This window comes from Haemorhous mexicanus, chromosome 15 (assembly GCF_027477595.1).
Source record: "Haemorhous mexicanus isolate bHaeMex1 chromosome 15, bHaeMex1.pri, whole genome shotgun sequence".
In the NCBI taxonomy this organism is placed as follows: Eukaryota; Metazoa; Chordata; class Aves; order Passeriformes; family Fringillidae; genus Haemorhous; species Haemorhous mexicanus.
The window spans coordinates 9,223,570-9,295,658 of record NC_082355.1 but is presented as its reverse complement, the minus strand read 5'-3'; the positions used below and the strand labels follow the sequence as shown (position 1 = coordinate 9,295,658).

At 40.6% G+C, this 72,089-nt stretch overlaps 1 protein-coding gene across 11 annotated transcripts; it reads right to left on the bottom strand.

Annotated features, from left to right (window-relative positions):
• Nucleotides 1-17,530: 17,530 nt before the first annotated feature.
• Nucleotides 17,531-60,413, bottom strand: LOC132334424 (core histone macro-H2A.1). Of its 11 annotated transcripts, none has more exons than XM_059860485.1 (10): nt 60,260-60,379; nt 54,066-54,132; nt 52,423-52,623; nt 39,613-39,719; nt 37,967-38,164; nt 36,043-36,150; nt 30,883-30,982; nt 25,470-25,559; nt 22,231-22,405; nt 17,531-18,259 (listed from the first exon to the last, which is right to left on the bottom strand). In XM_059860485.1, exons 2-10 carry the CDS (start codon nt 54,118-54,120, stop codon nt 18,094-18,096), a joined length of 1,200 nt encoding a protein of 399 aa, XP_059716468.1. In that variant the 5' UTR covers nt 54,121-54,132; nt 60,260-60,379; the 3' UTR covers nt 17,531-18,093. The 11 variants fall into 11 exon arrangements, 9 of the variants coding, with proteins under 9 accessions (XP_059716468.1, XP_059716467.1, XP_059716470.1 ...); XM_059860484.1 differs by having other exon boundaries at nt 36,043-36,153; nt 60,260-60,378; XM_059860487.1 differs by lacking the exon at nt 30,883-30,982 and adding an exon at nt 29,317-29,407 and having other exon boundaries at nt 60,260-60,378.
• Between the last annotated feature and the right edge of the window lie 11,676 nt (nt 60,414-72,089).

Below are 72,089 nucleotides of genomic sequence, written 5' to 3'. Positions count from 1 at the left end.
CGTTCTAGCCTGCAGCATCCTCAGGCTGCTCTGGAACCTGCAGTGCCTTTGGTTGCTGTCAGTGCAGTCGCTTCAGTGCACCTGGGAGCATCCTCAGGCTGGATTTCAGCACCACCTTTGCTTGGAGGTGATGGCCACAAGCTGCACTAAATAACCCAGAGACACAGGCTGGGAGTTCTACCCTAGGGAAGGAAGGTTCTTTGGCTCTCCTGTGCTCTGGACATCTGTTATTTTTTGTCAGTAGGAAATAGAAATCCCTGATTTTCCTTCTGCCAGAGTTCAGATGCTCCAGCAGGTGATCAGTAGATGGTGCCAAGGGTTCAGCATGGTCCAAAGATGAAGCAGTGTTTGCAAATATCTGGGTACTTCGTGCAGTTGCACCTCACCTGGTGGCATTTCAAGGCATAGAACAAGCACACTTTTTCTTTATTTCTAGACTTGGTCACCCTTATCCACACATTTATCATGATTTGAAGGAATGATTTTTAATAGCATTTTACATATCCTTCATAACCACATAACCTACATAACCACACTGCTGCTTTTGCTATGACAGAAATGGCTTTCCTTTTGTCTCTCTCTCACTTTGTTCATCAATAACCATTTTACAAGGCCTGCTGTGATTTTTACCTTAGGACTGTGCATCCTTTGCAATACACGCCTTGTCTGCTGCCCCCCGGATTGGAAAGTGAGGATCTGGTTGCCTGAGCTGAGATTTCACAGCTGTGCTCTGGTTTCCTATCAGCACACACAAAAGCAGTGAGCACACAGCAACAGCTCAATACCCACTTCAAACCTCAGCCTTCTCAGCTGGAACAACTGCTGTGGTTTGAAGCTGTTTTGTTAACTTCTTTGACTAATTGATAACATCTGCACCTCACCACCTTTCCCTGCCTCTCAAACTGCTTTCAAATAGATGGACAGATAATACTGTGGCAGATCTCTGTTTCTGTACTAGTGATCTATTGTTACACTTTTGGAAAATTGTGTGAGAACTGGAGGGTGTCTTCAAATAAAACCTCCCTTATCAAGGCTCCTTTCACACAGCCTCAGAAAAAAGCCCAGAGACGCTAATAAACCCTCATGCTATTAATTTGGCATTTCTCTTGTGATCAGATAAAAGAACTTCTGATTTCATACTTCTCCCCCCCCACCCCTGCTTTTTTCCTACCATGTTTTCTAAATGTGGAAATTTACACCTGGGCTTTAAAATATTGGAATTAACATTTATTTCTCATTAGTTTTCATTTTCTTCATATTACAATAGAAGGATCAGGAACTGGTATATGTGATATTTTAGTAAATAAAATCCTTGTATTCAGGATCACTCTTGAAGTCTGGTAATACACAGTGACACTATATAGGTCCCAAGGAGACATTATGGTTGTAATGGAAATATCATATATCTCATATCCCAGGTCTGATATATCAACTCAGCAATAAAAAGAAACAGGATATTTGCAACTATATTTTAAACAGGGATTTTGCTGTTACTATGAGACCATGGATTACTTAGAAATTTTGGTGAGAAAACTCCTTAATGGTTTCATCAATGTCTAACCCCACGAGATTTCAGTTCTCTCACTGCTATTTGAAATAGCTGTTAATGGAGTGAGATTCAGAAATAAGTGAGCGTGGTTCATTGGTGCCTGCACATACACCCCTGAGCTGGGTCTCAGTGCAGGTCAGATGGTCTCTTCTCTCAGGCTGCAGGATTCCCAGGATCAGATTGGGGCTATGCCTAGAGACACGTGTGCCCTGGGATGCTGTATTTGCGGGATGCCCTGATGAAGGAAGGAGTGATGAATCTGACTCCATGTTCTCAGAAGGCCAATTTGTTATTTTATGGCACTATATTATATTAAAGAATACTATACTAAACTATACTAAAGAGTACAGAAAGGATACCTAGAGAATGCTAAAAAGATAATAATGAAAACTCCTGACTCTCTCCAGAGTCCCGACACAGCCTGGCCTTGATTGGCCAATGAGTGAAAACAGCCAGAAACCAATGAAACAATCATCTGTGAGAAACAATCTCCAAACACACTCCACATGAGCAAAACACAGGAGAAGCAAATAAGATGATTATTGTTTTGTTTTTTCTCTGAGGCTTCTCAGCTTCCCAGGAGAAAAATCCTGGGCAAAGGGATTTTTCAGAGAAGGTGAATGCCACATCTTGACCTTTCGACACCTTTCCCTTGTGGCTGGGGAGGGGTTCCCCCTCCCTCTCCCTCCTGGAGCTGGGGGGGCTGGTGGTTTTAGTCAGCCTTGTGGTGCTGCTAGCTGGCTCTGGAGATGCCTGTGGTGTGCAGGGAGCTGACGTCAGCCGAGCCTCGAAGGGTTGATGTTTCTCAGCCAGCCAGGAAAGCCTCGTGAATTTCCTTGTGAAAGGAATTTCTGAGGATTCAGGGAGACTTGTGTTACATAAGACTTAGAAAACAAGATTTGATATATAAAGTCCCCAACAAAACCCATGTGCTGCCGTGAGCCCTGTTATTATTGCAATTCTTTTATTTTATGCCCTTTCAGCACCACCAGCACCTACAAAAAAGATAAAATCCCAAATACAGATATCATAACTTCACCTAATGCAAGCTCAACACATTTGGTCTTAATCTGAGTGCCTGGACTGGGATGAGTTCTGCAGGGCTGTAATAAAATAAATATTTTCCTGCACTGGGAACAGCTCAGGGAAAGGTTCAATGTCAGGTCAGCAAAGGGAGCTCTTTAACCATGTTTTGCTAGACATGGACCATATCCTTCTCTAGGAAACTGTCAGAGCTCCATAGGGACTGGTGGATGGGAAGTGATTGAAAGTATTCACCTCTTGCTTATTTTAAATGTTGGATTTGATTGGAATTTGAGCAAAGCTGGGCAGTGGGTACAGTCCCAGCTTGCAGCAATAAGAATGTTTCCACCAGAAAAACAAAAATTATTAGTGAATGAATGACTTTTGGTTGGAATTCCCTTTCTTTCCCTGCTCAAATTGGATTACTTGCAGGAACAAAAGGAACAAGCAGCCCTGCTGCAGCAGACCAGTCCCAGTTGAGTAAGGTTGAGCTACTTAACAACAGGCAGCATAGGGAAAGCTCCTTTAATTGTTTTTCAAACAAAGCTGATGCCCCTGTTCTGCCATTTTAATGCAGGAAGCAAGGGAAATGTGATCCACAGGTGCATTATAAAAGGGAAGGCAGAGGACCTGGGGAAGGAAGCTTGCCTTTTTCTGCAGTGTGAGACAGTGCCTGAATGTTTTGTGCCATTGCTCATCTGGTGCAGAAATAACCTGAACATCAGAAGAATTTGTTAAGGTCAGGAGCTTTCTATTCCTTTGCAGACATGTTGTTTTTTGGTATATCACAGATGAGTAAAAAACCCCCTCTTGCTGCCAGGTCATTCAGAACCCATTCCTAAGAGATTGTGCCTCACCAGAATTCCTGGTGTCAGTACTGCTGTGCACTGCTGCAAACTCAGGATAGTTTCCTTTCAATTTCCTGGGAACTGATTATGAACTCAGGAAGTAAAATGCAGTTCTTTGGGTGGGGATTCCTTAGATTGAGCTGGTTTATTGAGCAACTTTCCTAAAGGTTGATACTTTTATAATTTGAGAAGTTATTAATCTCCAACTTAAGCATACATTTAGTTATTGAATGTTCTCTCTCTTTTACTAGGCAGGAACATTTTTTTTTTATTTCCAGACCCATACCAGCCCATGCAAAGAACTCAAGGTTTTGAAAAAAATCAAGAAGAGGACTTTGAGCAGAGCTGGAAATGAATGCATGAGTTTTAGTTCAAGGCACCTCTGAGTAATTAATTATTCACTGATGTGATTCAGTTTGCAGAAAGATCAGACCTACCCACCACAAACTAACCAAGCTCAAAACAAAGATATTGCATGCCCAGTTGTGGACCTAGGCCAGCAGGAAAGCCATTGTGGGCTCACGGAAGTGGATGATGTTCCACACCTGGGCTTAGATATTTTGATACTAATGTAAATTCAGCAAATGCATTCTAAGTGCTCTCATATCTCTTGGAAGAGCCTAATTCTCCCTGCTCAGTGAAAGATGTATTTATTGAGACACTTCAGAGGCCACTCTAGGAAAAGCAGGTGGTTCTCACGGTTGGACCTGGATCAGAAATGAAGACTTCTGCAGCATTTTCAGCAGAGGATTTTCAAGCAAAGATTGAGTATTTGTTTTTGTTTGCTGGCTGTCAGTGAGAGGGTGATGTGTCCTGTCCTTGCAGAAGTTGGTTAAGTGAAAGTATTTCTTTATGACCATTGCCATTTTCCCTTTAATTTTGGAGCAGCACTAATCCCTCTCCTTTCAGGGTGTGTCAGTACACTTACAGACTATGATAAGTTGCCCAGCATTGAAGGTTTTACAACCTTATGTATATTTTTGAATTTTTTTGGGACACATATAGATCATGTTAAAAACCAGAAGTCTATTGTTCAATCAATCAAGTTAATCCTGGTGCTCCTTGATAACTATAGCTATCACATTTCAGAGTGATTTTATTGGATATTACTGGGATTACTTGTAGTAGCCACTCAGTCTAGACAGGGGTTTCTATTACAGAGAACACAGACAAAAGGGTAAGAAATATTAATGCCCGACATCCATTAACCATGCACAAACTGCATATCAGAGAGAGGATCCTGTTCACTTGGCTGGGGGTCTCCCTCCCTTTTGTTTATCTCTCAGAAGACCACTGGCTTCTTAATTAAAAGGAAATAAGTTGTCTTAATAAAGGAGTAAAAAAGTAAGGAGCTGCTTGAAAAAATTACCTCTTAGAGCTCATAAAAATTAGAGACCTTTCAATCAAGAGTCCCAATACTGAGAGGCCTGAGTATTTTGCCCCAAAATCTCTGGGATGTCTTTCTCTTCCCACCTCTTTGTGAGCTGGGAGCAGTCACGGTGATCTTGCTTAGAAACTTGGATCTCCCCCAGTCCTGTTGTGAGAAGTGTGATGAAATGAACTTCTGTACTCACCAGAGCTGGGTAAAATCATACTGCCCTGGTTTCTGGAACAAAGCCTGTGGAATGACAAGCACTCCAGGAATGCTGTGCCTTGAATAAATGTGATGGGGCAGTGATGCCCTTCCCACTATCCCTTGGAAGACAGCTCTGCTCAATTAGGACTGTTGGCTGATTAAAATTAGACCTTGTTAACAAGGCACTGAGTGAGGTAATGAAGTTAAACTCCAAAGCATTTCAAAATCTCATTTTATACTACTCCACATGTTCATAGAATCAGAACATATGGGCAAACATTGTACTTGCTGCCTAGACCCCTCGTGTCACAGACTGTATTTTGGATAGGACATATTTCAGATTGTTGTCAAATTGCCCATCATAATATGAGCTCCACCAGGTCTTTCAGAGAATTTTGGGAGTTGGGGGAACAGTAGAAAGCTCAAACTCTGCTTGCATATGGCTTGCTGTCCTGCATTCATGCACCCAAAGACCTTGATGTCCTTTTGTTCTTCACGTCCTTTTGGGATCAAAAGTTAATGAGCCTGTTGTTGGAAGGGTGTGGGATCACGTAGAAGCGTCAAATTTTTTTTTTTTTTTTGCTGGAGGGTGGGAATGAAAAACTAATTCCTTAGTTATATAAGAAGCTTGCAATTATTTCAAGATGCCCTTAATTCCTGGGTCATGAGGTTGGTTATGGATTATCTAGAGACATAAATCAAGATTTCCATTCAAGACTGTAGCTTGGTGTGGACTTGGAGAAAATGCTCTGCATGCCAGTGCTCTCAACCCCCTTTTCCATCTGACAGCTGATGTTGGTGTGTTTGAACATGCTCTGGGGGCACTGGGGGCTGAGTTAGGGTTGCTCTCACTATGGCTGTCATGCAGCTCCTGGGGCCCAGCCCTGCTCATCCCTAATCCTGCCCAGCAAACTGGCCTGGGACCGGAAATCTCGTCTGCTGTTGGCACAGCCCAGCCGTGGCTTTGGTGGGTCTCTGTTGGTTTGCATCCCCATTTTATAAATGGAAATGCATCACTAAGCTCCAGATTATCCAAGTACGAATGCCTGATTCTCTGGGTTATTTTAAGCAGCAGTTATGCCCTTGGTACACTTATGGCTATTACAATAAGTTCCTTGTACTAAAGCCGTGGAGCTGGGCAAAGAGTTGGGTTCCCTCAGGTTTTAGACTCAGCTCTGAGCGCTTTTTCCTCTGTTATATGTATTTACCTTGATCCAGCAGCTACAGGTGTGCTTGCCCTGACAGATCTCCTCCCTTAAACTTTCATTTCATGATAATAAACCATGAATTGCCAGGGCATTTCTCAATGTAGTGTCAGAAAGGAGAGGGCAGCATAAATTTCTGCCCTCGTTTCCAGGAGGATTATCTTCCAAGAAGAATTATTGTTATATAACTTCAAGATCACAGTATACAAATATATATGTATATAATTTGAGCTGTTTCTAATAAGCATTGTCTCTAACCTGTGGTTCACTCTGGTTTAAATGTTCTCAACTTTTTGGTCAAATAACAGCCTAGAACAATATTTTAAGGAAAAGATAATACTGGGAATTTTGTGGCTTTCACCACTCTTCAGAGGGCTTGGAGTAATGTGTGTACTTTTCAAGAAAACAAAAACCTCCACCCCCAGCCTGGAAAAACTTTAACTAAAACACCATCCAAGACAACTTGCAACTTTCACTTTGATTGTGTTGCTGATTTGAGGGTTCTTCTTTTCTGAATACAACTGGACTTTCTGAATCTGTTTCCTTAGTTTCTTTTCTTTTTTCATACTTTCTTCTGGTATTTCCCTGAATGCCACTCAGGCTCTTGCAAACTGAGCAATCAATGGTACTACACCAATGTCATTAATTTTGGATCAAGCATTTTGCTTTAAACTTTGTCAGAGATGTGAATGCTTTGGAAGTTAGACTGTGAAGGAGGCATTTATCCATGGGAAAGGCTGGCTGGTGCTGTTTCAGCCATCTGGCTGGGAGATCCTGATTGTCTTCCTTCTGACAGGTTTTGGATGACTGCTGAAGATGTAGATGTTTAAATGATAATTGATAACGTTACTCATCTCAGTGATTCTCTTGGCTATGCTCTTGCTTTAACATTAGTTTTTAATAAAACTTGCCACTTTAAATTTCATTTTAAGCAGAAAAAAAATTTTTAAAGTTTCAGATTTGGAAGCTTTTACAGAGCTTAATAAAATTCACTTGGGCAAAGCACAGTAGACAACTGCATTGGTACTGATGGTTTCTATTTAAAAAACATGTCTCTTTTGTTTGCTGCATCTTGCAGCTGCTGAGATTCTTTGTCTTGCTTCCTCTAAGTCTATCTCTTGGCATCTCACAGGCATCAGAAAGGGGGGAAGGTGCCTCCAACACTACCACTGCAGAGAGCTTGATTTTTCTTCTCTCTTGTGTGACTCAGACCTTTGTACTGGTGGGGGGACAATTTGGGCAACAATCAGGGATGCTGAGAAGAAGGAGATGCTCTCAGAGAATTGGGATGGTCAGATACCCCACCATGCTTTATAAACTCTTGTTGGATATTTAGGCAGCAGGGTGGACAAGTGCAGCAGTTTTTCATGTAGGAGAAACAGACCCTTAACCCTCACCACTGCTCTGTGACCCTCCTGGCAGGAAACTGGGCAAAGAGCCCCCAGGAAAGCTTATTGGGACAGAGATTGTGTGTGTTGGTCTGTTTGTGCGGTTCTGTAGAGACAGGAATGACAGTGCTCTGGGAATCCTGCTCTGCTTTTGGATTTGGCATTCAAAGGACAGAAAAGCAACAGCAAAACAACTCCAGAGCAACACAGACTACTCCAGGAAAATGATTTAAAGGGAAAAAAAAAAATCACATATAAATGTTCTGGATAAAACATCTGTCTGGGGAGTCTGGGATCTGACTCATCCTGCTGTCACATTCCTGGATGTCCCTTGCATCTCTAGGAAGAAGTTAGCAAATTGAAGGAAAGGAAATAAATAAAGTTAATCTCTTGCCTAGCTAGTAGTTGTATCTCTTTACCAGCTTAGCACTTCTGGGCTGTATATCCATGTAGGAACCCCAGTTGTACTTCTTTTTATGTGTATTGACATAGTGAACTTTTTAACATGTTTGCACTTCACTTTCTCCTTTATACGAGTCTATAAAAAAGCTCTTAAAATGGACTCATAGTGTTTCAATGAGACAAATGAGTGATCAGCTGAGACCCAGCAGTCCTTTCTAATGGATTAGGTGCTTGTGTGAGAAATTCTAGGATGCTAATCAGCCTGGAGAATTTTCATGCCTCCAGCACTATGTCATGACACAAAATGTTGCAATGCCTCCAAGTTATAATGGGACAGGCAAGGGGGATGCAGTCATAGGTATCATTCCTGATATTTGATTCCAGCTAGAAGGAGGCTTTCAGAAGTCTCTAGGCAGCAGAGATTTCTTATGCATTTATGGACACTGGGGTAAAACTAAACATATCCACACTAGCCTGGAATTTTTTCTAACAGCTATTTGGATGCAGTACTGTACAAAAATAATTATAAACACATGCACAAGTAGATCAGTGTGTGTTTCTGTGCCTGCTTTTTGGAGGAATCACACATTAACATATTTTCTGAATTTTGCAAATGCACTGCAAAATTGCAGCTCAATAAATGGAACTTTATATGTTTGTCTAAACTGATGACACCAGTATAAAATAAAGATATTTTCCAGTTGGGATTTAGGAAGCTGTAAGACATGACAGAAGTGTTCATAATTAGACATTTCAGCACAAATTTGAATTCTTGTGGAGTTGATCCAAAACCAGTTCTCCAGCAAAGCATGTATCTGTTTAAACACTTACTGTGGAAGGGATCGATCCCGCTGCCAGAGCAGTAAAACACATATTTGCTGTGATAGCACAGAAGTGGGTCACAGTTTACCAGAAGGAATCACTTACTGTACAGAGCTGTTAGACTTTCTGTACATTTGGAATTTTTGAGTTATGTCCTGTCACAGCTGCAGGCGTGCAAGTGCTGTGTTTATATTCTGTGTTAGTCACTGAGAAAATAAAGAAGAAAAAAAGAGGGTATTTCTTCAGCATGAGGGTGGGGAGGCTCTGGCACAGGGTCCCCAGAGAGTCTGTGGCTGCCCCATCCCTGAAAGTGTTCAAGGCCAGGTTGGGCAGGGATTGGAGCAGCCTGGTCTGGTGGAAGGGGTCCCTGCCCACAGCAGGCTGTGGAATGGGATATCTTTAAGATCCTTTCCAACCCAAACCATTCTATGATTTATTTCTTTCTAGGTGTGGTATTGTTGTTTTGGGAGATAAAGAGTAAGACTGAGGCATTTCAAAAGAGTCCTCAGGATGGTTGGCTCTCTACAGGTTTCACTGAGCATTAAAGGATGCACCTGAGTTGGTGCTGAAATGGTTAATTAATAACATAGGGCTGGGAAATCAGCTTTCTGCCTGGCACAACTGCGTCAGGAATCCTGCCAGGAGCCAGTAGCTGAAAGCCTCACTAAAACCAACAGGACAACACTATTAAATGCCTGGAGTCTTAAATGATTTGTGGTTTGTCAGGGTGACACGCCTGTGGTCTTCGTGGAAGTGCAACCTGAGAGACAACCCTGCTATGTACAGAAATGTGTAAGTAATGCAGCTTGTGAGTGTTCACGTTGTCATTACAAGAACAAAATTTTATCTGCATAATTACAAAATTATATTCTGGTAGGGATTCTTATTTAAGCCTGTTACATGCTCCAGTAAAGCAGAAAATCCCTTCCTGAGTACCGTTAATAATGGAGCATTAAGAATACACTGTTTTCTTTCTTTGCTTTATACACATCTATTTATTTTTAAAACAACTGTTTTCTGGTGCTTTCTAGGATTTCTTTCCTGGGTGCTGGAGGGAGCATTTCCCTGGAGCTGGCTGCAAGAAGGAATGTCTGTGTAGCCATAGCTGGTAATGTTCCTGTGCTCTACTGGGACCAGCCCCTTCTCTCCACAGTCTGCAGCAGGGCCTGGCACAGAGAATTTAGATGGGCAATGGAGTGGGCAAAGTTTGTCAGCTCTGAAGGAAGTGCATGGCCCAGGAGAGCTTGATAATATTCATGGATTTCTTTCTATAAAGATTAAGCTGAACTTTATTGTGTAAAAATTCATGATATTTAGTGGTGGGCTTAGCAGCATTAGGTTAATGGTTGAACTTGATCAACTTACTTTTTTTTTCAAACTTATAATATTCTGTCATTCTATATGATGCCAGAGGACTAAAATATCTTTTATTTTCCATTCCAGCAATCTTATTAACAGAATTCAGTGAAGTGAACATGCCCTCAGGGATGCCCCAAGAATTAACTCACACCTGGGCAGTACCACCTTGAGGATGGAGGGTACTGGGAATCCTTCTTGGGGGCTGTGGGGGCTTTCCAGGGCATGCTGTTATGCAGGGTCCCTGCAGCTGTTGGAGAGTGGCTCCTCAGGAGGCACCACCAGCCATTTCTGATGCTCATTGAGCCAGCCCTGCTCTCTCCACACCTGGGGAATAAAGGTGCTTCATCATCCTGCACAGTCCTGTGATGGGAAATATTAAATAATGGGTTTGGAAAATATTAAATAATGTTCTTTGAAATGAAAAGGGAAGGAAAGAAGTGGGAACCCCACAAAGAGAAGCAGGTGAGGAGGGAGGGACAGAAAGGGTAACTCCTGGCAATGAAGCCTTCCTGGGGGCAGCCCCACTCTCTGGGCAGGACCTGCCTGGCTTGCTCCTTCCACTGGTCCTGCTTGTGCACAACAGGACAAACAGCCAATGATGATTAAAAAAGGCCACTGTCAATCAGGTTTTGCTTGTTGAGCCACTGGGAATTTGTGTCTGGAAGGGCTGAGGAACCTCCTGTGTTCAGTGCTGCCTGCAGCTGGGAGGATGGCTCAGCAGGATAACCCAGACCTGCTCCCTGCAGCTTCCTAGAGTGCCCCATGGATGTATCACCCAGTGATGTGGGAAATGAGCTGGTCTTGCCAGTTGTGTTTAGGCACAGCAGTAAATTAAACAGTGGTAAAAGGAACCAGGGTTGACCCCTTCCTGGGTACTTGCAGTACTGGAAGTGTGACACCAGTGTTAGTGGCTTTGTTATGGACATGCATGCTTGGATTCCAGGCCAGTGGCTACACTGAGCAAACATTTGTGTGGGTGGGAGGAGGTAAAACATCTATTTTCTTGTGGCAGTACAAAGGATGACTAATTACACCAGGAACAGCTGCAGTGCACTTGAAACTGTAGAAGATCAGCTGATCCCTACCGTGCTTCCCCAGCCAACTGGCAACACCTGAGCCCTGCCAGGTAAAAACCAGGCTCTGTGCTTTGTCCAGCTCATTAGAGCTCCACTTGGAGAGAAGTGAGCAAAGAACAAGCTTTGCTTCACTGCTTGATGTTGCTCAAAAAGAAAAAAAAATACCTGGAATAAATATTTCAGGCCAAAGTAATATTTACGTGGGTGCTTAAAACTTTGTAAAATGCCCTGAAGGTCACAAGACATTCATCCTGCTGTGTATTTCTCTTTAAGAAGGTGCTTGTAAGTACTACTGGAACACATGTGATGAGGGGTTGCCATGGCAAACAGGTTTTGGCACTATTTAAGAGAGAGTTTTATTGCACAGCAGAATAAATAAGCATGTTAAAGCCACATACAGTAACTTGTTGGCACATACATTAATGCTCCCAAGGGCTGCAATAACTTAAGCACCCTCCCTTTAAACATTTTTCAGTGTTTTTTCTTTTTTATTGACTACATGCATTTAGTATTAGGGCTAGGAATGTCCCATTTCCACCCTCTTTTGAAGTGAGTAATTGAGGCAAAAAAAGAGGACTGTCTAATAAATCATAAAGGGGCATTGTGCACAGACAAGAGGGGCAGTTTTCCCATTCCTAGCATATATGAGGATAAGCCAGTGTGAGATCTGTCTGTGTGCTAAACCCTGACTTTCTCCCCCTAGACACAGGAGTAGATTGGCATGTTTATATTTCTGATGGAGCCTGAATAATCAGGAATAGTTTCACACTGTTTTCTGCAGTTTCTGTCTTGCTCTGTCATGCCAACCCAGTCTTCTCCCACATCACAGCAGCAACTCATTACTTTGGCTTTACTCGCTTTAGGAACCACCTGCTCTGCTCCCAGTTTGGCTCCCAGTTCACACCAGTGAGGAAGGCTCATTCCTCCCAGTGCTGAGGAAGTGCTGCAGCGAGGTAAGAGGTAAATCTGTGTCTGTGAGAGGGCTCAGGTTTGTGGTGCTCTTAAAGGTGAGCATAAATTACATTTATAATGAAAGCTCTGGTTTAAGAAGAGTTATTAGTGTATTAGTCCGGGCTTTATTAGCCCGGAGGGTTGACAGACATGTGGGAGGTGTGACACTGGCTCCCTCTTCTGTGGGATCCAGAAACTTTTCTGGGTTGGAGAACTTGAAAGCTGCCAAAAGCAGATGAAGCCTCCGAAACCTCCCCCATCCCTCCCACCTCGGGCCATTGCTATAAACCATATTATTGTAGGTGTGATCAGGTAACGCCCAGCTGTGAGGCGGGGCACGGCTGCCTCCTCCCCTGGGGAGGGGAGGGTGGCCAGGGCACTCATCAGGAGCTGCTGGGAACTGTGCCTTGTTCAAAACTGGGAGATTGGTGAGTGTGATGGACCCAGTCCTCCTTAGTTTATTGGGGAAAAGGGACAGAAATTACATCTCACCCTAAAAGGAGAGTGCAGGCAGTGCTGACTCCATTACAGTCAGAGGAAAAATCTGGATTACATATTCCCTATAGTTTTAGGATGACGGCTGTAACATATTTTACTCTTAGAACCCTTTTTGCCTCCTGCCTCGTCACCAAGACTACTAGGCATCCTTCAGTAAGGCTTGGACTGACCATCAGAGCTACTTGTTTCTCAAGGCCAGGCTGGATGGAGCTTTGAACTACCTGGCCTCGTGAAAGGTGTCCCTGCCCATGGCAGGGGGTTGGAACCAGGTGATCTTCCAGGTCCCTTCCAGCACAAACCATTCTGTGATTCTCCTCTATGATTCTAAACTTTCCTGTACACTCAGCAATAGCTGAAGCATGCTCTAGCCTCGGGAAACACAAGGAAAAAAGAGAGTTAATTATTTGATGAAAGGTACCTGTTTGTAATATTGCATACTTATGGGTGCATTATGAATTACAATTTGCTGAATAGGAGGATTCCTGCGGGAGGGACAGTGCACAAGGAAAAAAGAAAGGCAAAGGGAGGGAGGTGATTTTTATGCCTGTAAAGGTGTCTCCTGGGTGTACCCAGTGTGGAAGATTTACCATTTCCTTCTAGCTGTTTGTATTTGTTTGCAATTAAAGTCTAGTGGAGCTGTTAGGGGCTGTTGACAAATATATTATAACCAACTTAGGTTAAGCGAGTTACTTAAAATTAATCCATCCCTGCACAACACTCCTGTTTCACTTCACAAGAATGTGCCAGGAGGAAGGAGTACAATCCTGACCACATTGGGAGAAGCTCCTCAAGGTGGAAATTTGCAAATAGGGCTACTGTAGTATGTAATGAGAAGCTGCAGGGCTTTCAATTATCCCACATAGTCTGTCTCTTTGCAACTTGACTGACAGCTAATTATGCTGCTGCCATTTTTTTGGCAGTGGAATTTAATCTCCCAGATGGAAAGCAAATCAATCTGCCCATTGCTGCAGCTGAGGCATACTTTGACTCAAGTTTAATTTACTCTTCTAAGCCTAAGAAGGTTAGTCATTTCAAGGTACAAAAATATCAAATTTCTTCTGTTAACCAGGCTGGTGAAAAAGTGGGGAAGAGTTGGGATTTTATGGGCTGTGCTGTGAAACGTCGTCGCTCCTTCCTTTGTCTTAGGAAACAGCAGTATCATCTCCCCTTGATTCCTGCTTGTGGAATCTAACAAGGAAGAAGCATTTATGAGCAGGTTGCTAGTGATAATGGTTAAACATGAAATGTGGAGGCATTAAGTGGGATTCTATGGAGGAGCAAACTAAATCTCTGTAGAACTCGACACAAAAAGGGATCGGTGGCAATTTTCAAGTGCTTTAGCCAGTGTGCAATAGCCTGGTTTCCTTTCGGTTTCATGCCAGGGATATAAATACAATCCTCCTACTTACCTGCACTCTTCAGGCCTATCAATTATGCTGCTCCTTCCCAGCTGCAGTTACAACTTGAGGTATTACTGTCCTCTGTAAAACCAGCACAGAGCAGAGTGTGTGACTGGTTAGCACAGGCTGCAGACCTCATCTTCCAGTACCAGCACCTGCAGCTCCTGTCAATGCTGCTTCTCAGGCTAGAAACCCCAATTTTAGCTAGGATCAAGGGGAAGGGAGCTCACAAAAACTTGGTGCTAATGAGTGCTGGAAACCTGGAGCCTTATTTTTCTGTAAACTTTTGCCTATTTGGTTTTTTCAGTCTGAGTATGGTTCTGATGTCTTGTCTGTGTGCTATTGTTTTCCCTTTTGGAGTACTTTTTCTGAATTCTCTGGAGATGTTTAAGGCCAGACTGGGCTCAGCAACCTGTTGTAGTGCAGTGTCCCTGCCCAAGGCAGGGAGTTGGAAAGAGATGATCTTTAAGGTCCCTTAGGACCTTAGTCCCATCCTAGGACTCTGATTCTACTCTGGTTTTTGGAGTTTATATAAACAAGAAGGTTCCTGATTCACCTTCTTACTGAAAAAATCATTTCTAAAAGCGCTTTGCTCACACCTAATGACTCTAGTTCCAGTCTTCCTCACATTTTTACAGAACTACAATCACTTCAGTGACTCTTCCTTAGTACACTTGGTGGCTGAAGGATTCACACTCCTATGTAGCTATTAACACCTCTTTTTGTATTTCCATATTATCCTTATGTTGATTATGTTGATACTGCTCCCAATGGACCCTTGAATTGCATTTCCCAATTGTGATAAAATCTTGTATGTGGAAGCATTTTTGGTGACAAATCTCTGAAGATGTCCTGATGTTGTCTCATTGGTGCATTTGTTTACCTTGCTGCACACTGCTTCTCCAATATTATGGATATGAGGACTTGAGTTATTAATCTAAAATTAATTTTTTAAATCCATCATTTAGTAAACAATTAGAACAATTATTTGTTCTCAGCTATGCTGTAAGTTTAAATGCTGATGATGAAATGTAGTGTCAGACCTGTAATCTCTGAGTCAAGCACATGGAAGCAATACAGTCCCACCTATTCTTTGCCTGGTTGCCTGAAACTAGGGAGCAGTGGGATCTCCAGGATGCAACAGGGATCACGACAGGCAAAGTCTCTGCCATGTGTCTGTACCTCCTATCAGGGCATTCTTTCTCAGCCACCTGACTTCTATATGAATTGAAAATGCTATTGGCCACAAAATGCTTTAAACTCTTATACTTTTTTACTTTGAAAGTATTGAAAAGGTAGAGAATATTTTAACTGCTGTGTTCAGGTAAAAGACAGAATGTACTTACCAGTAAGGGAAGAAGCTGTAAAGGTACCTCACTGACATTTTTCCATGTGTGGTCTTCCTTAAGTGTGATTTTTATTTTTGAGGTTTTTTTTTTTTTTGGCAAGTGAAGCTTGCATGTTTAGCTCCAACAAGCAAAATGCCACAGAAATTCCCAAAGTAATGTCCTGGCCCCAGTGCACATGTTAGCAGGAATTTCTCTTCTTGTTTTCCTTGTTATGAATGTAACCTGATATGTTACTTTTTAGGTTCTTGAATAGGTGCCATAATTTGCTCAGGCTGCCTGAGGTCAAGCTTGTTCTGGGATCTCTGGCTCTCCTGACAGAGCCTGTGGGATTTTGGGACCTTGGAGCAGCACTCCTTGGATGGCTCTGGGCTGTTGGAGGAGGAAGAAGAGGATGCTATGGTGTTTGTAGGAAGAGAGAATGTGGCAGTGCCTCACATGAGACCAGCTCCAACACTGTAAATGCTTCTGGTTTTGCTTTTTCTTTACAAAAGCACCATAATACCAGCAAATAAAATGGCACATCACAGGTGATCCCAATGAAGTCAGCCAAGCTTCTTATGGAGCCCACACCTAAATAAAGAGCTGAGATATGAGGCCAGAAGAAGCAAGTCCATGTGATTTGAATTACAATTCAGTTTGCTTTAGGATTTTCTAGTTGTAAGACAAAAGTTGGCCCTCCCAGCCTGGTGCAGTGTGAGTAAGATCTGTTAAATGCCACTGGAGATTGTACTTTCAACCACCTAGAAAATAAATTGGCTAAACACTTCAGTTGACATTAAAACCTTCAGAGTTTAAAACAGTGAGATCTTATACTGTATAGTAAATTCTACACTGCCAACAGATCAGGATTCTGTTACCTGAATGCTCAGTGTGATGTGTGCTCTCCTGTGTTAAAAATTCCCTCCTGTACTGAAAAAAAATCAAGGTCCATTTCACTCCAAGTTAGCTGCTCATGAGAGTTTTTTGCTATTTTTCAATTCTTTTAGTGACATCTAGTGAAACTTGGGGAAAGTGCAAGTTCAGTTGAAGTCCAAGGATCATCTGCAGTAGCAGATGCTTCACAAATAAATGTCTGAAGTTCTGCATCTTATTTCCTTTACTGTCCCTTAAGCTGCTGTCTAAGAAATGCACAAAATGCATTTTGGCCATTAAAAATTTTGAAGTTTGAGCTCATATTGTGGTCAAACACTTTATGCATTTGAAGCACAAAAATAATTTACTCTTTATTCCTTTGAACTTTGAGTACATATTTAGAATAACTTTTATTTTATATTTTAAATTTTGCCTCCTGTTATTAGTGCCATTGCTTCTCTACACTTGAAGGCTCCAAGTATTTCCACTTTTACAAAAAACACCCCAAACTTTTGCAGGAGTTCAGGCTACACATTTTCAATATTTGGTATCCCTGAGCTTACTGAAAAGTCAGATTTGGTCTGCTTGTTGCTCTGGGTCAATCCAGACTGGATGTGAAATACTCTTTCATCAGCAAATGAAGTTTTCAACAGAGATGGAAAACGTATGCCTCCTACCTAGAATCAGCTAAAAACTTCAAAGGAAGAGCTGCCTCCCTCAGAGCAGCATCCACATGCAATAGCTTTTAACAGTGTAACTTCTTTTTCTCAAAGTACAAACCGAAGTGGCTTCCATAAAGTCTATGTTGGTATGGATTTCAGCTGTGCAAAGGACAGGGCCACCACTACAAACAGGGCTCATAAATATTTGGAAAAAATACAAAGTAGCTTCAAACAGGCTAGTATTAGATGACTGGAAAGAGTTCAAAAAATCTTAGGCCTTGCTTGATCTAAAAGGCTTCAACCTCCCAAACTGCATAGGCAATTAGGGCAGATTCTGAACAGGAGGATCTGAAGCAACACCTGGGAAGGGTGAACACACTCAGGAAAAATTCCAGCTGTGAGTGTCACTGAGCACATTCACATGCAGCCAGCACACGGAAGATGCCCAGCATATCCAAACAAGCTTCCAGGTCACTGATTCTGAGCGGCTCTCATCCGTCTCAGAGCTAACTTTTCAGAACTTAAAAAATAAAGGCTTAAAGGAAAAATCAATTCAAGTACACCAAGCGCAACAGTTCAAACATTTTACTAAATCAATTCACACAGTTTCAAAATTGTAAATATAATTAAGGATGACAGGGTTTCTGTATTTTTTTTTCTTCCAGAATCATTAAGACAATAAACAAACACAAATTAGGTTTATAGCATCTGTTCTTTTAAAAAATGAAAGGAACGCCACTTGATGTATTGATAAAGCACCACAACACAGTTACAAAATAGGGTTGGCCTGTTTCTTTCACAAGTAAAAGACTACATACTCCTAATAGCTTCCTGCTTCAATCCATACTTCATTAAAATAAAACTATAAAATCTTCTAGATTACACTAACTTCAGACGATGCCTGGTATAACAGTGCATTAACAGCAGTAATGCCAACTATCAGTGCCAACAAAAAACAGTTTAGAGAGGAAAAACAAAACAAACAAAAAATCCAAAACAAAACAACAAAACCCCCACCTTTATTTCCCTAGAGGAGCAAAATTTAAAATAAGGGATGCTCTGCCTCACAATGATTTAAGGATTTGGGGATGCTGATGGGTGGAAGAGGGGGCTGGTACTGTAGCTTTCTAGGCTTAGTTGGCATCTAGCTTGGCCATTTCCTGCACGTATATCCCTATACTCTCGCTGTCGAAGAGCACAAAGTACACTGTCTTGATTGAAGAGGACATTGTAGACACAAAATAGCTGGAGATGGCTTTCAGGATCAGCTGAGCAGCTGTTTGCTTTGGGAAGCCATTTCTAGAAGGAGAGAGAAAAAAAAAAAAGAAAATCAAAACTTGCTGAACCAACTTGTGATGGTTTAGCCTCCCAGGGAAGGCTCCAGCTTTTCTCCAACATCTCATGGCAAATAAAGTTGCAAAGCCAGTGTTTACAGTGTGAATTAAAGTTGTTGATTTAGGCAAGATTTAAAATGCTCCAACAGAAGAAAAGCATTCCTAAAATATGAATACAGAGTCTACACACACTGTTGGGTTGAACCTCATGATATCTGATAGGTCAATTATTCTCATTTAACAGGTAAGTGAATCAAGAGCCTGCAGTGTTCTGGAAAGCAGTGTATGTGTTGGAGCTGCAAAATTAAACCTGTCCTGAAAGCAAAACAGCTGTTAAAGAAAAGTAAAAAGGGACAGAGAACTTGATATAGAATATGAAACATGAAAAGACCCAAAGTAAAAAGTCTTACCACTACTAATGGTGACTAAGCATAGGATTTTACAGGACCTAACCTGACAGTCTTTCTTAAAACTTCTTCACATTTTTATCTAGGAATCCTTGTCTGAAAGATTCATGTACTGTTAAAACAAGTCAAGCACAAGTAGAATGGTCTGAACAAAGCTATGACCTGAACTTTATCGATCATGGCAAACTCCTGGAACTGCACCTGGCAACTGCTTGGAACATGGCCTGAACTTTGTTGCTGTGTTACTCCTGAAGTACTAGTACTCACCCAGACCACGGTTTTACCCTGCCAAATTCTGAGCCCTCCCCCAGCCTCAGTGATGTGCACTCCATAGTCAGTCTGAAGGTGATGGGACATGATCACTCTCTTAGGAGTAGCACCCAAAAAGAACCTGGAAGAGCCTGTTGAACACACCTGGTTCCTTGACATGCACTTACAGATACCTGGTAGTTAATCCTCCCCATTATAAAGTGTGTACTACTAATACTACAAATAATTTACAGATTACACAGATGGATGAGGTTCTCAGCATTTCCTGAGCAGTTCAAGGAAGCTGGACTAAATCCACCTCTGGCACTAACAGGTGAACATTTCTCAGCACTTGCTTACTGAAGCACCACACTGGTAATAAAATGTAATCTCCCTCTTATTTTGTGCTGCAACACACCAAATGTGAAGGGCAACTGCCTGTGTCATGGCCCACTTGCTGCACATTGCCTTATCAAAAAACATTCTCAGAGAGCAATTTTATGTCAGTCCTGCCTGCAATGTGATATTGTATGGGCTGTCTTGAAGATAATGTTTGTGGTATTTCTAAAATGATGGCATGAAATAGCTTACACTGTTTTTTCTTTTTTGAAAATGCCTGCTTTTTTTCTTCTATTGAAGAAGAAAAAAAAAAAAGGAAAAAGCATTGTGAGCAAAACTTGTATTATTCCAAAGCCAAATGAGCTGGTCAGGGATAATCAGCTGTGTGAGAAGTTAATCAACTGAGAGCAGTTTTGAACAGGAGCTGCTGAGGAGTGAGCAGCTTCCATACCTGGGCACTTGCAGGTTACTTATGAATGCTGCATCCTGGCATACAGTGCAGAAATCTTCCAGGAACTTTGCTCCTGAACTGTCATGCAGGGCAGCATCAAACCAGGGACATACACTGTTTCTGAACTGTTCTCAGGGGCCTCTCAAGTCACAACTTCCAAGTGTTCTGGCAGGGTAGTCACACCAGGGCACATGAAAGAAGAGTGGCCTGGTGAAAGGAAGGCACAGTGCCAGGCAAGCTGATAACAATCCATTGCTCAGGACACCTCTCCCAAAAGAAACGAGAGAGAGCAGAAAAATCAGCAGGAAAGTGCTGGCCTGATGGCCATGTGTGGGCTCCAAGAAACAGAAGCCTGATGCATTGATCTATGGGTCTGAGTTAAATTCTTGTGAAAAGGCAGTTTGGAACTTTAGCCAAACCAGTGTCAATTCAGATCAAAGTCAGAGCATCAGAATGAAATCCCTTCTTAGAGGATGAGTTCCTGTTCAATCCCTAACTCTCCTTTCCCTTTTCTCCTGCTGGCCCTACCAGACTGAACTCCAGGCTACCTCTGAACAGAACCCAAGTTGTGCTTTCCATAAGTTGGCTGTAGCTGAGCATCTGGCCCAATGAATGCTACAAGTATGCTATTTTATTTCCCCTCGTGATTTATTTGAACTGCCCTCATGTAATCCCATTCCTCAACTATAAAAGAGAATGAAACTGTTTATGTGGGTTTATTGGGTGATGTCTGCTTGACAGATGCCTGTACTAGAACAGCTGCATACATGTGGTGTCTTTGGCATTTGTTATCTTTTAAAGCTTTACATTTTTTTCTTTTTTTAATGCTTTTGACTTCATAAAAACAAGTAGAGAGTATTGTCAGAATATATTATGTTCTCTCCAAAATTAACTTATGTTTGAGTATTTCTAATTAAGGGGGGGGAAATAAGGAAAAATACATAACCTCATATATTACTTAAGGCCTTTGGATTCCTCTCCATCTTTTAAAAGCACCACTTTAACTGGCTCAAGTAAGAATGACATGTATATGCCAAGTGGAGGACTTGCCCCAGATCCTGCCTGTCAGTAACCAAATTTCAGAACAGAATATGAATCCTGAGGATTGTTCAAGGCTTCATCATCTTCCAGTAGCAATCACCTACTTGACAACAAGGGCTGGGAATGGTTCTTTGCTGGGAGCTATCCAGAAAAGACAGGGCTGTGAGGAAGATACTTTACATGGTCCCACTTTTACATAACCAATTCCACAGACACTCTGCACTCTCCACATTATTCCGTGGAGGAATAGAGTTTCTCCCAGAGAGTGATTCAGAGCTTCTCTTTGTACTGCCCAGCCTGTGACCCTGACAGCTAATCCAATAAGTTACTATGAATCCCCTGCTTTATTTTGCTACTGTTCTGCAAAGTTTGCTCAAGTTATCTCCTTAAAATGATACCTATGTAAATTAACCTTAGCTGGAGATTTCTATGATGCAAGTTGCTTAAATTTAGCATCCTAATGAAACTTTTATTTCTTGTCTTTCACCCAAAACCTCAAACACTGTTTTCTGCCTTAGCCCACAGAATATACAAGAATTAATCTAGTGTTGCGACACAGCACAATGGGAAAAATATTCTTGTTGTACACCAGCCAACTTCTTTCATGGCAAACTCAAGAGGGTCAGTTGTTCAGGGTTAAGAGACACAACTGTGTAATTCAGCCTAGATTTGCCCCTTGGTCTTCCTACTGAGCCATCAGTGAAGGCCAGGTACTCCCAACCTCCCTCTGCACCCCACACCCAGGAGCCTCAGACTAAAGGTGCAGTCAGTCTGGACTGAGACTCTTAAGAACATGATCTGACTTTCAAAGGCACTGAGCATACAGAGCCAGAGGACCTGAACTTTAGACTGAGGCTTTCAAAGACCTTGGCAAGAGTTTTTAACGTCTTCTTTTTTTTTTTTTTTTTTTTAATGAAATAGTCCCATGATGTAAACTATATGGAATTCAGCTTATGGATCTTGGATGAAAACTTGAAGTGACTCTGCAAATCCTGAGAATCAAGGCACTTTAGGTTTGCTGCTTAAACAAACACTAAGACATGTCTTTTGGCCATTGTAAGACAGCTAAATTTCATTATGCACTAAAATCAGGCAAAAGAGCCCCCTTTTCTTCATGTTCTTTTCCACATCTACAATTTATATGAATAAATTGTCTGAAAGAAGTCTTTTAACATTCTCTTGAAAGTTCATTTTATGCTCTTTATCCCATTTGCATGCTTTAAGATTTGCAGGGATCACTATGATATCTGTCAACACTAAACTAGTACTCAGGAAAACACTGCAGGCTCCAAGCATTGCCTGAAACTCTTCTTTAAGGGAACTGATTCAAACAAGGAAGAAAAAAGCCACATTGTAGCAATGTGTCTTGTACATGGGAAGGGACTGGAAAACCAGATGGCACTTAGAGAATGTGGCCTATTTGGCATCAGGTTTGCCTGACAACCTTACCTGCCACTGCCAATGGAAGGAAATGCAATTGATTTCAGCTTCTTTTCATCAGCCAGGGCCAGGCAGTTCTTCACTGTCTTCTCCAGCAGCTCCTCACATTTGTCCGAGCCCCAGCCTGGGCTATTACAGTGGATCACAAATTTCGCAGGCAGTCCATGGCCAGCACTGACAACAGCTAGGAAGAATTGAAAAAGAAACATAATTACCTTCCTCTCTTTAGGATTAAAGGAGTGTACATGTGATTAAAATAGCAAACAATCAACAGACATTCCCTTAGCCCCTGAGAATGTTTTAGATTATAAATCACAAATCACACAGCCTTAAAATACAACATGATTACAGAGACTTTGTGTTTTCCATTTCCAGCTGCATTTTGCTGTGATAATTTATAAATCATAGCTAGGATCGAGCTTATTTGAGAGAGAGCAAGAATTCGTGGCTGACATCAAAGGAAGCACATTCATATTTAGGACTGGGTAAGGAAAAGGGCAGTATCTGTTAGAACCCAAACCCAGACAAGGATGATCCTGCTTTGGTTGGGTTTACTGCAGAGATACAATAAATACCAGGATGCTGGATAGGCACAAGGAGGTCCAGTAACCTTCAGCTACTCCTGCTAAATGTACAGTGTTCAGCTGGCTTCTGATCATACCCCTGCTTAAACTGGAGCAGTTCAGAGCTACTACTGCTCTGCAAATCCCAAAGGAAGGATGAAAAAGAGGTGAATTAAGATTCTGGCTTATTTCCAGCTTTGTCTCTGAATAACTAAAATGAAGACATTTTGTGTGATTTCAAGTCTTTGGGCCTGGCCTTATTTTAGCTTTTTTGTGTATGGGTCATACAAAATCACTTGAACAATGCTGGGCTTAGTTTCTTTCTTTCATCACATTCTTGACAGAGGAGTGTAGAGAACGCATTTACAGATCTGCAGTGTTTGATTCACATTGTTTGTGTAACAACAGGCCAGGCCTTGTATGTACAAAGAAATGAAAAAGAGTTTTTACCATGCTAATCATATCTTATCACCACAATATTACCATGGACATGTGGGGACTAAGAAGATGCAACAGACCCTGCCTACAAACTGCTGACAGGCAGGGATTCTCCAGATGAGAGGCCTCCTTCTCTGCAGGGGAACATGCTCTGGGTTCACCACTTCCCATCACAGAGCAACAACAGACTGTGCTCTGCCTGCCAGAAGCCAGGGGAGGAGGATCTCTGTCATTTCCGAACTCACGGGGCTGTGGTTGCAAATAAAAAGTTGTAACTTTGGTTTGTTAAAAAAAAAAAAAGGTGGGGGGAAGCAAGCCGCCCTAATCAAAAGCTGAGGGAAGAAAAACATCTATCTGAAATCTCACAAGAATATACAGTGAGCCTTTACAGAGTCAGCCCCTAAAATACCCCACAAAAGTATTGGTATAAAATGGTAACTTATGTCTTCACAAAACCATAATAAAAATACCAACAAGTTTTTTAAAATATTAAAAAATCAGGTTTACAGAGATGCTTATAGAAATCCTCTATTCCATTCTGGAATGTTTATGAGGCATTTTGCTATTAAAGTATAGTAGAGGTAACTCTTGGCACATGATCATCACATATGGATACTATCTCGGGGCTGCTGCAGGAAAGAAAAAATAGACTTTGTCATATGGATCCTGACCAGGGGTTAACCAGAACATTTTGAAGGACAATGGAAGCACAAGCATTTCTGTTCTTGTGGCTTTGCAGAGTCCCAACATGTTGAATAGCCTCAGTGTTAGGCAATGTTAATTTGTCATAATTGCAACTAAAATGTTGGCAGATTCAGAATACATCATAAATCCAAGAAAAATCTATTAAAAGCAGCTGACATATCTCTAGTCAGATGTGAAATGTGGATATCATCCCTGACAGAATAAAGTAATGTATTGATACACATGACCAACTTCAATATTTCTCAGGGAGTATTTTCCAGGGTAGTCATTAATTAACTCATTAGGATTCTGATGAGGACAACTGTTCATTACCAAGAGCAGCTGTCCTTTACTTCAAATGCAAATGCACTGAAATGGGAAGTAAAAAAAAGATAAAGCCAACTATGGACTTGTTCTGTGTCACATTCCAGGTAAACATTCTGGTTATGGGTAGATTAAAGGGATGCCCACAGAAATGAGAAATCTGAACCCTGGGTACATGAAGGACTGAAAAATGGATGTATTAGTTCTGCACTAGAGTCCTCCAACAAGTTCCTAACAGCCAGTTTATCCCAGTGCAGTGCAGAGCTGCCCTGGAGTAAGACTGCCAAGCAACCTCCAGATCTGAGGGATGCACTAATAGCTGAGAAAAAGAAACTTTTCTTTTCAACTTGCCACCTATTTGGAGCAGTTTGGTCTGGGCTGGTCAGCAGTCTTGTTCAGAAGTTAGTAAAAAGAAAAAAGTGAGTAATTGATTCTGCATATTTTCACAGAACAAAAATTCCAAGAAAAACTTATTAAAATCTTTAAAATGCAAGGGAGAAACCCCCAAAGTATTAAGCTCCAGAAGTAAACAGTTGTAATTTTTCCTGTCAGAGCTGAATTCTTACATCTCCCCTTCAGCTGTAGTTAGGATTCGTTTACAAAACTGTGCACACTGTATTTATTTTTATAGCATAAACACAGATGGCAGAATCAGCCTTCTATATGAACAACATGGATCAGCAATTTCACAGATGGTGTAAAATTATATGTTGCCATTATCAAACTTTATTACTCACATAGTAGATTTTTCTCTGAGATTACATAAATTTTGATAACTAGGCATCAAAAAGTCATAAGCTTTTATAGTGATGATTTTGGCACTGATTAAACTAAGTACCCAAGCAGATGCTGAACTTTAGGCATATGCTTAAGTTCAGTGAAAGTAAGAGGCATTTCAGCAAAGCAGATGTTTAACAGAGTCAGACTCAAAAATAAGCATCTCATTAATTGCTTTTCTGAACTGTGCCCTTAATGATCAACACTGAATGTGCATGCACGTACCTGTGAACAGCCCGGCTCTACTGTAACACTACAGCACTGCCCTTTTCCCAGGTGCTTAGGTAAAGGTTACTTAAGACGCAATGTGTGCAGTTTAACTGTGGAGAATACAAACACACAGCCCTTGGGAGCTGCCTGCAGACAGCAAAGCCCCAGGAGCGCTGCAGGGGGAGCTGGGCTGGGTGAGCCAAGCCCCACTGGCACAGGGCTCTGGGTGGGGGTCCCGAAGCGCAGCCTCACCTCCGGCTATGTCCAACGGCCCGTTCTTTTTGCGGAGCTCAATGACGGCTTCCACAAACTCCTTGCCACCTTTCTTTTCCAAAGTGCTCCCTGAACAGAGAATTGTTAGTTTACTCCTCTGATCTTAGCAGACATGCGACTCATAATTTGCTTTTGTTACATCACTCTAGAGTTTTCTGCCCAAACATTTTTTGGGGACTGCAAAGTAAGATCTAAACCTTTTGGGACTTGAGAATTAGCTAGTCATTAAAAACAACAACAACAACAACAGAAAGAACAAAAAGACAACCCTAACAACCCAAAAACCTCACACTGGTATCCCTTGCTAACATTCTCAGACTTGAATTTACTGTCAAGAAACATCTGACATGACATCCCTACCTCCTTCCTTTTCATGAGCATCTCTTAGTGTGAAATGTTCCAGAAGAATGTGCTAGCTCAACAGTGGTTGAAGGTTTGTAATTCCTTCCCCTATAGGATTAATTTCCCCTCTTCTCTTACAAATTGTTTTAAAGAGCCATTTGCCACAATAAGAATTTGAAACTCACCTGATCTTGGTCCCTGACCCCAACAGGTGGCCCCAGGAATGAAACAGTCTCGTGAGTGCAGCGGGCTGCTTTACTTGGTAACTGCCCAGCTTGTTGAGCCACCTTTAACCAAGAGGAAGAGCCTCAGAAATAAGGAGAATCTCTAAGGAACACATTCCTCCAATGAACTTCTCTAACTACAACTAAGGAGCTGGACAAAGTTATTCTGGGAGGAGAAGAGCTGTGCAGTGTATCAGGGCAGCCAAAAGGTATGCTGTTTACAAAGGCAGTCCATCACTAAATGGTTTAGATCTTATTTTGCAGCTCTAGTTTTAAATATTAATGAAAGAAAAAACAGCCCAAGAAAGCATTTTCCTAACTACATAAGCATCCCACATAATTTTGCACTGTGCATATTAATTATAAAGGTAGACAAATAAAGGCTCTGATTTGAGATATTGCTTTGAAAACTGATTTCCAAAAGTTCAGAACTAGGATCTCTAAAGATCTAGACATTTACTTGGTGACACCCCTTACTTCCACTGATGAAGAAAGGAAACAAATGCAATTTCTGATGGAAGTGCACATACTATATGTTCCAGGAAGCAGACTCCCTCCTCCAAGGCTCCAGTTACTGAACCAGGTTATATAGCCAAGGAACCAAGAAGACTGCAAGATGCTTTTGTTTTGTTTTACTAAATTTCTTCCAAACTGCAAAGTTGAAAACAATACATTTGTTTTCCATTCAAAAACTGACTCTGTGACCCTGAGTCTATTTTGTTCATGGGAGTTTATTGCTTTTGGGGTACAAAAGCTGAGGACAATTACAAAAGCTATGCGTTTTCTTTGGTTTTTTCATAACTAGTTCACAACAGGGTTTGCCAAAAACTGGATTGCAAGGTCAGACTGTGTAGGTCAGAGAGTAATTTGCTGTTTGTGCTCATTTAAGCTTTTAAATATAAATACTTCAGCCAAACTCCAAAGGATCTCCTGAACTTAAAGTTGCCTATCCCAGTGCAACTGAGTAGGAGGATCACCTTACAAATCCCTTAGAAAAGACAGTAATGGCTTTATTTGTAGCAGCAAGGTGTCTGAGGAGAGTGCTGGGAAAGGAGATCCGGAGCAGCACTCAGGTGCTTGGAAGCACTCTGCCCTTCAAAGGCAGTGACTAAACCACAACACCCTGTGCCCTTTGCTGAGCCCATCCAGCAGATTTGGCGGACTCCAGGGTCTTATAAAATCACTCTGACTGAGAAGGGATGGGGAGGGAATGAAACAGTCTTCCATTCCAGTTATATTTTTGTTGTATATATTTCCATATCATTCCTATTTATATTTATATATATGCCAGTTATATTCCCCATGAGTCCATGGACTCTGATCAGTCCTAAAACCCATGACATTCATAATCCTTAATTTCTCTTGTTTCAAGGGGAAACATAATTAAGCCTTGTGCAGAACCTAGGAACAGCAAAGTTCTATTAAGTAGGTAATTTCTTTGCCATTGCAAAGCTGTTGTACATTTAATGAAATTTAGCCTAGTTTGGTATAATTCAATCCAGAAGGATCAGCTTTTTCCCTTCTAGTGGGAATTAATTTATAATTAAAAGCAATGAACAACCATGTCAGTTTATTCCACTGAGCTCTCTTCTTGCAGATCTGGTACAAAGAAGAGAAGAAGCAATATTTGGTATGAATGAGTGAAATATTATGCATTTACTCCTCAATTATGCTCTTCTTCTGATTAATACTGAGGATTTATCTTGAAATCATACTTGACATCTATGTTGTAAATTAGCTTAATCTGGTAAAGGACAGACTGTATTTAACTATTTTCCACTACACTAGCAAGTTTCTTGAGGGAAGTCTCGCTTCACAGCTTCAAGGTTAGTAGCTTATTTGCTCACAAGCATAAATATGTGTCACTCCCATGAGAATAAGATCATTATCTCATGCTTTCCAAGCAGGCATTGGTATCAGTGTTGAAAACAGCGTTAGCAGAAATTTAGGCTCTAAAATTCTCAGGATAAGCCCCCAGTACACTTAAATTGTTAGGAAAAAAAAAAAACAAAAAAAAATTTTAAAAAAATTTAGATGGGTAAAAGTTAATCATTGGAAGCTAAGCATTTGTGCACTTCTATTCTTTCTTACAGCAGTCAGAGGCAACAGGAACCTACACTAAGGAATGAGCAGTCCAACTTCAAGAGACAATTTTCTTTGCAGAGTAGCAAAGCATTTCTTTGTCACAGGGTAGGAGACAGGCACATTGGCTAAATGGGTCTGACAGACTTTGGAAACATATTCTTCAGGTACAGGCTACTATGACACTCTGCATATTATTTAGCCAGCAAAGTCACAGTGCGTCTGCCCCAGCAGGTCGACCCGAGCTATATTTCTCTGCTAGTTCCTCAGAATGCAGCCCTTTCAGAAAAACAGGTGGTGCAGGACGTGTGTCCCTCCTAGTCAGTACTGAAAACAAGGCCTCGGCATGGGGGGAGCCCATTCTCACAGTGATGGTGAGGTCAAGATGAGATGCAGAACAGAGGCTGGGATCAGCTGACTTGTTCTTAAGCAGTGCCAGCAACTTCTACATTTGGCCCAAGTACTGATTTGCCTTCTCAAATTACCAAGGCAGTTCAATCAAAGTACTCCTATCCTTTTATAAAATCCTTAAAAATTCTGTGTATTAGAGGGGTAAGAGAAAGGCTAGGAGAAGAATTACTCAAGGGACAGTTAAGATGGCTGAATTAAGAGGTCTGTCCTGTTCCAGGTCATGCCTTCTCTCATCTTTGTTGCTCAGGTGAGCGATGTGTGTGCAGCCCTAGCCTGGGCTTGTGGGTGTGAGGACCGTGGAGCAGGGCTAGGAAGGTCATCGGTCCGTAAGGATAATCTTAAGAGTTTGGAAAATACAAATAGGTTAGATCCAGCCTGTGAATCCAGATATGATCATCTGAAACTTGGCATGGAGAGTGTGCACTGGAACTGGTTAAAATCTAAAGATCAAGACTCAAACCACAATCAAACCAGGCACGTGTCAAACCAACAATGTTGTAATGTATTTTCCTTGGTCACGTGCCTGCCTTTAACGCACTGTTCCTGCACTTCAATTTTGGTGGTGCACTCCATGGTTACTTCTGAAAGGCTGATTTGGCAACAAAAACCAAAAATGCCCACTAGGTTTGTAATTGTTCATGTCTTGTTACGATCAGTGGGGACTGCTGGAAGTGAGAAATGAATGCAGATCTGCATAGCTACAACAAGCTGGTGGCTGCTGACCATGCACACACATACGAACTGCGCAGCACTGAACTTGCCATTACCTACTTCACCACCGGTGTAGAAGTCAGAGTTTGTCGGGTGAACGACAGCATCACTGTCGATCGTGGCAATGTCAGCCTGTACAACTTGCAACTACAACAGGTAAACAGATGTATATCAACCACGTTGGACAGAGACCCAGCACAGGCTCTACATTTACACATGTACCAACGTCCATATTTTCCTACCTTTACATCTCCAAACCTTGCGCCAAAGGAGAATGCTGAGTTGTGTGTGCAGGTGTGTGTAGAGAAAGGGGTGTAGGGAGCAGGAGGAGGAATATTGAGTACGACATGATCAAATAAATGTTAAAATGACAAGTCAGAGCAATCACATGAGATCATTTCCAAAGTTTTAAAATCAGCTAATGCCCCATTTCACTTTGCAGAAACCTAGAACAACCAGTTCCCCACAGAGCATGACATTAAAATATGGAATCTGTTTAAAAAAGAGAAATTCAGGATCATCAAGACAAACAAAATAATTAGTTTCTCCATTTTGTCAGCACTAATTAGCTGACAGCCACTGATTTTCATATATAAAGCCATTCATCATTTTGTTTTTAAAAATACCAGTTTCCTTCACATGGAGGAAACAATGTATTTGCAGCCAGGGTTGTACAGAATTTGCTTTAAAATATACAAATTGTTTGTATAGTTTAAAAGTAAGGCAAATATTTTAATTATATGCTGGAATGGCTAAGATACCTGCAGAAATACATGTATTTCTAAGAAAGGCTGATATAAAAATTAGCCTTCTTAGACCTTTTTTCTTGCGAAGTTACTTTTCTATATTCCCATAGGAAATGCAGCTGTATTAGAATTATGGATTGTATTCCATTAAGGAAGTTTCAAAAAAATACAGCAGGTCTACTCAAATAAGAAGGGAATGCAGTAGATAATGCATGAAAGGCAATTTTTGTTTTGTTGAAGAATAAACTTCTATTAAAGAAGGATTTTTTGATTTCTTATCAATCTGAAACAAGAGAAAAGCTTCAAAAGTGATTCTCCACCCATGATAGTTCACTCTTGGTATAATATCAATATTTGTTTCCAGCTGAATGTAAAAGTGACAGGGAAGAATTAAAACATAATGGAAACAAATTATTGACTGAATTAAACATCAAATCAAGGTATGGAAAAATTGGGGACAGCTAATAAAGTAATAAGCCCTTACCAAAATTTTTAAGCCTACTCTTAAGAATTGAAATAAAACCCCTCAGATTGGAGGTAGAATGGAGAAACTGCTTATTTTGAGAAAAACCTGACAAAAAAGTATTTTAGTCCTCAAAGTATCCAAATAAGAAACCCCCCAAAATAGCTAACAGTCACATATGATCATTATGGAAAAGAATTTAAAATTTTTGAACTGAAATCAGCTTGAAGACTAGCAATAGCTGCAAGTGTTCAGAATTGGTCAAAAAGTGTTTTGAATATAGTTCTTCAACAAAGAGGACCTGCAAGATTTGAATTTCTGCTCTGATTAAAGGTATAAAGCCCGAGAGAGTAAATTCTGGGTTCCATAATTTCCATGTGACCGTTAGTTGTGTCAACCCATGCCCCATTTACCTAGGTCATCTTTAAGGTCAATGTCAGCATTGGTAGGATTGATAATGGCCTCCACCTCGAAGCCGGCTAAATTACTGATTTCACTGTGAATAAGGTTCAGCTGAAAAGAAAAGCATGAGGTGGGAAATAACAGGACAGCTGGGAAATCACAGAGAAGCTGCAGAAAAGTGAGCTTTGCAACACAGATGGAGATAGCATCACTGCAAACAAATATGCAAAATAAAAGGCAGGTCATAAAGGGATATTAGCCCAAAAAAATTCAAACACAAGACTCAAACATTGTTCATACTGGGAGAACAGGAATGTACCAACTAGTAAGCTCTATTTTTGTTTTATACTGATCACTATTTGGGATTCCTATTATTATCCACTATCTCAAGAGGGCTTACAAGAAGTCTGGACAGGGACTTTTCATGAGGGCATGGAGTGACAGGACAAAGGGAATGGCCTTAAACTGAAGGAGGGGAGGTTAAGATTGGATATTAGGAAGAAATTCTTCCCTGTGAGGATGGTGAGGCCCTGGCACAGGTTGCCCAGAGAAGCTGTGGCTGCCCTATCCCTGGAAGTGTTCAAGGCCAGGTTGGATGGGGCTTGGAGCAGCCTGGTCTGGTGGAAGCTGTCCCTGCCTATGGCAGGGGGTTGGATTGAGATGAGCTTTAAGGTCCCTTCCAAACTATTCTGTGATTCTAATTCTGCCATTAAATGAGATTATTTGTTTCTTCCCCAAGTACAGAAATGAAGGACACCCTAAGCATCCCTTAAGCATCAATTACAGGGATGTGCTGGGACTATTCTGCACTGAAACAGGGTCAAAGCTGCTGCTGCTCCTTCCTTAAGCCAGCAAACATGAGCCTATCTCTGAGAAAGCAGACACTTGTCTCCAGCAATTCTTCCATCCCAACAAGAGGATGTGGTTTTTTTTCTTACCTTATCAGTGGTCACCTGTTCTGTATTACAGCACTTCAGTCCTCATTAGAGTTTTGCAGCCTTTGGGAATGTCTGGTGAGGTACCAGAAGCAGGCACATGCTATTACGTGCTTATTGCTTCTAGTATTTATTTAGTTTGCTTTACTTCCTTTTGTCCCTTACGAAAGGAGATTTTTAAACCCACTCATTAATGCTCATTTACTCCTCTAAGTACCCCCATATATTTCAAGCATGTCTTTCAATTTCTTTCTTGTTATAAATCAGGAGGATTTCTCCTGAAATCACAGGAAGATTTCTTCTCTCTCCTGAGGCACACAGGGAACTGCGGGAGGCAGCACAGAGATCACATCTGCACTATGTATTCTGAAGAGACAGTCTGGGGGGTCTCCTCATAGGATGTGACTCACAACACAAAACCAACTCTACAATTTGATGCAACCTAATGGGAATGCTAAACTTGGCAAAGGTCAAAACTGCAGGTATGGGAAGTTTCTAACCAGGGTTTGAGCAGGTTTGACATTGCTTCATAGCTTCTGTTGGAAGTCTGATTTCACAGGAACCATGTTTACTACTGACAAACTTTAAATACTTTGGAAGTGCAATAGATTTTCCAGACTTTTTCATTTGGGGAAATACATTAGCTACAGCAAAACCAATGCCTGAGTTTACAATATGTATTTTAAATTATTTTTCCAGTAGCTGTTTGGGTGATACGGAGAGCAACCATGAAGGAGAAAGCTCTCATTCATTTATGCAATTCCTGCAACCAGCTGCAGTTAGGCCAGGGTTTCCTTTCAATCCAAAGCCCTCAGCCTACAAAGCATAACATTCATCTTCAGGCATGGCACTTTATATCATCCATATCAGAATTTTATCTCTTGTTTGTTGTAGCCCACATTCCTAAAGTTAACTCTTCAAATAATTTCTTTGTGTATGTTAATTTATTAACAGGGAATATGAGCCAGTCCATAAAACCCATACAAGTGAATGGGACATTTAAAGAGGCCACCATCCCTATATTTAAATTTTCTGAAAAAAAAATTTCCATTTCATTCATTTGATTCTATGAATTGACCTTCTTTCTCTTTTTAAAAGCCTGCAATTTCATATAATTTGTATATGTTGCTTGAGTAAACTATGTTACCTCAAACTAGGGTGACTGACTAAAAATTAGTGTAATTCAGCCCTGTTTTAAGTACGTGTCTGTTTGGGAATTTGTAATAAAATCTAAGAAAGCTTCCTTTCCAAATAGCCTGGAATCCTTTAATACTTCACACATGGTGAGTTATTCATACTGGAGTTTGAGTCTTGAGTTTGACTACAAGCAACTGCTGTTTAAAAAACCAGTCAAATCAAATCAAACCAAAATGTTAAAAAAAGTTAATGAATTTTTAAATTAAAAAAAACAACAGCAAAACACATGCACACACCATGACTGTTTTGTGGAGATTATAGTATGTTCCTAAACATATTTTGCTCATTCTGTAAGTGATATTTTGATTCCTAATTCTGTGCTCTATAAGTTTTTACCCCAGATCTATCAGCTGCAGACTGTTTTTGTTTTGGACCTTAAATCTATCCCTGAGCCTACTCATATATGGGATTTACATAGCAGCCAGCTGGTAATTAAAGTTTCAATTTAGCAACAATAAGAAAAAGCTTAAAAAGCTGCACATGACTGATAGCATATGTTGGCAGCTAAGTATTATTTTACTAAATTCTGCATTTACTGCTCAATGCCGTGTTAGCTATCCAATTGCAAAAAACAAATAAAAAAATAATCAGAATATTTCCTGTGAAATTAAATCCACCAATGAGTAATTGCTCAATTTCACTACCCAACAGTATGAAGCATGTATTAGGCAGAAGTGATCCCCTAAAGGGCCACTTTAAAAAAATAGATAGATACATGTGCAACAAAGAATGGACATAACTTGAAGTAACATTTCAAATAATGTAAGTTAGATAAAATGCAGATGGCACTTAGCACATCCATGAATATTTTCTAAGCCAAGCCTGGCATTGCTAATTTCAGACAAAATTACCTTAAAAGTCTTGAAGATTTTTCTGGTATGAGTCTCATACTGAAAACTGAAGATGCGTGGTGCAGACCAAAAGCTGAGGTTTCTTGGAAAGTCTAAAGCTTAGGTTTGAGTTCCTACAACTCTGCCTCTACTTTGTAATACTCTCAGGAAAAACACACTACTTAATGTGCACAATGCCACATTTCCACTGGGATGTCACTTGTGGATGTGCAATCATTTACATATTAACTAGATTTTAATAATTAATGTGGCACTAATAAACTTCTACAGGTATAACTGAAGGATTCTTTGCCATTTCATGACCTCTAAGAATTTCCAGCTGAATGTCAGCAGTTATCTAAACATTAAATACAATAACTGTAATTTTGAAAACTGAGCAATACCCAGGTCTGCAACATTCTCATTTGTGGTTTTTGCATCAAATTAAATTTAGAGTTATTAGAAGGATGAATAGCTGCTCTTGCAAATAAGTTCCTTCCCTTCCATAAACATGGAGCCAAGAAAAATATTTTTTCCATTAAACACTTATGAATGGTGTGATATCAAAACCAAGATTGTTTTCTTCCTTCTCTGCATTTAGCAAAGGATTTTCTGATCTGGCAGATAATGGTTTTGTAAACCAAACAGATGTGCTTGAAAGATGTTCAAGAATGTCACAGAAGGTTTGAAAGATCCTGATTAACTGATCACAGCAGCAATTCTTCAAATGCCTTCTGTAATCCTCAGAACATGATCTATTATGGAGTGTTCCCTCACAGGGGACAAAAAGGTTTGCATTTTCTTTTAATTTCTCATTTCATTATGTGTTACAACAAAATACTGACACCTGGTCCCTCTCATGCGCAGGGCTAACTGACAAGGAGCCAGTGCAAGGATGGATGTGTCACACCAGTAATTTCCTCAGGGGGCTGGACTCCAGTCAATGAGAAAGCCAGAAAGCCCATTCCCCAGTATTAGGACTAACTGGGAAGCTGTACAACAGACACTGGCTTTGCCCACCACAGCTTAAAGCAGTCCTGGAGTTCATGATTTTCTTCCACTGAACCCAACAGCAAAGCCCCACTGATTTGCTGGGTCAGTCTTGCTGGAACACAACACTAGGTCTTATTACAGGTTTCCTATGGTAACTAAAATGAGTTCAAAATCAGCTCCAGAACTCTGACATTACTTGCTTTCTTGAAACAGTAATGTAGGCTATAAATTTTGGGTTCTAATTTAGTCATCAAAATGTTTTTGAAAAACCACCCCCTAATAGGAGTAAAATAAAAACCAACCCTACCAAACCAGCCACCTAGCTGTAAAATTAAATGTGGAAAATCAGAAGTATTGAAAAAAATGTTACTCTCATGCATGTTACTTGGCAAACAAACTGGAGGATAAATGGAGAACAACCTCAGTATGAAATAAAAATGAGTCAGAGGAGTTACATTCCACAATGGACAATGGCTCATCTTTATGGCTTACAACACAATGATCTGATTATTGAATGATAGCAGAAAGATGCAGTTTTACTTAAGAAAATTTTGCATCACATATTAAAAGCAGGTTTCAGGATAAAAGACCAAATTAATTTAATGACTCTGTTTAAATGAAACCTCTTTAAGCAGATATGTATTTGTATTAAACCAACCCACATCCCAAATCATATTCACAGGGAAAAAAAGAATTGTTGATCTCTAGCTTTTCATAAAAGCATCATTCATTATTACACAACATTAACTTCTGTAAATCACAAAGCAGAACACAGTATAAGACCATTATTATGAACAAATGTCTAAAATAGGTTTTGATAAAAACCTGTAAATCATTTACATCAGCAATGAAGTGGGCTGACTGTTGGAAAAAATACATTTTATGCTTAGAATAATTTCTTTGGCAGATGCTTATCTGTAACAATTATGTTGTTTATGAAAGAGATAGATTACAAGCACACAGGCTTTCCTTCTAATTAAGTATTTAATTATGTAGTCACATGAAGACTTATTTATGTACTGTTTAAAATGCTCTAGAAGTTGTTTAGGAGAATTTCTTTGATAAGAAAAACTGATATCACACATCTCCTTGATTGCTCAGTGGGGAAATGTCCATTGTACCTAGATGTTTTGTGGAAAAGGGGGTAGTAGGAGGGGGCTGTTCCCTAAACAGCACAGAAAAACAGGTAATAATTTATAAAAACGCAGGATCATACCTTCTGGCCAAGAAACAGGCTTTTGGTGGACAGGACTGTGAAACCATCTGCAGGAGTTCCCTCTGTTGTACTGTCAGCACTGGCTGATTTGCTCACTTCTCCCTGCTTCTTCTTCCAGAAATACAGTTAATTAGTTAACTCAAGACTCTGAGAAAAACAGTTTAATGACACTAAGATATATGACATGCACTAAATGCTTAGCAGGCAATAAAATGCCTGTACAAACAGTGGTGCTGGGTTTTATCCTGTAGTCCAACCAAAGTGCCTGATAACAGCTGAAGGGATCAATAGGAAAAACGACCTCAACGTCTGCAGATCTAGAGGCATCTCCTCTTGCCCACAACAGAGCACAGTTGGGGCGACAGTTGTCTTAAATGTGCAGGAAAACATATAAACAGCCCCAAACTTTTAACAGCTTTCTAATGGCTTATGTGGACAAAGATTACAGATCTCTGTGTGTGGACAGACACTCATTGTAAGCTAGAAACTGACTTGTCAGAGAATAAATTTTATCTGTGAAGGGAGGTACTCCCAGATTTCACAGACTTATTTTTAGAAATTGTCCTTTGTAATGTGGCTGTCCTTAAAAGCAGTGTCAGAAGAATACATCTAGTTTCTATCTGCCTGCTTGCAGGAAACGGGCTGAACAATTTTCCATCATCACCTACTTTCATCTCCAGTAAAACTGCTAGAGGAGAGAGGAGTTCCCCTCAACCACCATTTCTTTTTTCAACCTTATTACTGCAGTGAAATAACAGGTTTCAGGAATTAATTGGTTTATTGAACAAAAAGAAGGATTCAAACATTTTGAAAAGGAAATCAATTCACAAAGGCTGTGGTGATAAACTCAACTGGTGCCAACTGCACATTTTCAATAAAATTATTACTTACAATTTCATATAAGTATTTATATGAATATGCCTCAGCAATATCTGTGTTGAAGCAAAAAAAAAAAAAAGGACACCTGGAACACTGAGCAAGCCACTGTTCTCCTATTGTCCTTTTCCAAAGTATATAAACTGAGACGGAGGCCAAACAACTAAAATTACTTTGATGCAAGGGTACATTGTGCTTTTAGAAGCTGTAACCATGCTTTACTTTACACAAGTGTTTTGAAAATTAGATTTTCATGGGTCTTGTTTCAATTCCCTAGGAGTTTACTGTTAGCTAAATACCAATATAGTAAGCAGACAATACAGTTTATTGTGTGGAAGAAAAACAGAACCCCACAACAGACTTCCTGCTTTTGTATTCAAGCAGGGCAAAAAATGTCCAGATTTAGGGGAATTATTAGTGCATGGTTATTGGAAGCACTGCATTTGAAATGTCAACTAGTTGGTATTCTGAGGGAGAAAACTAAATTCAACAGCTCAAAAAAACCAAAAGAGTGAAACAATCAGAAGAGAGACCAAGTAAACAGAAACAGATAAATAATTAAACTTTGCTTGACCCAGAGGGAACTTTCACATTCCTTGTCCATTTCATGTGAAATTCCTGTACTTTTCTTCCTACTTGCCAAACTTATTGCTTAACTGTAGCTGTTTTGCAAAAGAAAAAAACATCCTTGGCTACACATGTACACATTAGAAAGATTTCCTACTCCTACAAACTGAAACCTGTAAGGCATGACCAGTACAGCCCTCAGACGCGTTCCTCTTGTCTCCTGGTACACCCTCTGCCCACCTCAGAATGTTTCTTACAGAGCATTTATGACCCATCTGTCTGTGCTGCACACCTGGGCCACTTCTGAGGGTGTTCAGGCTCCAAGTGCACCAGGGAGAGGGCAGAGATCGTCCTCCCCTGCACACACTGTGGCTGAAATCGCTATTGGTTACAACACATGCAACAGAGAGCTGACCCAGTGTGAAGCTTCCTGCAGCTACTGCTGGCAAGCTTTGGGGTTAAAATAGATACATTACTCTACCTTAGACTTCCTTGCTCCTTTCTTGCCACCTGTTTTCTTTGATACAGTTTTTTTCTGTGATGGAGACTTTGCCTTCTTTGCTGGGGGTGGAGTGATGATGGCTTCCAGTTTTCCTTTTGATCCCCGCTTCTTTGCCAACAGCTCTGGGTGAATATTGGGTAACACTCCACCACTGGCTATGGTGACCCCTTTCAATAGCTAATCAAAAATAATTAAAAAAAAAAAGTTGTACATGACAAATTCTAGTATTTAGTCACTGATAAATAGAAAACAGGATTTACTGCAAATTTTGTATACTGCCTTGAGTTTCTCCACCATTATCCTTGGAGATGAGAAATGCATGAAATGGAGCTGACCACACACTTGATTTTAACTATAAAGGGAGCATGTGTTCTTCTTGCATACGTGCTTGTCACAGTCAGTATCTCTAGGGCACACCTGAGATTTGTTTCTCTGAATCCATGCCATGAAGGCTATTACCCAATGAGGAAAAACAAGACAGCCCCAGGCACACACCTGAGGGCCCAGCAGGGCAGCCTGTGAGAGAAAAATGGGACCCCAAAGTCCAGGGTGTGAGACTACAGCGGGTGCCACACTGTGAAGAACCCAGTATATGTCCCAAGTGCTGCATTTTCCTGCAATTGTATCATTTAAAAGTTTTTTTTTCTTAGGAAAAGAAACTTTAAAATGGAGGGCAACATTTATACAAATCTCTATACCCGTCTTTCTTCAAAAAAATATGCAGTTGAAGATCAATATTCAAAAGTGTGCAGTTTATTCAAGCCTTTAAAAGCAGAAGTGAAATAAATCATGTTCTGTATTTAAAAGCACTTTAACTCATTTCTATACATCTAACTGGGACTAATTCACTATTCAGTAGGATACTGACAGTGACATCAAAGTCCCGCAGGTACTCCCACCTTCTGATTCATATTTACTGCTTCCCAATCTCAACTCAGTGAGGCTCCAAGCTAACAAAGAGATAATGAATGGAAAGTATTACCAAATTTCAGACAAAACCAGAAGGCAGGTGGTTGGGGGAATATTATTTTTTCCTGTTCCATCATGATACACAGATTTAGAAAAAGTATCTTTTCAGAGGGGTTTTTACAGCACCTCACACTAAGGTACATTAATCCCCGCCACTGCCTCTGGCTGACACCACAGCACAATCTTTTTATGTCCAGGTTAAAGGCATCTTTAAGTCTGCAAAGGACACAGATCTGCAAGAATTTAGAGCTCTTCTGTGGTCACAATAACAGACTTCAGTGAGAACAGGATAGGTCCCACTGAGTCCTCAGCTGTCTAAGGGGGAAACTAAAAACAAACAAAAAACCAGCATCTGCAGGATTTTCTCTGCATCCTTGAAGAATTTATGACAATACCCCAGTCCAACAGAAGTGGTTGTAATAGTGTTAGCAAGCACCATTTTACATCTCCATTGCATTTTTCCGTATTTTAGGAGTGCTGAAATACATAATTAAGCTGAGTGCTGTAGTTAGTTACACAGCCAGCATGCTAGTGAATGTTTCCTGAGGTGCTGCTCAATAAGCAGAGGTCTTGAGTTACAAGTCAGCTATATGAAAAGACAATTTAAGAAGCTCTAAAGGAAATCCTGGCCTTCACATGGCAGAGGTTTTTCTTACCTGATTTAATTCTTCATCGTTTGCTACAGCCAACAGGATGTGTCTAGGAGTGACTCGACCCTTCTTGTTGTCCCTTGCAGCATTTCCAGCCAATTCCAGAATTTCCGCTGGGGAAAAAGTAAGCTCCTTTAATTACAGTGTGGTCATTAAGAAAGTCAATGTGTCCATGCAAAAAGGTATGGGAATTACATCATGTTACTCCTAACCTGCAATAGACATCTAACTCTAAAATTACCATTTTGTTTTTATATGTCTAATCACTGAAGAACAAATGGACACTTAAGTCCTGTGCTTTAAACTAGAATTATTTTTTTTATTCTTTTGAAGTAGTCTTCTGAGATTCCTCACTTTTCAGTGCTCTTCTCAAGCCTACTGTGTGTTCATCTCTTAGAACCCCTCTCCTATCAGAGGACATAGTACAGTAGAAACACAAATTCTATAGGTCTTTTTCTCAAATCTGTCAAATGTGAGTTCTGGCTTGTATCACTTCTACTTTTTTATTACTGGAAAAGACACTATTCTCAATTACTCATTTTTAGCATTAGGGAACCATGTAAGCACACATCCAAGTTAGGACACTAAAAATACAAATTCTGCTGCTACACTCATTTAAAGATTTTTTCCTCTGAGAAGAAGTTTTTATCCAGAAAAAGTAATTGATGAATGATGTTTGTTTGCTCCTCATGAATTATTCCTTAGAAGATATTTCCAGCACTGACAAAATAATGTTTAACAGTCAGGCATTTAATGGCTTTTATTGAATTAGGAAAGATGAACTTGCTCCCCATGCAAGCACCTTTGAAGAGAAAGACTAGAGCATTACCTGCTAACTGATTTATCTGCAGCTCAACAAACCTTGGGCAAGGATGCAATTAATTACAAGAAAGTCTAGGGAGCAATTAAAAAAAATGACATTACGTTTATCAGACTTAGCAATTATGAGCTACTGCTGTCTCCATTATGCCTAACCTTTCATCTCCCTCTCTCCAATCTGTGTTTCACTATTGCACTTGGTAGATCTCCTTTTGCATATCTGGTAACATGTGGAGAAAAAGAGGAAAAAATAAAAGGGAAATGTCTTTTTTTCCATCTATTACACACTAATATTAAAATGTAACATTAGAGTAATATATGAGCTTGATTTCACATTTAAGAACTGATTACACCATGAGAGCTCTCCTGTAAACTTTATTTAGAGGCAAAGAGAACTGAATGAAGGCATTAACTTGGAAACAAAAAAGACTAAAATCAAAGTTCATGTGACCACATGCCTTTACCATAGGACACTAAATCTTCAGTAATATTATACAGCACAGACTACAGCTTCTCTTTAGACTGAATTTAACATGATTCACCAATTACTTTTCATCCTAAGTCTCATAACAAGTAAGCTATGATGCTTACTGGAAAACTCAGCTGCTTCTGAATATTCTACAGTTAAACTTCATTGAGCATTTTGGTGTGTTTTCACCATTTCTGTGTTCTTCAAAGCACACAATTAACTTTATTATAGCATGAGGCAGAATATTAAGTCTAAACCCCAAAGTAACTCAACATTTCATGCTGACAACCATTGCTTTAATTTATTTTTAAAGCCGGATTAGTAGGGTAAAGGTCAACCTGCCCATGCTTTCCACACCTCCAAAGAACTGAATTAAGTTGGCATAATCCCTTTCACATACTTCTGGCAAGCCCAGCTCAGACATGTGAGGTTTTGCTGCCTGCAGCCTGTGGTGGCAAAGCCCTGCATCACCTCACAGTGGACACAGTGAAATCCTGGGTGCACCCAAGGCATCCCCTCTGACCTCAGCAAGGCTCTGTCACTGAGTAACCACCTCCACCTCTTCACACCAGGAATGCAACTGTTTGTACCTCAGACCTAATCCCAGCTGAAAAGCAAGAGAAGGCTTTGCTGCTTTTCGGTTTGCCTCTGCTCCCCCACCACTGCTGCTTTCCGGCACAGGGCCCTGCTGAACAGTCAGGCCGTGTTACTCTCTGTGACTGATCAGCACAGCTATGCAGACAGGTCATTTTGGAACTAAAGACTCTAAGAAAGTGTTATGCCTGTAAAGCACACAGGAATGTTTTATTTGTTCCTCATAAAACTAAAATGTCTGCCCCATACAGTGGAGAACTGTTCTTGTAAGTGCTAAGCCCTCTTCCTTGGACAGGAAACTCATTTTGAAATTACAGTTTTCTAATGGTCCTTTAGGGAAGTTGAGGTACCCCACTTCCTCTTCAGGAAGAGAACGCTTTGCACTGGTGTTGAGGACCACAAAAGTGGAGCTTGGGGAGAGGGAGAGAGAAGGAGGCCATGGAGGGTGGAATTTCACTTCTGGCCTTCTCCTCAGCACTCCAACAACAATCAAGTATTGCTAGTACATGCAGAGAGACCCACAGCACTGAGAACTGCCAAACTCAGCTATGTACACAAGTCTGGTCAGAGGGGGACTCTCCTATCTAAAAACAGAGCATTAGGAGGTATTCAAACTGAAGCCAACATAGGCAACAGCTTTTTTGATTTAGAACTGACAAGAGACAAACCTAATCCAAATCCAACAGATCAGAGCACTTAGAAATGCTGGAAATGAAGACTTTCTGGATGCAGACATGAATCAGACTATTTGCTGGGATTTTTCTTGCAGACAGCACTACTTTCACATCTGTTTAATACTGGTTTAATTCTGGAGATTTAAATGGTGTTTTTAAAATCATTTTTAAAATCAATTTTAAATTAGAGAAAAATCTAGATCTCTCTGTAAGGGAGCTGATTCAAATTTTCAGAAGAGTAACTGTGGATTTAGCTGGAAAAATGAGTAGGTGGGAAAAAGTATTTAAAATTGAGACTGGACTCAAACTCTTAGGTCAACTCATCACTTTGGAAGTGTCATTCTACCAGGTTCAAAGGCCTGAGTCATTGAGAAGTTCTGTTCCATTAAAAGCTATCTACCCACAATAGGAGAAAACAGACATTTAAAAATCAACAACCAAGCAGGGTTAAGAGAGAAAGCTTTGCTTAGAATTGTTGAGGTAAATGAAAGTGTTAAGAGCTTCCATGACATCAGGTTTCACTCAGCTTGTATTTATCCAGCCATAAGACCAAAACAAAAATGTTTTACAAAAATGAGGCCTCACAAAAAGGATGGAAGTTGCATAATGTCTATTCCATTCATTTCATATATTTACTCAAGGCATTTCCCCCCTAGAGAATAATTACATCACTACCACTCAGGCAGCAGGCAACTGCAAGATTCACTTTACAGACCTACAGAACATGAAGAGCTCTATTTTTTAAAAAATGAAGAAAAATCAAGTTTTTCAATATTATATGGTTTGGAAGGTATCCTTCAACTACTATATACTGAAATCAGCTTAATATGAAGAGAAACTCCATCTGCACAAATGACTTTTTCTGTTCCTTTGAATAATTTCAGACAAAAATGCAAACCAACATGTACTGCTTTAAGTACAGATATAAAACAAACCAGAAAAAGGTGTGAGAGATGTATAATTAGGAAAAGAAAATTAATTAGGAATGCAATTGCCAGCATACAATGTGATGTATTCATGTATGGACAGCCATATAATAGCAAAAATGATGCCTCAGAAATCTGACTATATTGTGAGCATGTCGATTTGATTTAAAAGACATAGTTATGATTAATATTTTTCTTCTATTCAGTCATTATTAAAGTAGAAGTGTTGAAAGGGAAACCCTAAAAGTTAAGAAATTTTCTTTAAAATTTATCACCAAGGCAGTTTTCATTTAGATCACTTGAAAAACTTCTGGGTAATAGCTAGAACTGGGATATGGGGAGTGAAAACTGGTCTAAGCCTGTTCTCAGCACTTGGACCAAAACTGCTTTTCTTCAGCTGAGGTTTTTAAAAGTTCAATTAAATATTTTTAAAGGAGAGAAGCAAACCGGTTGTGTATCTTCATATTTAAGCTTTAGATAAGACCACAGGAAAAGCTGTTCTCAAGACATTTCCTACTCAAACACAACCAAAAAATGCCAGAAGTCTCCAGAGAAACCTCATCCTGGATGAAGTTTTCACGATTCAGGACTCGGATTTCAGTTTTCCTCATCCCTTACTTTCAGAGACCCTGGTCATCTCTTAGACACCCTACTAACTTCCCAATTTCCCTACTTGCATTTCTCTGTTTCACAGGGGGCTGCTCTCTGCCCTGAGTATTGTTACATTGGTATTTCACAACACTTGCAAATTCTGGAACAGAACACAACACATGATTAAAATGAAACTAATTACTATTAGGCCAGAACAAAGGCACAGTAGAAACTGCAGACCTGGATGCTACAAAAGCAAATGCATTCTCCTCCCACTCCTGGAGAGTGCTCTAGTTCATTTATCACTAGTTTTCAAAAAAAATATTACTGGCCATTATTGACTAAAGCGCCTCTCAAGCCTAAATAACAAAGACTTTAGCTTATCATGCGTTCCAGGCTATAATCTTTCTCAATATAAACAGTAAATTCAATTGGTCTGACTTCATCCCCAAAATTCTTTTTTCTTTTTTTTTTCTTTTTTTTTCTTTTTTTTTTTTTTTGTTTACATTGCAAGCTAAATCATTGCTGTTGCATTGAATCTCTTTGTCCACCTTGTCTTCAGGGAGATGAAATCATATCTTTCAAAATTAAACTCTTAACAACTAACAGGTGATGTGCTGATACAAGGCCAAGTTCTGAACATGCAAATTCCAACAGGAACAAGTCAGGGGTTTCTAAAAAAATTGTGAAGCCACTCCTCAAAAGAAAATTGAAAACAATATCCAGAAATCAAAGAAAAATTAATGTTGATACAATTCCACTGAGAAAAATATGTATTTGCTACAGAGTCAACCAAATGACAAAGAGTCTGCTTATTGTACTTCAAACAAGTCATCTTCCCAATCAGCATTTTACTGACTTGAGATTCATTTTATATGATTCTGGAAGGTTTTAACCCAATCAGCCCCAATCAACCAGGGTTGTTAAGAGTTTCCTGCATTCTTCTCTCCATGTATTCCACCCAATCCCCCTGGAATCTGCAGTTGCAAGAGTGAAGGTAGAATCATTTAACAACACTTTCCCTCTTATGCATTCCAATAAAACAGCTCTCAGCCTTGGTTCAAAGTCGTAGAAATCTGATGCAGTGAAAATCAGTTCAAGAAACTTTACTGCTTTGAACAAGCCTTGATGAAACCTTAACTCTCAGCAGGGCAATCGTTCTCTTAGGATGTGATAAAAACCCCAATCCTTTCAGTCCTGAGTGTCTGTGCTTTATCAAAACTAGTCCTCTAAAAGGAAAAACTGTTAACTTTGCAAAGTTATTATAAGTTTTGCATTTCTGTGAGGCAGATGACAGACTGCTGTTTACATAAAACACAAATTCAGGCCACAAAAGCCACTTCCACTTAAAGCCTTCTGATCTGACTTATATGTCTCTTCAGCTTTTTTCTACACTTTAATACCATCCATTATTTTTTTTGTAAGAGATCCAATGTTATTTAACTTCCTTTTTTTTTTGTTTTGTTTTTTTTAGATTTTAAGTTCTCGTTTATTATTGATCTGTAAAAGATATGAGAGGACAATTTTCAGGGAAACCTGAATTTCAACTCAGATGTTATTTATAACAATAGCCACACCCTGAGTACTAATTTAAAGAGATAGCTTTGCTCTTCTCCACAAGAATCCTGATCTAACTCAAATCAGCCTTTATTCATTTCAGTGGAGCTTCCTCTACCTGGCAGTAGACTTTGCTGTTCCTCATAACAGCTTACATATGTTTTAGAAATGCACTCAAACATGATTAAAGTAACTGCTGCCAGACGTTACCTGATCAAGTGCAGCATGTGGCACTTGGGGACATGGTTTAGTGCAGGTTAACAGTTGGACTTGATGATCTTGGAGGGCTTTTCCAATCTAAATGATTCCATGTATGCTTTGGTCTGGCTGTTAAAGAATACAGGAGAACTACTCACATCCTGAGACCGGGTCCTGGCTTACTCTTTAATGCTGCACTTCTAAACATTAAAGAAATCAAAAGGACTCACTGTAACTTCCTTGGAGCAAAGCCCACATCCAGCCTGACCTCCAATCCCCAGCCAGTGCCCAAGTGCAGGTGGGCCGGGGCACTAAAGGAGCAAGAAAATTTTCCAGAACATTCCCTCTGATTTCAGCCATGTGCAGCTGAGTGGTTCCCCAAGTTAGAAATGCTGTCTTTTTATTTAGTTCCCCAACAGATTTTACTTCTATGAATGTGTCTAATTGTTTTCTGAACCCATTCAGAAAGGTTTAGCATCATTTTTAGTAACCATAACATCATGCACTAACAAAGCTTGCTATACCACAGACGTTTTTGCAATTTGGGAGAAAAGTACCTCCTGTATGGTTTAGAAATATTGTATTTCACTGTATATCCCCTAAATTTATATTTCCCCAGTGAAGTTTACGCGGAGAATGGAGCGTTTTATCTGAATGCACCAAAGAATCCACATGGAATATAATTTCTAAAGGTAATTCAGGGAAAAATATACTTTGTAAAAATACTGAAGACCGAAGACAGAACATTACCTGAACTCAGGCATTCGAAATAATCCTCATAGAAAAAAGCTGAAAAAAAAATCATGCTTACAATACTTGATGCAAGAACTTCTAAAATTTGAGAATATCTGAGGAAAGAAACTGCTTGGTAAATACACTTCAGAATGTCTTCCTGCTTCTACCCAGTTGTCCTACAATTGTCATTCCAAGAATAAAGGGCCAAAGAAGAAAAGACTTCAGCTTTATAGATCCTTTTATTCTTCTCAACAAGGAATTCCATGTAAGACAAAGGTATGGGTAGGAAAAAACTATGTAAGAAAATCAGCCACATTTTTGTTTTACACTTCTCTTACATTCCATTCTTCCAAACAAAGGCTGATACCAGCATTAAATTGAGCACCAATATATAGACAGTCATTACTCTGTTGTAACTTAGCCAAGTAAACAAACGAAATTACTTACTAGAATAAGTAGTATTTGATGCTAGTTAAAATATAACTGAAATATAGCAAAAAATTTAACATTTTCAAAGGAGGAAATATTCACTGACCATGCCATAAAAACTCAACCAGCCCCATTCAGCATTTTGTACATTCTCGCAATAAAAATAAAATAAAAAAGAAATTGTGACACATGTCACAATGTTGCATATTTACCCCTCTGAACAATGCTGACATAGCAGTATGCACTGTTAGAGCTTTTATTACAAGAAAATACACTTGTTGGTTTTTACAGTTTTTCATCAAACCTGACCTGGCAGCTTGGAGACTACATCAGGACTGTAATCAGGTGAGGAATTTTGTAGTGAGTGAGCTTTTGTAACTCAGAGATCCACGGAAGTTTACAGGACTACACAATAAGACAGACACATGTACCTAAGTGCTTACAGGGTTGGCTTATCAGTGAAAGAAAACTCTTAATTTATATACATTTCAAAACACACTGATTCATGCACTTATATTTCAGAAAATTGGTCATTCAGTTGGTAACAGTGCAAAGTTTTATATCTGAAGTTGCACTTCTTACAAGTAGAGCAATTTTAAATTGTGATAATGACACTTGAGAGCATGACACAAGTCTTATGTAGAAGGAATGTTACAAAGGAGTTTTTCTATGTTGATACAGTCAAAAGGTCTCTGCTTGTGAGGTTATTGCCATAAACAACCCTGCTGTATTTTAGGTGCAGTATTAATCCACATTGAAATCACACTACATACAAAGAAGTATTTTCATGCTTGCTCAGGGAAGGCACAGGTCCTACAAGCCCCTAATTTACCTCCGGTGTCTTTGGGACAGAGTTTGTGGTACACTACCCTAAAATGAAGCAGTGTTTCTTAAGTTGCCTGTTTAAATAGAAGAAATGTATCTTGGTAGTGAATGCACATTTCAATGGTATCAAAAAGATACTGTCAATTAATTATCTTCTTAAATTTCATTACTCTCCAAGGATGATTATTTATGGGAGTCTCAGACTGCCTGGAACTTGAATCTGCTTTCAACCTAATGCTTTTTTACTGTGGACCCCTGGGCTCCCCTCTGCTTCTAAGCAGGAGTTCAGTGGAACATCTGCTTTGACAGAAAGGGCAGATCATTGTTTTCGTCTGTGACCCTGTGAAGATTTTGGACAGTGAGCAGAACACAAAAGGTGAACAGCAGTTCAATTTGCTCAGCTTGGACATTGCAAAGCGTGCAGTGAAGTGAGCAGTTAAACCTACTGCTCTCAGGAAGGACTTTTCTTTTGCAGCCAATCAGCAGCTGGATCAAAAACGTCTCCCACATTGAAAATTCATCATGATAAAAACGCAATGAATTGAGTTCCAGCACACGAACTCCAATTATTTGATTCTGGTGACATCAGAAATCCTGAAAACAAAACCTCAGATAAACATGGGAATGCCTCAGATGCAATTCTAACCATGGGGTTCAAGAAGTGCTTATTGTACATTTCAAGAAAACATATGACCAACAGCAGCCCTGTGCAAAAAAACCCCAAAAACACAGCTGAGAAAAAGATCTAATGGAGAAAACAGGTATTTAACATTTTCTCCTACCTTCATACGTATGTAACAAATATAAATCAGTCTCATTTCTTCTGTATTCCTGCGCTCCTGCTGTTTTATAAACTTCTCCTTCTCCTCATTTGCTATGACATTTTGGCAATTGAAAATTATTTACAGTGTAGAACAGATGATGGGGGAGGGGGGGAGCAGAAATCACTTGCAGGCCTGGCTCTTTCTGCCTTTAAATATGCTCAAGAGATTTCTGTTTTTCAAGGGCAAAGGAGTATCTTTTTCCATTAGTAAGAAAGGTTGGACTAGGTATTGTAACTTGTGCAAGCTTGACACCTGAAAAGACCATACTTGATGAGATGTATGGCAGGACCAGTTCTGACAAATACAAACCACCCAAATTCATGTGAGTGGCTGCAATGCCTCAGATGAAGTCTGTGGCCATTCTCTTGACTGACCTAGAGCTCTTTTTTGACATAAACTGATACTGATGCACTACTTTGCAGAGAAATTATGGGGGGATTGCAGTTTTCTGAAGTCCACATTTGGAAAAACAAATAGGCAAGGAGCCATTGGAAAATAAGTGCAATAAGAAGACAATAGGAATCACCAACACAGAATATGCCAACTGAAAACTGTTGATAATGGTTCAAATTAATTTCTGCATATGCTGCAGAACCGATCCACTATTCTGACTACTCCCTGCAAGGCAGGAAGCACTGCATGAACTGCTGCTTCAAAGAAGGAAAAGAAAAACTGTGCATTTATAGTTCTTTGGCATCCACACTATTCCTCCAGTGTAAAGAAAGGAAGCATATCCACCTGCTTCAATATTGGTAATACTCAAAGGTACTTTCTGCACATTTACCCATGAAAGACACACTTGCATCCTATTTGCAGTGGACATAACACATTATTTCCATAGTAAAAAACAGGAAACAACAAGCAACTTGGCTTAAGAAATCAAACTGGATACACTGCTTGGGCTGATGAGAGAATTATTTTCTAACGTTACTTCTAGGTACAAGAACCTTTAGTGAATAAGTAAGAAAAGGAGGATACTCATGGTGCAACTTGTTTAAATGTAAAGTATATTGAAATCTAAGGACATGAGAAATCACAGAATGTGTACTCTTACTTTCTGATGAGGAGTTGTAGATAAATGATAAAAATAAGTTACTTTCAAAGTACAAAGTGGTAAGTTATAACTCCAGATGAATCCAGAATAGACCTTCAAGTTTGAACAGCTGGAAGCATTTCAGAATTTCAAATCTCAAATTGAACAAAAAATCCCAGATCTGACCACATTATGGGCTAATTTCAGATTTACATTTAAGTTAAACCTCAGAAAAGGCCAGCAAAATTTAGCACCTCACCTTCTAAACAAATAAATTTGGTTCCATATTCTGCACACTGATGAATCAGTTTTTAAACCTTTGTAGATTCCCTTCTATTAGGTCATGTCTCTGTCATTTCCACTCCCGTTTTTGTTTCTGAAGTTTCTCTTTCCTATGACTGCTTTTGATATTTTAAACTTCTCCTTCCTGGATACACAGGATTGCTTTTTGATTTAGCCAATTTATTAGCATGCCAGTTCACATGGTCTCCTTCCTATTATGTCACGTTCCTGGTTTTACTTTGAAATGGTTGAAATGCTTTGATTTGGTCTCAGACCATGTGCTAACATAAGGATCTTTAAAAACTCTCCTGGAGAGAAGTCAGGATTCCTCTGGCTTTGTGAAGTAATAACTGCCAAGAGGTAAAAAGAACACAAACCAAACATCTCCAAGCCTTCCATTTCAAGGGGCTGTTTCTGAATTACACTGAAAAAGATGAATTACCTGAAGTTCAGAAAACATACTGAGCACTAAAGGCTTAAAAATTATACTATACATTGTGTGAAAAACTTAGAGAAAGGAAAAAAAAACCCAGCAGATTGAAACAGTAAGGGGTCTACAAGAACGCTGGAGAGGGAAGGACTTGTAGTGATGAACTACAAGGGAGAATCACTTCAAACTGAAACAGGATAGATTTAGATTAGATATTAGGAAGTGCTTGGGCACTGGCACATTTGCCTAGAGCAGCTGTAGCTGCCCCATCTCTGGAAATGGCCAAGATGGTTCAAAGCCATCAGACTGGATGTGGTTTGGAGCAACCTGGTGTAGTGGGAGGTATCTCTGTCCATGGAAAAGGGATTAGAAAAATATGAACTTCAAGGTCTCTTCCAACCCAAATAATTCTACAATAAAACCAGCACCAACTCTGGAAAGAAAGGTGTATCTGTGCTTTTGGGATGCATCTGTGTACAGGAATGAAAGAAAGCCACGAGATACCTGACAGATTACTAGGATTATCTACCTAGCCTTCCAAGGAGACAGAAAAACCACAGCAAAACTGCCTAAAAGTAGTTAAAGGAATTAAGAAGGAAAGTACTTTTTCCTTCAGTTAATCTTTCCTCCTGCCTTTGTTTTTCCTAAAGTGATATATGTTATTTTTCTTGGGTTTTTTTTTCTTGTTGTTGGTAATGTCCTCAGCCAAGTTCCCAAGATGCACAGCAGTTAAAGAAACAACTTTATTTCCCCAGCCTATTCTTAAGTGCCTAAACTATCACTGTCTCAGTCAACACTTTAAATAATTTAACCCATAACATGTGCTGCTTATTATCAGAGCCTTAAGCTCACCTGTATTGCTCTGTTTCTTTAAAAGGACACCCTTCACCCTAAGAAGCCTTTTATTTGAATTGTTATTGCTGTAAGCAGCAACCTAGCTAAAGGAAATATTAATTTTTAAGGCTGCCTATGAAGTTTAAAAGCATTCTTTTAAAGAAAAGGCCCAAATGAAGAATACTGAATGTTGACAAGTGAAGGTGAAAAAAATATATATTTGATGGTATGAATACCCTACAGAAAACAAGCACTCTATTAACTATTTGGTAATATTACCAATCTTCATCTTTATAGGAAGAAGAAACTTTATAAAAAGAAATCTTCTGTCCTTCAACATCAAGAGCCATTATAAAACGTATCTAATATTGTAGTAAGGTCAGGTTGCTTCAGTTTTAAATACTCCCAGAAAAGTCAATGCTTTACAACTTTGTGCTTGAGTCAAAGAAAAACCTGTACCTTTTACAGGCTCAGCACACCAATACAGCTTAAAGTCTCCTGTCCATTGAAACACTTGAACCTATGGCAAGAACACCGATACAAGCAGATGCACTGGAAAAAGAAACACTGCTTTGAGAAATAAGATACAATTTAAACTTTTCCTTAGTCATGCTAATAGAATCTGGCTCCAAACACTCATCTATCTGGCACTTGTGCTTTTTGCTAGATCCCTACACCACAGGTATATACTTAGACATCAGTCTGGCCACAGGAAGGTGACTGAACCATCTTATCCATTTTTATTCTAAGCAAACCATTATTGCAAAAAGCCCATATATTGATGCTATTACAGCTAGGATTTTCTGCCAAAAGACTGCTTTTGCAATGTTGTTTAGAGTGGGTAAACTTCCAATGTCTTAAGTTTTGTTTGAGACAAAACAGCTATGTAAAGATCTTTACTTGCATGTCTGGTTGTTTATGTGATTGGGCAAAGCATTTTATTCCTCTGAAGCTTATTTCTAAATTGAGGAAAAATAATACTTATGTCCTGTGAGAAGGTGAGATAATTATTTAAGGTATTCTTATTCTGATGTGATGAAGGGAACAGAACAAGAACTAAAACTGTAAGCAAATAAGCTACATAGATCCAGGGCAGATGAAGAGTTTGCATGTATACACAGACTCAATCAAACAAATTGCAAACAGCATGTGTAGTCTGAAAAGAAATCTGCAAATTGAACAAAAATGTTTAAACAAGGCTGTAAGCAGTCTCAGCCCTGTGTAAACATGGTGAAACTCTCTATTTAAAATTAATGTATATGCTTAACAGACAATTATAATCCAAACAAACTCATCGGGCACAAAAATCAAAGCAAGGAGAACTGCAGCAGTCCAACACACTGATGGCAGTGGAACCCTGACTATGTGGAAAGAGCATGTTTACAAGTGGAGAAAGCAAATTCTGTACTGGAGTGAACAAAAGTCATCAAGGCTCTGAGGCAGGGGTGAGGGAACCTTGATTTTGGTTTCGATGTGTGATCAGCAAAACACACACTTCAGCTGTAACTTTTTTCACTTGTTTGGGTTTTTTTCTGTGTAAATTCAGTTTGTCTTTACCTCTTCTGCTACTATTTCACACAATTCAGCAAAACCTACCAGTTAGATATTCCAGTACAGCAGCCATGTACACAGGAGCACCAACACCAATTCTGTACTTCGGGTGGCCTTTCTTAATGTAGCGGAGCATTCTTCCAACAGGGAATATGACCCCAGCCTTTGCGGAGCGGGAGGTCTTGGTTGACTTCTTCTTTCCACCCCTGCTGGACATCTTGTCTGTATCAGGTCTGAAACAGGACTCTATATTTAGAAAGAAATTTTTAAAAAGGAACAAAAGAGAAAAGGTTATTAATAAGGTCTGATACTATAAGACCACACACTGAATTCCAAGGCAAATCAGCATTTTGGGGTAGGCAATGCATTACAGTGTCTAAAACACAGAGACAAGTTGCCTTTTTAGAATATACAACAACAAGAACCTAAAATAATTTTCCACAGAATATTTACTTTCCATTGTAATTTGGTATAACTTGATACAGAAAAGATATAAACCAAGTTATTTCCTAAGACTGTACTTTCCTGAAATTCCTAAGAGATTAAACCCAGTACCCACCAATGGAGCAAAGAGTGATAGGTACTGGATTTAAAATAGAACTTCTGCATTGAAGGAGAGGATGCTTTCTGCAAGGAGACTGACACAGCCCGCTTATCTCCATGAAAACCTTTTGGTAGGGCATTTGAACAGCTGTGGTAGGGCAGTTAGGTTCATGCATAATTGCATTCCAAACTAGGAAACCACATCCACTAAAGCTTTCCTAAAGTGTATTCACCTCTTTTAAAAATCTTGATTTTCCAGATGTGTGAGAATTGATAAAACAAAGGCCTATGGATGACAAGATACATCTCCTGTAAAATAGATATTCTATTTTTAGAAAGATCTGAAATAATCCCCCTGAGATTTGAACCTACCAAAACTCAGCCATCTCTACACCGAAGACCATATTGCTTCAACATTCCCTCCAGGAACCTGACAATCTTCTATCTGCCACCTTTCCCTGACAGCACAGTGCTCTGAACACCCAGCACGTATCTGACAACTATATCTCAGTTTATCTTACTGAGGGAACCTACTGCTGATACAGCTGTCAAACATATTCTGTCCTCTCTTTGATTTCTGCTCAGGCTGTAAATAGAAACTGACAGATCCAAAGAGGTGGAGGGTTCACAGGCTCTCACGGTGTCTTTGAAGGTTTAGGCAACTCACTGGTTTCTGAAATTACCTCAGAGGAAAGGAGACAGTGCCCATCTCTCCTCCCTCAGGTCTGAACTCCAGGGAAACCAACGGAATGCATCAGTGATACAGACACACCTCTGTGCACCCCACCTCTTCCCTTGCTGCACAAATCCTACCTAACACACAAGGCAAATTCACTGATGTGTTTATACGCTCCACAAAGAAACTCCCTTCAGTGCTACTTTCCCATCACATCATTTCTCTTCTTCCCCTATTTTGCACTTGTTTATCCTGAATTCTCTCCTTGCCCTCATGAACCTAACTGTATTTCCCACATGCCTGAGTCCACAATGAAGTTATCTCAGAATTCGGTAAAACAGGTTCATCAACCCTACTTCTAGGTTTTGCAATTTCTGTTCTGTGCTGACACATCCTGCAGTCCTTCAATTCTCAATGAGTCAATAAGATTCAGGCTACATAACTGCCAAACAAATACTAGTCAGAATACCTAAAGGAACATGAGTATCAGAGGTTTCTTCTTTCCACTTCCACATTCCATTCATCAGAATCTACACCTGCAAAGCACATTAAGTAAATTAAATGCAATGAGTTCACTGGTTTTTAAAGCTAAACAAAATAATCCCATCTTCATAGATCAGATGAAAGTCATACTATGTTTAGGAAACTCATGTCCAGAAACAGATAGGAATCTTTGGAAAGGGAAGCCATCAAAAGGGCTCCTTCTCCTTTGATCTGCTGTGGACTCAGCTCTGTAACAGCCATTATTCTGTGAAGAAGAGGACAAAAGCCAATTTTCTTGCCTTGAGAAATGACCCAAATGCAGCTCACCAATGATTTTAAAAACATCCATTTAATTGCATTTTCTCATCTAGCTAGCTCTGTCTTTGTTAGCAGGAAGGCTGGGTGGGGCTTTGACTTGTCTATAGACCTTCTGCCAGCAATTATTTTCATATTTCATAATCCATTTTCATCAACAGTACTAGGGATGTTTAACCTCAAATGTTAAGAGGTTCATTGAATGAAACACCAGGGGAAGTAGCATAAGAAATATCTGTGCTGCCACGCAATATATTTGGTTTGTAACTGAAAGATCAATGATGAAAACCATAATTTTTCTAGAGAAAGCCTGCAAGACTTAAGCAGTAAACTTCTATTAATCATTTAGTCAGTTTATGGGGTATCAGCACAGCTGGAATAGAATATGGAAATCCTTACTTCCTAATGTTTTCTTTCTTTGGGAAAATGTCATTTTAGCTATCAGCTGCTGTAACAATTGCACCAAAGTTTTACTAAAGTTGGCAGTAATGCAGAATAACACCAACCCATATATAAAATGGTGTCTTTTTTTTTTCTTTCATAAGCTTACTTTATCACCTCTGCAAATTCTACAGCTAATTTCTCTCTTTATTTTATGCACGTAGGTCCAGGGTATCCTAAATATTAATGTGAGTACTGTGACCATCTTGACAATTCACCTGATCCCCTTATATGGAGCATTACAGACCTTTCTAGCTGTAAGTTTATTTCTGAGGAGAAACTTTGCCTGAATCTGAAAGGTGGTGGTGCACAGGGCTGCATAATTAAAAAAAAAAAAAAAAAAAAAAAGAAATTCTGAAACTTTGAGTATTAAAGGTGAAATGTGATACAGATGAGTTTCAGACCTTCCCATCTCAAGGACCCCATTCCTACATGTATGTTCAGATTACTTAGATGTTGGGCGGGGGAGGTAGGAAAACTTCAATTAGGTTTCAAGTACCACTTTTACTGTTACCAACCATATAACCATTTGGAAGGTGAAAGTGAGAGCCTGGCATGGAAACCTTTTTCAGAGTTTAATTGTGTATTCAGGATCATTACTTTGCAGAACCTGTTTGTCCTGCCTTTGAGCTGCAGGATGGCTCAACCAATTCTCAAATGCCTCTTCCCCGTTTCTAGTTCTCCACCAAAGAAAGAGAACAGAAAGAGATTTCACTTGCAAAGGCCACAAGAAAATGTACTGGGGTGAAATGCAAAGAGCATGGCAACAGATCAAAAACCAAAGAAAGCTGTATGCCTTACATGTTCTGAAATGGTTTATCTTTGTAACACCAGAAACTCTGGAATGCTGCCAACACTAATGAACTAGAGCTGTTTGCTGAGTCACTGGGAGCCCACAGATCAAAGAGGCAACCGAAGGCAACCTTATCACACGCATCATAGTTCAGACAAGATTTGAGCAGTATAATAAAAGTATGTAAATATATTTTTAAATAAATCACAGTCAATGGACCAGTACTTTCCCTTCCTTCTTCTGCCCTGCCTTTGTAATGGAATTTTTGAGAACTTTACCAAATACATTGCAAAGTCTCCAAATATTTGATGATAAAATGATTTTGTTTCAACGTGAGAGATCACAAAATTATCACTTTGATAATTAGGGGATATCATTGAGGAGTCAAGTTCACCATTGACTTCAAATCAAATTTAACACTATATTCTTAGGTGGCTCTGCCATGCTTGGATGCAGATTGCCCTAGATACAGAATTTAGCACTTGATTCACAGCCTTTTGAAAGTCCTTAAAGACTGTGGCAAAATTCACACTGCTTTCTAAGATCTCCAAATGCATAAATAAGATTTGATGATGTATTTATTTGGTCACAGCAAAGATTCAAGCTACAAGGCTCCTCTGCTGTCACGTCTTTGCAAGCCAGAAATACATTTCTTAAGAAACAACCTTAAGGTGTAGTGATGAGTTCAGCATAATTAATATTTTTGTCTTTAAAATTGGCTGGAGTAACTCTGGTTGGCCATATTTTCCTGTGTGAAGACAGATACTCTGCTGAACCACACTTTCAAATACCTTCTTCCTCAAATGCACATAGGCAACTGTTTTTCTGAAAGGTTTAACATCACATAATTCTTAAAGTACAGCCTGGACATCCTGGTAAAGCAATACCCAAATTCCAAATACCAGCACTTCATTAGTTCAGTTGATTTGACACCTTGATCAAACAGCAGTAATAAACCCAGTCTGCTATTAACAGTTTTCAGGTACTGGTTCTTAATGACTAAACAAATTACTATGAATCTTACTGCTGTCAGACAGAGACTGTTCTGATTGTGGGCTTACACTGCTGTACTAACTGCACTTAGCAAAGAGATTATTCAATTTAGGTCTACATCATCATATCAGTAAGTAGTGGAATCCAGGAGATCATTACTACAATAGGAAAAATACTAAGATGTAATAATTATTTTTCTTTCAGTACAAAGACTAAGCTGGAAAGTTTATTTTTGTATCACAAGAGATTAAGTGCAACATTGTTAATCTTTTGAAACAATGGAAAGAAAATAATGTAAGTGCTGCCATTCTCTATTAAATCTATTTAAGTCCCATAATAGCCACTCACTGAACTCTTGCTGAAAATGTGCATTTGACTTTGCTGTGACAATGAACTTGCTCTGTTCTTAGCTAAACAGAAGCTGCTCTGGCATAGTTATAAAATGGTATAGAATGGTCTCTAATAATGCTTGCCTGGCACAACAGTGTCTCTGCCTGGGACTGTTTCTAGGTACAACAGAACTAAAAAGAGCCAGTCACTCAGTTATCATTTGATCTGACGTGATTTCAAACCTTAGCTCGAGCTCTCTATCAAAGCAGTAACACTTTGAGGTCTGAAACAGACAAGAGTGTGAAAAACAGCTGTAAAACAGTTGTTCCAAAACTCCATTAACTTCTCACCTGAGAAGGTAGCACCATACATTTATTTTCATTTGGAAAACCAAGAGAACACTCCCCATCTAGGAATGCACAATAGGTGTACTTTCTGTTGAAGATTAAGACAATTAAAATTCCTATAGCAGTAACATAAAGGATGAGACAAAGAGAAATAACGTTTTCACAAAATCTGTGTGCTAAACAAAATACGGCTGCACAATTGTACTCAACTGGCAGAAGTCCCTCTCTCCCACAGTGGGTCTGAAACACCAAAACAAATACCCCTTAACGTGCTAACTTCTACTAAGAACAGTGCTGGGACTGTTACAAGAGTTTCTGCTGGGCATCCTGCCACCAACAGCCAGGAAAACGTAAATACAATTGTCTTCACTAACCACTTTTGGGAGAACTGGCCTGAAATAACCATTTATACATTATAGGTTTTTTGCATGCTAGATAGAAAGCATAAAAATTTACAGAGGGCCTTAAGTCACTGGACCATTTGTGAAGTCAATGCAGAAAAACTGCTTTAAATAACACTTTGAAAACAACTTTGTTCCTTAACAATTTTGTACGAAAATAAAAACATAATAAAGAATTCATGTGGATGCTTCCAAGGCAAAATTCAGATGCAGAACAAAATTTAAAATAGATAGTATACTGCTGGGAGAAGGGATTGCAAGAACTTGATCCATCAAGGAGGTCATGAATGGTGTCATTCTTCCATCACTCCTGGAACAAGCCATGAGCTGAATCCTGACCATCCTGTCTTTAGAACGGGCCTGGGTAAGGAACTATAGCTTCTTTGTGTGTTCTCAGCACCCTTCCCAACCAAGCAAGCAAGCCAGCCCTGTAGTCTTTCCACAAGTGCTGCATTTTTCTTTTCCAATTTTACCTCTTGAGATGACAAAACCTAATGCTCAGCACTACCCGCAGGGCCAACATTTCCTCTCCCAATGGAGGATCTCTCTGGAGGCTCTATTCTCCGCTTGTGGCATCAGCTACAGATCCCTGCTCCTTTATAACCTTGCTGGGGTAGGACTACCTTTTCTGTGGAACAGACAGCAGGCTTTGATCCTAGTTGACAGAGTTGCACAAAAATATGTCTGTACTTCTCTGAGAGCAAAGGTTCATGATTATTCTTCCAGACTGTGATTGTATCACCTACCTTATCAAGAGAGTATCTTTTACCAAAGCTCACTGCCATATATTGGCAGAACTAGACAACTACTAAGAACAAACTTAAACACACTGGTTTCTTTTAAGACAAAGCTTGCAGTGGTGGACTTCTCTTTTTGCTCACGCTGATCTACAAAATAAGTGGTGCTTAAGCACTTTACTGACTTTACTGTCATTAAGCCAAATTCTAGTCTTGCCACCAGTTTTTATATCAGTTATGGCTTAATCTACATTGTCCACATTTGGCTTTACTGGTAATCAGAAGGGTACACAGCAAAGCAAAGTTACTCTTCAGAAACCCAGAAGGCCTAGATTTCAGTGCGAAAGGTTACAAAACATAATGCAGCAAAATAACCTGGAGCCATTACTAAGTAAACAATGTAATGCCTTTCTTTCACAACACTTAAAAAAAAAAAAAGCCCCAAACTCCCAAATACACTGGGTAGTTTTCTAATGATGCAAAATCTTTCATACCCAACTGCATTAAAACATAATTTTCAAAGCAACTGTAATTGTCTTGTTCCAACATAAGTCTTTCAATTCTGGGCTGTCCCTGAGAGCCCAGGTACTGTTTTTATTAATGGCACTCTTGATCCTTCACTAATTTATTTCTTTTACTCTTCAGAATGGGGGAGGCAGTGGATCTGCCAAGTTCTCTACAGACCTGTTGCTAAGTGACAGCCACACACAGTCCTGGGGAAAAAAATGGTTGTTCACTTGCATGGTCAAGGGATAAATAACAAGTCTCATCCAAGTATATTTGAAAAACAAGTCTATTTCCATCTCTACAAGTGAAGCGACCTCAGCTTTACACCATCCTGCTTGCATAGGAGCTAGTTCCAACTGCCCACTTCAGACACAATTTCATGGGCCTTCTACAACTTACTTTTACAGATTACAGAAGAAACAAAAGGATTAGAGGGAGATGCGAGTCACAGAATCAGTCTGTTGCCCTCACTGTCTCCTACACGCACAAACACGTCAGCCTCGAGTCTCAGTCCCAGCGCTGCTGTGCTGGAGCCAGTGCGGAGCCCCAGGAACCTGCATTCACCTGCGCCCTGCAGCACTCGCAGTCCCCTCGGAGGAACACCCACAATCAGCCAGTCTGTATGGGCTGCTCAAATCCCGCAGGCAGACATATTGCAGTCTCTACAAGAAGTGACAGTCCTAAAAGAATAAGGAGCCCTGTTTCCAGACAAACATTTATTTTTACTACTCTCAGCAGCCTCTGCTTACGGTTTAAAATACATCATTAGGCTTTTTTAAATTAAGTCATTCACACGAGGCAGGTAACTTTTACACCGCGGGTTCCTCATCCCGAAGTGAAACACAGGGAAAACGAGTCCTGCTGTTTTTCGCCTTGTGCTTTTCGCAGTCTCCCTCGATTATCCTCCCCTGCTCGGCGACCCGCGGTGGGAACGACAAGGACGGAGCCCGTCCGTGCGTGGAACAGCGGGGACGTGGGGGCCCGCGGCTCCACACCCCCGGCCGCTCCTGCACCCCCGCCGGGCTCCTTCCAGCCCCACACCGTCATTCCATAGCGGATTCCAGGGAAATACAGCTCCGCTGCCACCATTTCGCGGGGCGCGGGTGGATCTCCCGGCTTCACCCGAGGCACAGCAAGAAGCAGCTGAACCGATTCCCGGTTTCCCTCAGGGGAGGGGACCGGCACCCCTCCGTCCCACGGCGCTCCCGGCGAGCTCGCGGCCCCCCCACCGCCGCCGCCGGGTGTCACCGCTCCGCGACAGAGCCCCCCGCGCCCCCTCCTTCCCGCACGGCGGGCGCACCACGGCGGTGACTTACGGCGCGGGCAAGATGTCTCCGGTCGGCCGGCGGCGGCCCCGCTCCCGTCCCCGCTGCCGCTCCCGCTGCTCCGCTCTGCCCGCGGGGCCACCGGGATCGGCTGGACGGGCTGGCGGAGCTCCCACAATGCCCCGCGCGCCCTAGCGTCACATCCACCGCCCGCCCCTCACGGCGAGGCCGCTTCACGATGCCGCACGATCCATCGTGGTCCCTCACCATCCTCTCACGGTCTCCCCACGTTCCACTCACAATCCTTCACGATCCTCTCACGGATCCCCTCACGATACCTCACGGCTGGGCCACGGGTGCCGCGATCCCGGATGTTGCTGGGGCTCTCCTGGCTTTCTTCCCGCCCTCACGGGCCCCAGGCGCAGCTGGCCAGGCCCGGCTGTTGAAAACCCGGTCCCTGCGTGGGGTTGGGCTTTGGCACCGCGGCTTCCGCAGCTGCTGCCGGCTGAGCCATTGTGTACGAACGTGTTCGCTCCCAAATTTTCAGGGCGGGGAAGTCAGAACGAGGGGTTCGCGCTGTGTTCTCCGAAGAATGAAGTATATGGAGGGAAGAGAATGAGCAGCTGGATTGTTCGCGAGGGGCACGCACCTTCTTCCTCGTGCTGTACAAAAATGGCTCAGTGCCATTTTAGCAAGGCCCCAGATGGAGCCTTTATAGGCGTTTGTGCATGGGCCATACGGATGTCCTTGAGCTCACCTTGCCGGATTGGTGGCGCTGAGTTGCCGCTGCCCCTTGCCCCTATGCTCCGTGCCAGAGCGAGGGTTCATTCTCTTTTTCTACCTCTCCTCTCCTGCCTCCCCCGGTTGCCTCGCCCGCTGGCTGCCGGTGGAAGAGAGGAGCTGCCACAGCGGATCTTGGCTGCAGGACAGAGAAGTCAGGACAGACAAGTCACAACAGACTGCCTCTGTGTTTACAGTGATGGGACTAGAAGCAGCTGGAGTTTTCAATGTCCTGGAAGATTCCTGGCTTGCTAATGCTCCCAGACTCTTGTGCCGCTGCCATTTGAACGAGCATACTATTTCTTGAGTATCCAAAGCAGAATGCCAGCCCATAGCCTCCTCTGCAGTGTCCCTTGCTGTTCATTCATGGGTAGAGCTGTACTAGGTGACAAGTGGCATAATGCCATTACTACTAGACTACAAGGAGTTTCTTTCCTGCTCTTCTCAACTACTCTGAGCTCCAGCTCTCCTTATTTTGCTGAATATCAGCGTATCATCACAGGGTCTTTGTCATACAAAATAGAAAGCAGAAAGGAAGAAGGGGGTTTAAAAGAAAAAGAAAAAACAGGGGAGTGGGAACAGCCTATGTAAAATGTGTGGCTGGTCTGAGAAAATCCTTTCAAAAAGTGTTTCAGGCATTATAATTGTGGTGCTCTCATCCATCTAAATGGCCAGACCTGGTCTGGTTTTTAACATAGCTAAACTCAGTGTCTCCTGAGACATCTCTCATTACTTCTCAGTGCACCACATGGTCAAATGCAGCCTAGTCCTGACTGCATTCCCTGAGTGCTGATTGTACCCTGCCTGTCATGCAGTGGGGCAGTTTTGCCTAACAAAGGCTCCCTGCTGGATAAGCACCCTGATTGCCCTTAACCCAAGGATGTGGATACAGTCCTTACTAGGCCATCTGCCGTGGCTCTTCTTAGGAAGCTGAGGACACACTGCTTTCCCTGTGTTCCTACCCACACACATCATCTCCTTCCCACCTCCCCCTCCTCCTCCTCTTCCTCCCCCATGTTGCCCCACTCCCTTTTTCCTTGCTGGTAGTGCTGCCCACACAGTAACCTTTCCCTATGCTGTGCAGAGCGCCCAATAGAACTGGTCCTCCAGTGTTTGGCTCTTCACACTTTGTTTTCCTGGCACCCACACAAGCCTTATTTAAATAAAGGAAAATCCAACAAAACAAAAAACAATCCCAAACCACAAAACCAACCCTCCCCCAAATATCTCTCTTGATATGAGCTGCAAAGGCCTGTGTAAAATTAAAGAACACACAACATTGTCTAATGGGATTGATGGAAGGCTGCAAGGGGTAGGGACTTGTGGGTTGTAACTAGATGATCTTTAAGGTGCTTAACAACCCAGAGGTTGCTTTCTATGCTCTTCCACTATCATTGTTCATTTTGTCTGATTTGAAAGGGAGTCTATGGATTTTATGCTTTTGAAGAAAGCCTTCAAAACTTTCAGTTTTATCTTTCAAAGCCTTTTCAATTGGTGAGAATTTCTGGAGGGGGAGCTGCCTGAGTTTGCAGAGGGCCTGAACAATTTGTCTGTGGAATAGGATGGTAGCATGAAGACTGCTGTTGATAATGTGTAATGTTAGCATTGACTGGCTCACCTCCCACCAGAACACAGGTTTATTGTATTGAACACCTGCTGGATCTACAGAGAGTGCCCATTTTGAAAGCACACAATGTATCATGGCTGTCTAGAAGTTTCTACAAAAGCCTGTGAAACTACACTCCATGAACTGCCTCACTAAAACAAACCTTGGCTTAGATTTTGTTCTCTTTGCCAGTTGCGATATATTTATTTATCTATAGAATGATAAAAAGCACCTTTCTGGGATTCCACTGCCTTTATTTCTAAAATAAGCAGTTCATATTCTTATATTTATTTCCTCTTATTTTATTTTGACACTCTGATTCCATAATCAATTTTAAGAACCTCAAGGGACTATTTACAGTTCTGAGTGATTGAGAATACAAACACTTAACTTGTTTATGCAGCAGAGGTGGTGGAGAAGGAAATATCACCTGGGAGGGGGCAGAGCAGCGTGGGAAGGGTTGGGGGTAATCCTCTTAAACTTAGGTAAGCATTTTCACTTTGGGATAGCTATCCTAATTCTAATGTGTCACCTCTTTTGACAGTGGTATTTGTTTGTTGTTGTATGTTTATTGGCTAGTGAGAATGCAGGGCCTAGGTTACTGCAGGTTGCTGAAATATTCGTTCAGGATGTTGTGTGCCTAACCAGCGGATCCCTGCTGTTTTCCTTCAACCTTCACATGGTCAAAAGAAAGTACAGATTCTTCAGACATGACCTGCTTCTCAGAAAGGGTTATCTGAACCTCCTTCATCTGCTCAGCCTCCTCTCTCTTTGCAGACCATGTGACTAATCCATGCTTCTTAACTTCAGGTTACAGTGACACAGATAAATATACCTGTACTGTGCATCATGCTAGTGGCATTCTTGCCTTCACCATCAGAGGGACACAGTGACTTTGTACTGAATCCACTCAGTGCTCATGTTCCTAATGTGACCCACAGACCTACTGCCTGTGGAGTATTAGCTGTGACTTGCAGAGTAGCCCCCCTCCTCCCTGGGGAGTGTTAACTGTGACTCCCAGAGGGCTGATTCTGGCCTTCCAGCAGATTGCTGTAATCCACTGGTGTTGCCATCCCGAGGAGTGACGCACCACAGGACTTGAACGTGTGTGGGCCAGTGTTGGGGAAGATGAAAGAGGAAAGCCTTACAAATATGATTGCTTGGCAAAAGATTTTGAGAATATAGAAACTATAAGCGAGATTGAAATGAAAGCAAGCTTTGACATCTCTTAGTTACTGAACAACAGGAAAACAATAGTGTGGCCGGCTGCAGGTAATCCCCTTTTGATGAAACAATACCCTCTGCAAGCAGGCAGGTCCAAGGGTCCGAGCAGACCCTGCCAGCTTGGCAGAAGGGGTCCGAAGAGTAGTTTTTAGAGTTTAAAATGTAGCACAATATGGTAATGTAGTGATTCTTATAAGCTGTATGTAAATGCTATAGGATTTGTATGCTGTACTAGATTGGTTAGTGAGAATCAGAATATTCAACACAGAAGATGATATATTGTATTGTAACGGGAACTTCGCTTTCTTATGCTCTTGCTTTTGCTCTTATGCTCTTGCTTTTGCTCTTATTCTCTTACTTTTACTCTTGCGCTCTTACTTTTCTATGCTCTTAGCTCTTGCCTTTTTACGTTATTACCCTCTCATCCTTTCTCTTCTCTCGGGCCTGCTCCGAGCTGCAGCTGGCAGCTCCCAGCAGGGCCCTGTACCCACGCCCTTTGCAATAAACCGCAAGTTCCACGACTTGGCTTCAGAGGTCTCTCGTCTCCATCCATCCCGACCGTGCTACCCCCAGTCTCGCCTACAGGCCAGGCCTTTGCTTTCACTTCCCTCTCTTTTCCTGCCACTCTGAGGAGACTCAGCTTCCCTGTTATTCAAAATTAGCCTATCAAGATCAGGAAGTTCTGCAACTAAAGTTGCCCACAAACCGGTGCTGGAAGCACGGTATGTTTGATAGCTGTTTGGTTCAGGGTCAGAGCCATTGGTCTTAGTGATCGCTTTTTATCCTCTCTGTCTAGACCACCAGAGAATTGCAGTTTGGTTTCAGCACAGTTCAAAAGCTGACTGTTGAACTGAGCTGCTGTTTTACACTTGGCCTTTCTTTATCTGCCAAAGGTGAACAGGATTAATTCCATTTTCAAACAGTCAATCTTTGCTTTGACATCCAAGTCATGACAATTGGGATATCCTCCTTCTTCACAACATTTCCTCCTGCCTCAACATTGTCAAGACACTGGTGACTCTATTAATTGCCAGGCATGTTCTGTAGCAGAAGTGCTGACTGGAGCTAATATGTTATGGTGAGATTAATACTTCCAGGGCACAAAAAGTGGATGTCTAGGATTTCTTTTCTAGGCTGGTAGACAGAGATAAGTCAGTACCAGTAATTTACTTTGTTCCAAATCTTTTTAGGCAGGCAACCTCTTACTGTTTTTCTCAAGATGATATTTGTGCAACTTTTTCAAACATGTATGCCATTTGTCATTGCTTTCATCTAGAAAAATGTCAGTTACAGAAATTTTTTATCAATGTTTATACCCGCTGTCAGAAAATGTTTAATTGCCTTCAAAATACTTTAAATAAAATGTCACTTTTTAAAAAAGAAGGCAAATGTCTTAAATTTTTAAGATGAAAATGAGAACTACTATGATAACCGCACCTTTTTAACCCAGATTGGGAAGTCATTGATACAGTTGATGAATGCTGGGACAAAAGAAAAAGCCAAAGTTTGTAAAATCATTATTAATCTGTAGATTAGGGATAATATTGACCTGCAATATAACACACTTCAAAACCTGCTTCTTCTAAATAGAATCTAAGTGCTTTTTGATTTATAAAACCAATAGCCCAACAGCAGTATGACACAGGGGCATCAGGAAACTTAAATGCCTCTTTCCAAGCACCCTGGAGTACTCAGGGAATGGGCACACTTATCCCTTGCTCCTGTGGTCACAGCTGCTGCCAACATAACCTGACTCCCACGTTGTCCTCTGAGCAAATCAATTAATTCCTCTCTGATTTTGGAAACAGCCTCTTGAATTGCTGCATTTTTAATGTCAAGTGGCAGAGGAAAGTTCTGCATTATTGTGCAAAAAAAATATGAAATCCAAGAGCTATGATTTATATTATTAAGTCAAAGAATTCAAAATTACTTCACATAATGATCAGCTCAATGGTTCCTGGTAGCTGGTGTAAAGCTCGGCAGATAGTAATGTAGTAATAACTCACATTTCTTATATTTAGTTATTAGGTCCCATTGCTCCACTACATTAATTTTCCATGTAAGCAATAGCTGTACTTGCCAGAGGGATTTTATATAATTGCAGATGGTAGGAGACATAGTTGGTAATTGCAGAAATGCAGAGGGAGATGTCCAGGAGATGATCTTCTATTAAGATATGGCCGTTGCTGTGGAATAATTTCCTAGCTGCTGTTCTGCATGGGATTGCTATGATGCATCATTTCATATAAGAGGTTATTTTTAAAGCAGACCCATTTCTTTGCCTGCAAAAGCAAAATCAGATCACCTCTCTAAGGAATATAAATTAAAAAAGCTCCTGTGCTGGACAGCAGACATTATATAGGATATGGTTCATGAAGGAGGCAAGAGAACTAGAGTCCACCATAATACCAGGCAGCAGTGAAATCAGGTGTTTTCATGTCCATGTCATCAGACAAACCTTACTCCTTAAATTAAACAAAACTTCTCTTGCAGATGCAAAGATCATTGGCTGTCATAGCAAACAGACAGCTAATTACCAGAGGGTGATGTCCTCAGTTTAACCTGAGCTTCATAAATTCATTATATCAGAGACAGCCCATTATTCCTTCTGTTTTTAAAGTTCTCTGTGTGGAGGTACAGAATGAGGAAGTGATGGTGCCAGCTGTTTGTGATGGACACAGAAGTATGTTTGTGTCAAAAGTGCCAAGTGATGTGGTCAGCCTGGCTGTTGCTGGAGGATCGAAGAGTGCTGGGAATGCAGTAGCTGCTTCATTGCTTTGTAAGAACAGTTTCCATCTCCATCCCTCTTTAGGAATCATAGAATCCCAGAATGGTTTGGGTTGGAAGGAACCTGAAAGCTCATCTTGTTCCAACCCTCTGCCATGGGTAGGAATACCTGCCACTAGGACCAGGTTGCTCAAAATCCCATCCAGCCCAGATGAACACTTCCATGGATGGGGCAATCCCAGCTTCTCTGGGCAACCTGTGCCATGGCCTCACCACCCTCACAGGGAAAGAGTTCCTCCTAACATCCAATATGTCTCCCCTCTTTTAGTTTACAATCATTCTCCCATGTCCTATCACTAAGGATAGAACATCTGCCCTTGGAATAAGTTTCTATCCATTTTTTATAAGCTCCCTTTAAGTACTGAGAGTCCACAATGGGTCTTCCTGGGGCTTTCTCTTCTCCAGGTTAAACACCCCCAGCTCTCTCAGCCTTTCTCTGTAGTAGAGATGCTCCAGCCCTCTGAGCATCTTCATGGGCCCCTTTGGACAGGTTAAGAAAACAGTCAGAAATTGTAAATTCAGTAATGCTGGCTCAAAAAGCCATATGTCAGGACAATGGAAAATTTTAATTCAGTAATAGACATAACTGACAAGTTCTGGTGAATGCTTTGCTCATCTTAAAAATCTCCGTATTGGGAAATATCTGTGCTGTGACTGGAGCACATGGAGGTTTTCCCATGACGTGGACAGAAAAACTTTAAGGAAGAAACAAAACAACATCTCCCTCTATGGGAATCACCTGTACTGCAGCCCCAGGCTCTGGGCAGCTGAAATCCCCAGCGCCTTACCTGTCTGGCCAAGCCTCTGCTGCTCCTGCTAATTCCAGACAGGCTGGGTGGGCTGATGGGGTGCAGATGCTGAGCGTATGAACTGTAAATAATTATTTCTGGCTAAAGTCTTGGTTTCTTGACAGCTACTCAGAACCTCAGCTTTTAAAGGGTACACATGTTAATGAGAAACCCTATGATTATTGATGGGTTTTGCTTTGCTTTTCTTTTTTTTTCTTCCCTAACAGACTTTGCACTATGGTTGTCCTCCCATGCTACTTTTGAAGGGGTAAGCAGCATCAAGCTAACACGGTATTACCAACTGAGCAGGTCCATCTTTCTGTCATGTTCAGATTCTGTCACTAAGCACAGTAAGAATCAGCAGGGGCCTGTAACATATATATTCTTGTGTGTTTACATAAAGTCCTACAATTCGTGTCAGGATATGTTATTCTTGTCTACTTGCTTCTTGCTAATTCATCTGATGACATTTTTATCCATAAAAAATGGCTTATGGAAAGCATTGGGGTGAATATCAGAGAGAAATGGGCCAGGGTATTTGTTTGGAAGTGCTTAGAGGGTCATTCTGAAGCTTGTGGATTAACCAGGCAAGCAGAATTAGTCTCAAGTGTCAGTTGACCTGCCCCATAAATTGAGCTACGGAAAGTAAAATGTTCTCTGGGTGATAGTTGTGGTGAATACTTTCCAAACAATTCATGCAATATAAATACAGTCACATAAACTGTTTATTGGATAATAAATTAATATGAAATATGAACACAAAACAAAATGAATATCTTTTTATGCACTGTTTTGAAAAGAGTCTAGTCAGTGTTTGATGACTTCCTGATTGTACTGATTACTGTCAATAACCCTCATAGCTTGGAAATATGCCTCTTAAATTAATTTTTGATTTCCCTGTATGCCATGCACTGAATTCTCAGAGATTTCTGTCTCATTAGTACCATAACATTTTTTTAAAGTCTGGCTAGCTTTAAGAAAATAGAAGATGCATAGTTTTATGCTAAATTACCCCTATCACACATGGAAAAATTTACTAATGCCCAACATTTTTCCTAAATGCACCTCATATTCTTAAACTGCGCTACAGATTGTTTTTCCACTGAACTTGATTTTAAGGTACTGGAATAAAAAATGAAAACAAAATCCTAATTTTCTTTCAATGTATAGTTTTGTGGAAACACAGGCATATAGGAGTCCCAATGGAATTAAATGTGAACTCTCTGCACAAATCCTTATTGTCAGGTGTGTGCGTTGTGTTCTCTGTGTGTATGTATGTACAGTTAGTGTTCCACAGTTACTTGAAATGTATCTCTGGAAACTGCATATGGGAAACAAAATATCTGGTCATCAAACCCTTGTTTCAAGCCTTCTTTGTGAAATGCATTCCATTTTTTTTTAAACTGAAGGACATTTGTTGCTTCTCCTTTGACCCATTTGTGTTTCAGAGTATTTCAGGGTTGGTTTTGCCAAATGTGATTTTGCAAATCAGATCTTTTAGACATGTTTCTATTAAACAGAGCTATAGAGATCATTAATCACTTTAGAAAGTCTTGCCTGGTATTTTTCTTAATGGGATGTATCATAGATCTTCCTTAAGCCCCTTAGCACTGGAAGGGGAGCATCCTTAAGTCCCTTTACCGTCAGTATGGGCAGACATGATGCCATTAAGGAGCTCAGCCAGCAGATGGAGTTTAAATTGCATTTAAACAGCAGTTTTAGACTTTGATTAAGGTTTATCTGAAACTGTGCTACTGGAAATGCCTCTTAGGGACACTTCTGGAAGAGAGTTGGGTTGGGAAAGTTTTGTCACCTGTCAGACTGTTGTAAGTGTAGACCACATTGCTGCTGCAAAGGTGGCATGGGTAGTTTATTAACTTGCTTGCCTCAAATTTGGAGTAATGTGGAGAAGTGCTAAATAATTGTCATTATGTGTAAATAAAAAAAAAATAATCTGTCATTTTTATGTATATGTGAACAGACATGAGGGGAGGAGCACTCAGATGGACTGAATTCCCAATTTAAACTGCTTTTATTTTTTGCCATAGGGGCAAAAAATAGGATTAGAATAAGTTTAGTGTAGGATTTGATGGCCATGCTTCACTAGAAGCTGCATTAAGCACTGAGAGAGATGGAAGAGTCAAGAAGTATCTGAAAAAAATCCTAACAATGCACTGGAAGCAATGGGAGGTAGATGAGAGTGAGGTCTATTGCATCTGTCACTGAGCTTTATTGTGAACCTAATGCTGAACAACAGCCAAAGCAAGAGAGACTGGAGCTGGCCAACCCTTCTTAGCAGCATATAGCTATGGCTGGCATCTGCCTGGGAATGGAGCCAGGCTCCAAGGCTTATGCCTCAATCTTGGAGATGAACTGTGCGGTCTGTCATCACTTTATCTTGCACTGTGAGTTCTGGTTTGAGGTTAAAGACAGGAACTCCTTAGTAAATGCTGCTATGATAAGCTACTCTGTTCTGGAGGCAGCTTTTGCTGTTATCCAGGAATCAGTGTAAGAGGTGTGTAAGACTGTGAAGAAAAACAATGTAGGCATTTGCTTTGGTTGATGGAGTTGAGAGCGGTCCTGGCATCCAGGGAAGACCTTATGTCACAATTTTTAGGGAAAAAAATGGTTACAGTGTTCTGTGGTGATTTAAAGGATGCATCCTTTTGGCCAGGAGTGGTTTGCAGAACCTCATTTAAAGGGAGTCTATAAAATCTGGAGTACTACTGGACACAAATCAGGCAGTAACATGCAAAGAGGAAAGGGAAAGCAAACCAGATGGGCAGATCAGGGACTGCCAGGTTACCTTGACTTCCTCTGAGCTATGCAGGAGAAGAAAGGGAATTGGCAGCCATTGAAAGCACATGATGACACAACTCCATTGCTACAGAGACAATGTGAATTACAGGCAAAACACTGAAGCAAATTATACAGACTGAAATTTCAGTTGTAGAGGCTACAGAAAAACTACTGCTTTCATCTAAACCAGGTCTGTCCTGAACTATTGACACCAAACCTGTGTCGAAAGACTCAAAGGAGAGGTGCAGAGCACCACAAAAATCATGTTCAAATCAGATAACACAGGCTGGAAAAATGAAAAATTCTAGAAAATGTCCAGACAATATTTGGAAACATCGAAATGATTTTCAGATCCTTGCATCTGAAAATGTGCTTGTATTCTGAAATCAGTCAGCAGAATGCCTCAGGAGAGAGAAGGGAGTAACAGGAGCTGTAAAATGAGCATCTCAGCACCCATAATGGATGCAGCACAAGGGAGCAGATGGACAAACTGCACTAGAGCAAAGTAGCATTAAACAAAGCCAGAGCCAGGATTTACTACCAAATACCCTGAGTTCAGTGAATACATTTCACCTGGCAAAAAAAAAAAGAATTTTCTCCTTACTAAGTGCCAAAAAAAGGAAAGTTGGCGGCCGATGCTGGAGAAGGAGAGCGGCCATGGCCACGGGGGCTGTCATAAATAACGGCGGGAAGCGTTCCAGGGGGCAGGTCAGCCCTGCCTGGGTGGGCCCAGACAGCTTGCCCTGGGTTATTCCTGCTGTCTCGCCAACTGCAAAAATTAACAGCGTTTTGCTTGCCACCTTAGAAAACCTCAGCAATCCAAAGGCCTGGATGGTGTGCTTTCTGCCATAGCAGAGGGCTGACTCTGCTGATCTAAGGGTCTGTTCCAGCGCTGGATCTCGGGTTTCAGCTTCACATCATCACCCTCTCATGGCTCACCAGGAGGCAATGCTGAATCAGCAGCTCACTCCACAAAGACTTTTTAAAGAAAGCTACCAAAAGCAAAGAAAATATATGGCATTCCACTCTTGAAATGGTACACTATCAACAGGAGGCTTTTCAGCCTCCTGTTGCAATGCTTCATGCCTGATGTCAGCATACTTGTGTACCATGGTGCTTACAGTCCCAACATCATTTTACCTGCCAGGGTCGAAGGAAGTTACAGACATAAAGGAAGAAAAATGTGCAAAGGATGAAGACTGAGCTACTGGCAAGCTATAAACCTCCCTGAACTAGAAGTGGAAAATTCTGGCAAGATCGGGCTATTTTTTTTTTTCATTAAATAAACTCTTCTCATATTTCTGTTGGACCCGATGATCTTAGTGGTCTTTTCCAACCTAAACCATTCTATGATTCTGTATTATTTTTCTTTCTTCAGTTTCTAAACAAAATCTAACTGCCAGTGTATGGGGTATGAGGTCAGTGGGATGTACCTGAAATCAGATGGGATTCCACAAGTAATATGCTGCTTGGATTCCCACATATTAACTGCAGTATTTCCAGCAGAATGATTTTATTTCAGACATCAAAAGAAATGAACAAGCATTAAAAAAAAAAAAGAAAAAGAAAAGAAAAGGGAAAAAAAAGAGAAGAAGGAAAGGTTTCAAAGTCAAGGACGGTGAATTGCTGTACAAGATAAAAGAGGTGATGGTGAGGTAACACATAGTTTCACCTTTTGAGTTGCATCTGAACCTCAGTCAATCAATTCTGCAATGAACTCCAGTTTTACTTGGATTTGCTGTGTATTCTGTGTGATCTTGTCCTTTACTGCCAACACACAGCCTCTGGGAGAAAAATTGCTGTTAGAGTATTGCAAAACTAACTCTATTGTAATGTCTTTCAGTGAGGGTCAAACAAAGTTTGGTGATTTTACATTTGCCAGAGTTGAGGAATATTT

Excerpts from the sequence above, each read along its gene's own strand:
- LOC132334424 (XM_059860484.1), bottom strand. The coding sequence starts at position 54,120 with ATGAATGGAATGTGGAAGTGGAAAGAAGAAACCTCTGATACTCATGTT. Across the intron at positions 52,624-54,065 it reads TGATACTCATGTTCCTTTAG|AGTCCTGTTTCAGACCTGAT; the intron begins GTATTCTGACTA and ends TTCTAAATATAG. Across the intron at positions 22,406-25,469 it reads GCCGTTGGACATAGCCGGAG|CTGTTGTCAGTGCTGGCCAT; the intron begins GTGAGGCTGCGC and ends AATTCTTCCTAG.